The sequence below is a fragment of the Sorghum bicolor genome, chromosome 1 (genome assembly GCF_000003195.3).
Source record: "Sorghum bicolor cultivar BTx623 chromosome 1, Sorghum_bicolor_NCBIv3, whole genome shotgun sequence".
NCBI classification, from domain to species: Eukaryota; Viridiplantae; Streptophyta; class Magnoliopsida; order Poales; family Poaceae; genus Sorghum; species Sorghum bicolor.
The window spans coordinates 24,167,964-24,240,052 of record NC_012870.2 but is presented as its reverse complement, the minus strand read 5'-3'; the positions used below and the strand labels follow the sequence as shown (position 1 = coordinate 24,240,052).

Sequence of the window (72,089 nt, the reverse complement as noted above, 5' to 3'; positions counted from 1 at the left end):
CAACATACTTAGCAACAACTTCACCACGGTTGTTACTTTTCAACACAAAGCATGATGACAAGCTTTGTCGAGGTGCATGGACCTTTGGTTGATAAGCATACTTGTTTGGAGTTCCCCATATTAATTCCTTTGGCTTTTGGGAAATCTTCTTTTCCTTGTATGTTACTTTCTTTTCGGGCTTAGTTTGATCAGGAACAAAATTGGTAGCCTTCCCATTTTTGTGGGGCGTGACATTACCGCCCTTCACCATGGTATAGCCACTATGTGGCACTACCGCTCGGGGACGTTGTACTGTCACAATCTGTGCAGGCCACTCTACACCAATTTTGCCCTTCCTTTCAAACTTGACACACTCATAGCCATTGACTATCTTTCTTCCATTTGTCTTAGCTCCTATTGTGTGTCCAAGCCCATGCTTGATTGAGGGATGTCTCCCTTGCTTGAATTGAGGCTCTTTTGGATCATTTGCCTTTTTGTCATTCACTTGAGCCTTACCACCCAAGCAACTCTTACTAATGATCTCATTAAGCCTATTAATCTCCTTTCTCATAGCCTCCATGTTTGCAAGGTTAGTGGAATAAGCATTCAAATCAAGATTATAACATTTTCCACAACCTTGACTAGTGGAGGGAATAGAGGCATCCTTTGCTTTAGAGGGATGTGAGTTGCTATCTCGAAGAATGCTATATTGTTCCTCAAGTTGCTTGTACTTTCCATCTAAGTCACAATACTTTTGCTTGAGGGCAATATTTGCTTTCTTTGTGATAGCATGGGCCCCTTGCTCTTTGGCCAAAGCATTGTGCAAGGATTCCACCTCACTTCTCTCTAATGCAAGAGCTTCCTTGCTAGCAATGTAGAGGTTCTCTTGTTTGATAAGAGTCTCTTCACTAGATTCTAAATCAGCTTGAACACTCTCTAAATCCTCCATTAGCTTAGTTATGAACAGTTTGGTCTTGCTATCCAAATTTTTAGTTATGTTATCAATTTCTTCATCACTAGACACATCATCACTAGAGCAATCACTTAAATCACTACTAGATGTGTCACTAGGGGGAGAAGGCTTGGATTTGGATTTTACCTTCTCACCCTTTGCCATAAGACAAATGCAAGGGGAGTAGTAGTCATCATCAAACATGTTGTTGAAGAGCCTTGGTGTGGAGGATGGCTTGTGAATAGCCACAGTTGCAATCTTCTCATCCTCCTCACTTAAGCTATCTTTTGTTGAGTCCCATTCATGTCCAATGTGAGCTTCTCCCATGTGTCTTTTGCTCTTTTTGTAGTCGATCTTGCTCTCTTTCTTATCTCTCTTGTAATTGTTGTCTTCGATTTCATGAGGACATTGAGCAATGAGATGTTCTGTGCTTCCACAATTGTAGCATAGTCTCTTCTTCTTATTTGGGAACTTCCTCTTCACTACCTTGTAACCTTGCTTTTTGAGTCCCTTTTGATATCTTCTCAAAAAGAGAGCAACATCTTTCACTTTCTCATATTGTTCACTATCACTTTCATCTTCACTTGATGATGATGTTGTCTCTACTTCTTTGAGTTGCTTTGGTGCTTTGGGCTTGCTAGTTGATGCTTGCTTGTTGGACTTGGACTTGCTTGTAGAGGGTTGCTTAGTTGACTTGTTGGCTTTGAGAGCTACACCATCGTTGATCTTGATGCCTTCTAGCTTTGCTTGCAGCTCACCAAGCTTCTTTCTTTCATTTGCTTCTTCTCTTTGCATATCAAATGTCAAAATTCTCCCAAGTACATCATTTGGTGTGAAGTACTCAAACTTCTTCTTGTCTCTAATTAGAGTGACTACGGTCTCATTTCTTGGTGAATAAGCTTCCAACATAATCTTGACAACCTTATGATCATCTAACTCATCACAACCATAGCCTCTAATCTTGCCCACCAAGGACATCAACCTATCAAACATCTCTTGTGGCCCTTCTCCATCCAAGATAACAAACCGGTTCAGCTTGGCCATCATCAAATCAATTCTTGCCTACCTTACCTTGTCAACTCCTTCATGTGCAAGGTGCAAAGTATCCCATATTTGCTTGGCAATGTCAACACCAATCACTCTATTGTACTCATCACCATCCAAAGCACTAAGCAACACACTTGTGGCTTGACCATTGAGGTGAATGATTCTCATCTCTTCTAATGTTGGGTTCTTGGGATCAATCGGTGACTCAAACCCATTGCAAACAACCTCCCAAAAACCAGGGTGGAGACCTATAAGATAAGCTCTCATCAAGTGCTTCCACTTGGCAAAGTTAGTCCCATCAAAATGAGGTAACTTCCCTGCAGGCACATTAATAAAAGACTTGTGATCATGGTTAGTCATAGACAAAGAAGAATAGTTAAAGGATACGGCGGCATATTTGTTGTTGTCGTTCTTCTTGCCCTTTCCTTTCTTGTCCTTCTTGCTATGCACTTGATAGGACTCATCATCATCACCATCTTCGGAGCTGCTAGAAAGCTCACTAGAAGATGTGTTGGGAGCTTTGGCTTCTTCTTTCTTCTTCCTAGCTTCCCTTCTCTTTCTTCTTTCTTCTCTCTTGAGCCTTCTAGCTCCTTTTCTTGCTTTCTTCTCATCTAATCGTTGTCACTCTTTCTTCTTTTCTCTTGCTTCTCTTTTCAGCTTTCTTGCTTCTTTCCTTTTTCTCTTCTCTTCTTCATCGAGAACCCTTTCACCATCGGTAGGCTCGAGATGAGGAAGTGTGTTATTGCTTGCTGTCGATACACTGATTTGGCTGCTATCAGTGTCAGTGTCATGCAAGCCCATTTCCTCCGGACGGACTTCCGTAGACTTTGCACCGCTCGATCCTCCTCTGGCCTCCATACCTCACGCGGTGAAGCGCACACGAGGTAACCGGCTCTGATACCACTTGTAAGGATCCTTGGTAAGCCTAGAGGGGGGTGAATAGGCGTATCTACTAATTTTCTACATAACTCAAAGTCACTTGTCAGCAACTGTCGGAAGTTATGACAGTTCAGGTCGGAACTTCTGACGCAAAGTGTCAGAAGTTTCAACGCAAACTGTCAGAAGTTCCGACGCAAACTGTCAGAAGTTCCGACGCCTACGGGAAATGAACTACAAGTGCCTAAATAAACTTTGTGAAGGCAATAACTTACAACCCCACTTTATAGTGGTAAGATGAAGTAAACCAAGTGCTTCCTTGACCTTGAACTTCCACAATTTGTAGATCGGGACCAAAACCTAAGAAATGGCTCGAGAGAGAAAGAGACAACAAAGAACAAGTAATCTCAAGTAATCACAACAACAATAAGCACACGGGACACAAAGATTTATCCCGAGGTTCGGCTCGCCACTAAGGCTTGCGTACGTCCTCGTTGTTGAGGTGACCACTAAGGTCGGAGTCTCTTTCACCTCCTTGCCTCTCTCAAGCAACCACAAAGGTAAACTTGAGTTCTTCACTAGAGAATCAAGGGTAATACAAACTTCCCAAGGTCCTCCCACAGATCGGGAGCTCTTGGACGACGCCTAGCCGGCTAGGGTTCCAATAACCCAAGAGTAATAGACGCAAATCCAACCGGCTTGACGAAAAACTCAAGTGCTCAAGCTTGCTAGATGATTTTCTCACTCAATCTACTCTCCTATCACTCAAATCCTTAGGGAATCAAAGTTTAGAGCAAAGGGGAGAGGAGAGAAGAGCCTTGAGAGCTTGAGAGCTGTTGGGGTCGTGAGTGAATTGATTAGAATGAGTCCTTAACGGTTAGAAACGTCGAGAAAGCTATTTATACAAGAAGCTAAAAACTAACCATTCAGATCTACGTCGGAAGTTCCGACGCGGATCTCGGGACTTCCGACATATACTAAAAACACTGTTCACTTGGTCAGAAGTCTATACAAAACCAGCCAACGTCATCAGTTCCGACGCACGTCATCAGTTCCGACGCGTCATCAGTTCTGACACATGTCATCACTTCCGACACGTCATCAGTTCCGACGTACGTCGGGACTTCCGACGCAAGCGCGAGTAGAGGTAGCAAGAGGGCCAGGTGTCGGGACTTCCGACGAACGTCATCACTTCTGACATGCGTCATCAGTTTTGACGCGCGTCGGGACTTCCGACGCAAGCGCGAGCAGAGGTAGCAAGAGGGCCAGGTGTCGGGACTTCCGACGAACGTCATCACTTCCGACATGCGTCATCAGTTCCGACGCGCGTCGGGACTTCCAACACCACAAGTCTTAAAAAAACTATTCTACGTGCTCGTGAAGTGCTAGAGTGTCTCTCTTTTGATTTAGTTTTAATACTTGAGCACTCTATCTTCCTCAGACCAACTAAATTTGCATCCCTCTTTATAGTGCGGCATAGCCTAAACTCAAGATTAAATATCAAATAATTTTAATGCCTTTGAGTCCATCACCACATCATTTGGTAATTGGGCTTTTGCCATCTCACATCTCATGTGTTACCCTCATTCTTATTTTACCTGCTTGTCATCTCAACAAATCTCATTAGTCCTCTAATTGTGTGGTCATTATCACCAAAACCCACAACTAGGGCTTGAGTGCACTTACATGATCCGCCAATGGATCTCTGCCTGCTTGAGTCTCTCCTTCATTCGAGTAGTGTCATCATTCCCTTGGTACTCATACCCGGAATGGACCCTCCTCTGATATGGTTGTATCTTTCGGCAGATGAAGCTGCCGACCACTGTTGGTCCGTCTAAGTGAGGCCACTAGATCAAGTTCATCAGCTCCTCGACCTACCCGTCGTACTCTGGTCTGTCGGTCTAGCTTACTCTCTTCTCTAGTTGGTATCTGACATCATAGAAAGTGGCACTATTGGGCTCCTCGCGGATGTAGAAACTCCAACAAGGAGGTATTCCAGGGGCAGCTGAGATAATGGGTTTTCATTCCATCTCTGAGATTGAGGTATACTCCACTAGCAATCTTGGATCCCCCATGAGCCCCTTCTTCCTCAGGTAGAAAAGATAACAGAAAAGGTCGAAGTACGGTTCTATAGCCGCAAAAGCTTCGTAGAGATGGATAAAGATGGTCATAAGAAGAATCAAGTTGGGATGCAGATTGTAGATCCCAATCTCATAGTACAGAAGTAACCCTTGGAGAAATGGATGAACTAGGACACCAAAACCTCTTTTAAAGAAATCTTTGAATACTACGATCTCTCTGGGTCTCGGGTCGGGGAAGCTTTCTCCCACCGGTGCTCTCCAGCCATCGAATTCCTAGTTGTGCAGCACTCCCATCTTGACAAGCTCATTGATGGACTGCATGGTGGACTTGGATTTCCACCATTCCTTGGACATCATCTCTGACATCTTCTTTGAGTTGCCTCTGGCCATTTGGCTCTTGATGTTGGTTTTTTGGATCTTGCTCAGGTGGCTAGTGGCTTAAGGAGGAAGATGTTGCATTGGGCGAGAAATGGCAACTGCCTTTGGTGAAGATTGGCTAATGTCCAGGGCTATTTATACACAGCAACCAACTTTTCCACTTCCCAAATCTAGGGGAACATGCGATGTTTATGGTGAGAGCGTTGTTTTGGTTTCCAATACTGTCTCGATAAAATCATAGGTAGTTCTGTCGATTGATGGGCCTACGCTCACTCTGGCTCTCGTGTGGGATAGCCCATTTTTCATGGGCTTGCCTTTTTATGTTGCTGATGGGGTGTGCAGACTGACACATTTAAAGAAGATGGACTACTATTTGAAGTTGGAACAAAGCAATGTCAATGATGTGTTGACAGGACTAGGAATTATTTTACTATAAGACATAGGAGGAATCTTTACACTTGAAGACTGCTTCGACCATCGAGCATGGTTACATTCGTAACCACACTTGGGGACTCGTGGACCCATCCTTACTCTGTGCTCGGTGACTCATGGACCAGTTCCTATGTTGTGCTCAGGGACTGCTCTGACCACCGAGCACGGTTACATTCCTAATCATGCTCAGGGACTCGTGGACCAGTTCCTACGCTGTGCTCGGGGACTGCTCCTCTCAGTTACATATGAATTATACTCATATACAACTGAGGGGTAATTTTAATTTTTAGACCTTGCTACAGGCTCATACTTCGCCTTCCAGCAAGCTTGGGGACTACATAGGTACGATGCACCTACCGATGCATCTTAGTATCAAAATTTGTACGTAAATTTTTCTTTTTTAGACCCTGGCACCATGTGTCTATGTCACCTACTACTAGGCTCGGGGACTAAGTGGGCAAACTTCACCTTACGGTGAATATGCTTGCTTTTTCAAACCCTATACTTTTCAAAAAAGTAAAGTGTGCACACTTCATCAGGAAATAAATCTTTTTTCTCAAAGAGCACCATGCATTATTCGGACAACTTGCTTCTTTGGTATTAATGGTGGTCAACTAATTTCCAAGCTAGTTGAAATATCGTCGTAACTGCTCGAGATTCTCTTGCTTATCGGAAATGTCAAGATTCACTGGTCGAAGAAGCTCGAGATGGCGTGTCAGATCACAATACATAGTGCTCAGGGACTAGCTGTGGGGGTATAAACCCCTATACCCTTACGGCTAGACTTGGGCCGAGAGAATTGGCCCATTACGAGATTGATTTGTGGCTTGATCGATCTACTTGGAGTTCTACGCAAGGAAGGTAGACATGAAGATCAAGCAAGATCCTGATCGGTTAGAATAAGAATTGATATCGAACTATCTATGGCAATTGTAACTGACTAGGATTAGTTTCTAGATTTGTAACCTTGTCCCTCGTACTATATAAGGTGGGATAAGGGACCTCTCTCAACTCATTTGAGCTCATATCATCAATATAATCAGACACAGGACATAGGTATTACGCCCTCACGATGGCCGAACCTAGATAAAATCATTGTCTGTGTCTTGCGTCATCATCTAGTTCGTAGCTTGCGCACCTATTGCCGATAATCTACTACCTTGGGCATACCCCTAGGTAGACTGCCGACCATATTTCATCGATAGTCGCCTAGCTACTCACCCATGCTGAGCACGCGTGTATGTCGAGTGTCGATGGGGGTCTTGCTGCTCGCCACTGAAGCTGAGCCACACACACACGTTGATGGGTGGCCTCGCCATCTCGCTCCACATCGGCTCTGTGTAGGTTGCTACATACTTGCATGCACAACTAGCTAGGGTAGGCCATGTTCCTCTCTGTGTTGTTGTATGTGACTAGAACAGATGCCACGATGCCATTCAATCGCCACCACGGCCAAGCTAGCTTACCCCAAGTCAAACACTTATTATTGGTGTAGTAGTACTACAATCTGTCACCAAGCTCTAGATGGAGTTTAATGGCAGCTTCTATGCTAGTTGTCGCCCAAGCTCATCCACTGCAGCCCCATGACCATGCCTTGCCCACCTGGTTGGAGAGCTCTTCTCCTTCCCTCAATGCATGGTGATGGAGAAGAAATTGACATGTGAGCCCCATACATCAATAAATGGAAGGAGAGAAATAGTAGGATTGCATTGTTGTCTTTTGCAATACATAATTTGGCCTTTATTTCAACACTATGTGGCATATCATCAAGTTTGCCTACTTGTTGAACCTTGAACATACTTGTTAATACACAATCCACAAGTATATACAATACACTCAATATCATGTTCAACACTTAGCAAACATATTAGACCTTTAATCATGTTGTTATTCAATTCACCAAAACCCAAAAAGGGCTAGATGCACTTTCAATCTCCCACTTTTTGGTGATTAATAACAACATAATTAAAGCTTATAAGAGATTGATAAATCATAAGATTTTTGAATCCTATGATATAGTGAGCTCCACTAAATGTGTGCCTATATGGAATTTCAAACTTCAGCCTCAAATGCCAAATACAATATTCAAGATAAAGTGTGAGAACTCTCCTATATCTTAGTATACGTGGGATGCAAGGTGTCAACATGATAAACATGATGCTCATGGCAAGTCATGCACTCAAAGTTTGCTGGCCAGCAAAGGGTGCACCAGAAGGGTGGCACTACCGCACCTACCAAAACAGCACAGAAATAAAGGCAAGCACCACTCAAGGCAAGAATATCACACACTAGCATAAATGGTCCTTATCAAGAGCATAAACTATCCTTGCACACACCACAAAAAAATTAAAAATCTTATTTATTTATATATATATATATATATACTCCTTTACCCTTTCAATCCACATAATCTCTTCTCCTCGCTTACACTCTCTCTGAATATTTCTCCCCCTTTGGCATTAATCTCCAAAAAAAATCTATCCACCAAAAGGAAGAAATAGTGGTAGACAAGTGAAGGCAAGAGGTAGATAAAAGTTTAGCATATAGGATTTATCTCCTGAGTTTTCTACCAAACAAACTATACAACACTTTAAGTCAAGATTCTCTCTTGAGTTTTCTACCAAACAAAGTATACAAACTCACTTCATCACCATAAGAGGTGTCAACCAAATATCTAACTCATTCTCTAAACTTCACCATAAGAACAAACTCATGGTGTGACTCAAATATTGCATACACATGCACCACACTAGCATGTAAGGGCCTAGATACACAAACATAATACAAGAGTTCATGGAGCGATATACATGTGTTCTAAACCTTATAATCTCCTCTGTGATCATGATATTATGAATTTAGTGCTTTGATGGGCTTGGCAAAATGCAAAAAGACTTCATTTGTGCCCATCTCTCTTGATTATAGGAGATATCACAAGCTTGTACTTGATTTCAATTGAAAGTCCATTGGCAGCTCTTGTTGTCATTTTGAGATACCAATTGAATACATATTTCTTGATATGACAGATTGAGTTATCCACCAATACCAATTGAAATATGATCTTCAAAATTTTGACACCAAATGAAGGAATCTTCAAAAGGTTATGCCAATTGGATGGGTGCTTGTATCTCATATTGTCACCTAGATAATGCTCATAAGACAAGAGATAGCATCAAATTGCACAAGCTAGAGTTTCACAACTAGTGATCTTTTGGATGTGGAAGGTATGTAAGTCACTAATTGCAAAACCTCATAACATAGACTAAATTCACTCTTTTTGATAGTGCATACATATATATGTGGAAGACAAGAACATATGCACTTTTGGTCAATTAAGTCCAAATAAGGGAATTTAAGCTATATTATGGAGAGTAGCTACTTAAGAGGTAAAATTACAGCCTAAGTAAATATGAGAGATAACTTTACCCATTTGGATTGAGTTAATGTAGCATACCCATGAGAAACTCACTCTCACCGAGAGACTACACAAATTCACTAGAATAAAATGTTACTCTCAAAGACATAATACATAGAATGGGCTCCCCTTAATATATGCAGCAAGTACTCAAACTACTTGTAAAGTACATTTGAATCGGTTTATGAGTCAAGAGGAGTTCATCCTATATCTTGGTCAAGACATCATAAATTTTCAACAAATGGAATATGCCAAGGAAACATACCACCACCAAGGTAGATAGATCACCACATAGATTTTATTTGATATGACCAACATAAGTGAGACTCCAATGATTGGGATGGCCATATATTTCTCAACTGATGACATGTGGTGAATTAGAGATCTTGTGATCATCCAAGATACAAATTATATTCCTAGTTATTTCTTTACCTAAGGCAACCCACATAGAGATCAAAAGATAAAATTCATAAAATTTACAAATTATGAACTAGGAGTTGCAAATCTTTGTTGACAAGATCCTGGATGACTAATGGTATGGGTCATGAGCTCTGGAGAGCAGAAACAACATGAAAGGCCACTCTTTAATTCTTTTCATCAATACATTCAAATCTAGTTCCACTAAAGGATTGGGGCATTTGACACCCTTAGAGCCAGGAGAGAATTTTGTAGAAGAATAAATAACATTTGCTAAAGCTAAAATTTTGCCAGAACCATCACAACCTTCAGCTATTATAGATTCCGAGCCATTAGATACCAAGTTTGAAGACTTCATGCTCAATTTTGAGGATAAACTTTATGTCGAATACGGAAACACCTCGAATTACCATAGGAAGCCTAGGAAGATCAAGAAAGCGTAAATTCAAGAACTTTATGACCCCTTAGACAAAGCATTCCTAAAACAGACAACGCAAAACTTAGTGTCTGTAATTAGCCATGAGTGGTTAGAAGAATTAGAGCTTTCTTCTGATGTGATCTGTTTGGATTCACCTTCTATTACCATTCAATGGCAAATTGATAGAGGCCCTTTCGAATGTAACAACCAAGTGTTATGGTTGCATCTAATCACTTGCATAACAAGAGCAAGCATTTTCATATCATATCATGAGCATCATATCATGTGTGTGCCATCATTTCATGTTTGATGTACTTAATCTTCATTTTTTATACTCATATATGTGATTGCTCATGTGTAGCTTATGCAAGTGTGTGCTTATGATCTGCCAAAACAACTTAACTATGCTTATGATATCTTAAGGACCAATGTTCATGTTCATCTTTAGCTCTAATTATGCTTCTAAGTCATGCTTTGACCTAGGTTGACTTCTAGACCTCTTTTGCTTGACCTTTTAAAAGTACAATTTAAAATCTTTGTAGGTCTAAGCACTATTAAGCAAAGTTGTGGCAAATTTTATAAGGATCAAAAGTTGTTTTAGAGTCATCTCATGAAAATGACCACAATATGCTCAAATATGGCCCACAATTCAATTTTGAGTGTTGATTCAACACACAGAATTTTTCCTAAGTCCCGGGGTGAACACAGTTTGCCTAATCTAGTGTTTGGAGCTTTGTATCTCTCAAGCTATGCTGATCTAGCTCTTGATCTACTTGGCAAAGTTGTAGAGCTCGTGTAGTTCTCCAAGTTTGTCAACTGCATCATCGACCAGTTCTCAATGGTTTGAAAGTTAATCATTATTGAAGTTGCTCTATTAGTCATCGATGGGGAGGCCTCATGGCTGATTCAGTCAGCGTCGTGGCCAACCAGCGTCAGGGTTCGGCTGCCATCTGGCGCTCGTACACCAGCGTTGGGCCCACTTGTCAGGCTGTCGTGGCCGTCATGGACGCCACGCGCCCCTCTGCTCTCCCCAACTCACTCCACTTCCTCCCTCTACCTCTCTCTCACGCGCTCTCCACTCTAGAGGCAGACATGGCAATGCCATTGCCACCATGCCACTCTCACACGCTCGTGCACGCTCATCGAAGCTCCTCCACTCGCCCAACTCCTCCCACAGTTGTGCCATTGTCGTCTCCGCCTCGTCCATCCTCGAGTTGGTCAAGAAAAGCCTCGGTGAGATCACATTTCGTGTTTCCCCCAAAGTTCACTAGAGAGAGCAAATTCTCCGATGAACTCAATGTCGAGCGGTCTAGTCGTGCTCTTCTTCTCCTTTCTTCTCCTTTGGGTACCTTAGGACCTAAGCGATCTTCCATGATGTTTGTTGGACACTCTACTTCACTCACCGGTGTTGAAGACGACGCTTAGCGCCGCCGTACCCTTGCTGGAGTTCCGCATGCACATGGCCAGCCCTAGTTGTACCCTCTCCAATCCTCTCACCTACCTAGGAAGATCTGCCTTCACTCACTGAAGCTTTAGAACCCCTCACTGTGTGCTCTACTGGCCTGAGCTCGCCGGCGCATGGCCATGCAGCTCCGCTGAGCCGCCATTATCGATGATGAACCCCTTCTGGTGGCTCCGCCGGGGAAGAATAGGGTCAATCGAGTCGCCTCGTCGAGTAGAGCATGAGGGTGTCCTTGGTTTTGCCAAAGGCCTCGCTGATAGTGAGTACGTCATCGGTCAACCTCTCCTCTGCTCTACTCTTGCTGACGTGTGGACCCCGCGTGTCAGTCTCCCCTTTTCCCTCTCTTTGATTAATTCAAATTCAAATTTTTGCCCCAACATGCAAAAATCATATCTTTACTTCTAGGGCTCCAAATCTAGTGATCCAAATTTTGTGGTACTCTCTAAGAAGTGTAATTTTTAATAAAAAATATGAAATATGCTATGTTTCATGCAAGAATAATTAGTTGTTAATTATGTCTTTTATTCATGTGTAAATAAGAATAAACTCATATCTCTTTGTGTATAGCTTCAAATGCCATGAAAATTTTATGACATGCTTTGTGTAGTATGAGTAGGCTATAGTTTAAATTTCATGAGTTTTGGGTATTGTATATTATAACTATGAATCATTCTTATTTAACTGATTAATATTTGTTTGAATTTTCATAATTAATTTGTGAGTCCTCTTATGATGAGTTTTGGTAAATGTTGTTCTTATGGTAAGTTAATGCTAAGAATAATCTGAAATCTGTTGTTTGACACTTTTCAATAGAGTTTCCTATTTATGACTAAATACACCTTGTCACCTGTTAATGAGAATATCTTAAATTCTGCATGTGCAATTACCATGAAGTTTGTATACTGGTCCTTAGTTGACATGCTTATGCTCCTATAATTTTTGTAGATTTTTCTGAGCACCTTAAGAAATATCTCTTATTTATGCCTTTTTATGTAATTAATTAATAAATGTGTTTTATGAAATGTTTTAGAAGTAGCAAGTTAGTTTCTAGTAATGTTATGATATGTGTATCATGTTGATCATCTTGGTTTTCCTTAAGCATGTGTTTTCTTTGTCATTAAATAATTAACTTAAGGGTTGCATGTCTTTTCCGGACAGCAATGAGCCACTTTGCTAATTACTATGTAATAATTAGGTCATCTGAGGAGCTTGTTTATACCAAAGTTGTAGAGAACTTGTTGTTCTAGCTTCTGTTAAAATTTGGTGACATTTGGCCATATGGTTTAAGAGTTACTGCTGTTGAAAGCTGAAATGCAGTTTGTAGTGATTCTCTGTTTTCCTGAACCTAGATCTGGTCATCTGCCTGTTTGACCGTCTTGCTAATTGAATCTTGCTGTGATGATTAAATATGAAATGTAGATAATTTTATAAGCTTTCCAGATTATCTTGTAGCAAGTCTTTTTGATTTATATATCTTCTGTTATGATCGGTTTTCTGGGCTGCTGTTGTTTGTCCTGGTATGTGTGGTTGCTCTTGTGTAGTTGTGGTCATGAGTTGTTTATCTAAATGGTTAAAGTGATTTGAATAGAGCTGGGCTTTACTCAGTAAATAAGTGTCCAGTGAAGTTTAGATGTGTGAACTATCATGTTTAGCATCCATCATGTCATCATCGTGCAAACATGTCTACTTACTGAATGAATATGCATGCAATAGGTGTACTGCAAGGCGTGCCACTACTCGAAGTGGAAAGAGCGCAGTCGGAGGATCAGAAGACCAGCTAGGAGTCGGAGGCCTAGCCAGCAGAACCTGGGGAGCCCAAAGAGGTGGTGGAGTGTCCGTGTCACGAACTATCCATGTTCATGAAAGGCAAGCCCCGAGCATTATAAGTCTCTTATCTACTTTACCAAAGTTTGAGTTTAATTATATGTTTATATCTATTGTTGCATTAGGTATAGGAGTTGGTATAAAACCCTTGTTGCATATATATTTTATCCTTGTCTAGATATATTACCCTACATCCTACGTAGAGTTAGGATCGAGTAGCAGCTTAGTCATACTTTAACCGGTAGAAGTTAGGTGATCTCGTGTCACCTATGAGTTTTAGGTTGTCGTTATGGTTGGCTATATTTGCTATTATGAAAAAGAACTATAAATTAATGAACTGCGACCGGATGGAGTTTTATAAGGTGTTACAGCGTCAAAATCTTCCGGACTCTGCTTGCTTCCGTGCAACATAAGCCTGCGTTAGTAGTGGTTACCGGTTTGTCTGGTTAGGTAATCCATAAGCGTACGATTTATTCTGCTATGTCATTTGCCATGCCATAGCCCATAGTATGCCTCGCCATGATGTATCTGTGTTGGTCCAACTGGGGCGAGTTTAAGGCCTTGTTTAATTTCCAAAAAATTTCAAGATTTCCAGTCATATCGAATTTTGCGGCACATGCATAGAGCATTAAATATAGATTAAAAAACTAATTGCATAGTTTGCTTGTAATTTGCGAGACGGATCTTTTAAGCTTAGTTAGTCTATGATTAGACAATAATTATCAAATACAAACGAAAGTGTTACAGTACCCAAAACAAAAAAATTTCAACAAGGCCTAAGTACGTAGTCTGTTAAATGGTTTCTTAGAAGTAGAAGCAACGCCCATGATGCCCATTGTCGCGCTTATATGGCCGCTGTCAATACTTGCTTGGATTTTGCATAATTTCTTATCCTGTTTGTAGTTGTTTGCATTCGAATTAGTGTCATGCTGTATTACTTTACATGGTTTCTTATAAGTGGAAGCAATGCCCCATGATGCCCATATCAATGCGCTTATATGGCCGCTGTCAATACTTGCTTGGATTTTGCATAATTTCTTATCCTGTTCGGTATTGTAGGTGTTAGTCTAGCTGTGTAGTTGTTTGCATTTGAATTAGTGTCTTGCTGGATTGCAGAGTGTCATCTCTAGTCGACCTTGTAAATTGTTGTGATTGGCCCAATTTTTTAATTAGCAATTTAGACTGGGTAGTGAGATAACAGCTTAATAATTCTTTAATTTGCAATTTGAAGATACTAGCAATTCTCAGATTTTGGTATTAGCAATTTGGAACCCTGGTGTTTCTTACTGCTCCACTTGTGTATAGCCTCTGAAGCATGGTTGTTTCCATATCTAGCCAGTGTTTCTTATGACCTAGAGCTTCCGAATGCCTCTTTTATGATGAAGATGTTAGGTACATTTTAGTTGTAGGTAAAGGGTTGTGCTGTGGCTTGATTCTGAAAAGTTGGATCAGCAATTTGGAATGTAAAGTCTTCTGTTATAAAATTAAGCCTGTAAGTCTCATATTTGTGCTTTGTACACTGGCACAAGTTTTGAAGCATTTCTTGGAAATAGTGAGATGTTTCTAGTTCATTGTATATATATATTTAAGTGATGTTTAGCAATTGTAGTTAAGGCATATAGTTGTTTTTATTTTGAGGCTCACAATGTACATTCTTATTATGCAGTACAGCTGAAAACTTGAGGAGCTCCAAAGCATGACAAAAATGGAGGCATGGAATGGAACCTAAAAGATAGATTGTACTCTTATTATAATAATATACTATGTAATGAATTATTTGTCTTTGAGTGGACGAAGTTGGTGTATAGTTGTGCTTTATATGTTTTATTATCTATAAAGGATATTAGTACATACATATGACAAGATTTTTTTTGTGATACAAAAAAAGCATATGACAAGATTTGTTATACTCTTCTTTTTAATATAGATAAAAAAATACAAATTTATATTAGTATGATGTGATATGCCCCGGGTTCCGCCACTGAACATATTTTAAGGCACCTGACGTAAACTAAATATTATAACGTTGTTGTTTACATCCCATGCAGGCGGACCAAGAGTCAAAAAAAAAATGAGGTGGACGATATGATCAGTGACGAATCTAAAAAAAATATTTAGGGGAGGTGAAAGAGCATCTAGGCCCCTAGTATTTTCGGTGATTAATGACATTATGGATTACTATGACTAACGTGTGTTTTGCAGAGGCAAAGTCATAGGTAAGGTCATGGTAAATAGGTACTCGATGAACAGGGACGTACATGCCAACTTAATAGTGGAAATCGTTTCGGCTTTCAAAGAACAGATGGATATCGTTAAGACTAGACTAGGTCTAAGTGCCATATGGTGAAGAAGGGCACTTAGAGTAGTTTAAGACTTTGTTTTCCTTTGACCGTACTATTAAGAGGGGCTTTGATCTAGTAGCTTGACTTAGGCAAGGCTTTAGGTTTAGGTGTGGTGCACACTTAGTAAACCTAGCACTAGGCAGCGCAGAGATAGTCCTTAGATCGAGAGGAACCAACTTCGTTTTGGAGCGATCGCGTTTCGACGAAGTTTGGGTGCCCAAAGGGGCACCGGACGCTGCACCGGACGCTCTGTGAGTGTCCGGTGAGGTCCTTAGCCGTTGGAACCGCGTGGTGCTTAGGGTTAGGCACCGGACGCTAGCACCGGACGCACCGGGTAGCGTCCGGTCCCATACCCAGGGAGGTTGCAAGCCTTCCCTGAGCACCGGACTCTAGCACCGGACGCACCGGGTAGCGTCCGGTCCCATGCGCAGGGAGCTTGTAAAGTTTCCCCGAGCACCGGACGGTGCACCGGACGCTGAGAGTTAGCGTCCGGTGACCTGTCAGAGAGAAGTACAGGTAGCCGTTGTGAAGCACCGGACGCTCGGTGCAGTGCGTCCGATGCAACATAATGTGCGTCCGGTGACCCCGTCTTCAGTGGAAAACGGTTGGCCGACCTTTGGACTTCGTGGATAGTATTTATACTCCTCCACCTCGTCCATGAGAGGTCTCTTGCCCATTTGAACATCAGAAAACCTTGTTGCGGAGCAAGAGAGTTGCAAGAGCCTAGAGAGGATTGAGATTTGAGTGATTTCTTGAGAGAATCCTTCTCTAGTGAATTCCAAGAGTCAAGTGTGCATCCACCACTCTCTAGAGCCTTGTTTGGGTCAAGTGAGAGTTCTTTGCTTGTTACTCTTGGTGATCGCCATCACCTAGACGGTTCGGTGGTGATTGGAGGCACGAAGACCGCCTGGAGTTCTTGTGGGTGGTTAGTGTCAAGCTTGTGAGCGGTTTTGGGCGATTCACCGCGACGGAGTGTCAAAGAATAAGCCCGTAGAGAGCACTTGGTCCTTGCGCGGACCAAGAGGGAGCAAGACCCTTGCGCGGGTGCTCCAACGAGGATTAGTGGAGAGTGGCGACTCTCAGATACCTCGGCAAAACATCACCGAGCACTTTCTTCCACTACTCCTTTACTTTCTAGCATTTACTTTGTGCTCTTACATTCTTAGAATTGCCATGCTAGAATAGGATTGGAACTAGGTTGCAAAACTTTTTATCTGGTAGCTCTCTAAGTCACACTAGGCACAAGGGGTTGAATTGGAGCTTATAGGTTGCTTAAATTTTTAGAGAAGCCCAATTCACCCCCCCCCCTCTTAGGCATCTTGATCCTTTCAATTGGTATGAGAGCCTAGTGCTCATTATTTAGGCTTCACCGCCTAGAGAAAGATGTCTAACGGGGATGGACCGCCACCCATGTTCGATGGGGATGACTTCCCGTATTGGAAAATACAGATGGAGTCATACCTTGAGACATGCGATGTAAAATGCCTAAAAGCCCCGACCGAAGGGTTTGCCCCTCCAGAAAGAGCCACCGCTCTTACTCCACAAGAGCAAGAAAACGAGAAGTGGAATGCGAAGGCCAAAAACCACATCTTTAGAGGCCTTTGCAAAGAGGTGTTCAACCGCGTTCGGAGCCACAAAACCGCCAATGAACTTTGGAAGGAACTTTGTGCGCTCCATGAGGGATCAAAGAGTGAACGCGAGGAACGCTATCACTTAGTGATGAACAAGCTTAATACATTTGAAATGCTTCCCAAAGAAAATGCTAATGAAATGTATTCTCGCTTGAATGTCATTGTAGAGGAGCTAAATGGACTTGGGCTTACTCAAATGAGTACGGCGGATGTAGCAAGGAAGATACTATGTGTGCTTCCTATTGAGAAATATGGGCACATAGTGACGGTGCTTCATCAAGGCGATCTTTCCACCGCTACACCAACCGCCATATTGGGGAAGATCAATGCTCATGAGATGTACATGCACATGAACCCCCAAGATGGCTCCTCATCGGCCAAGAAGGAAAAGAAGGACTTGGCCCTCAAAGCTTCTCACAAGGGCAAAGCTAAGAAGATTGAAGTTGACTCATCAACTTCAAGTGATGATGATGCATCTATTGCCCTCTTGGTGAGAAGAACCACAAAGATGTTGAAGAAGCTCAACAAGAATGGAGTCAACTTTGACTCTAAGAAGAAGAAGTTCTTCACAAGTAGCAAGAGGAAGCCCATCTCCGAGATGGATTGCTACAATTGTGGTGAGCTTGGTCATCTTGCTGAGAACAACAAGCTCAAGAAAGAGAAGGAACATTTAACCATGGGGTTAGCAAAGTTCACCAAAGGGAAAGACCTTCAAAGTGAGCTTTTCATGAACACCGTCATGAAGATGGACAAGAGTGGGATTGGCTATAAGGCTCATCAATCAAAGCTCATCAAGTCTCTAGCCACTCATGATCAACCAAGCAAGCCAAAGCCAAAGAGATGCTTTGAGTGTGGTCAAGAAGAACACTTTGCTCATGAGTGTAAGGCACCACTACCACCACCCTTGCCCAAGCATGCAAGACCATTTGCCTTCAATGCTCACTACATTGTAAGGAAAGACAAGAGTGGCAAGGTCAAGGTTAGCTTCATGGGGCCGCCCAACAAGCAAAGGCCAAAGAAGATTTGGGTGCCAAAGCAACTAGTAGAGAAGGTCAAGGGCCCTAAGCAAATGTGGGTCCCTAAATCTCAAGCTTGATCTCTTGTGTGTAGGTGAACTACAAGACCGGTGGATCACATTGGGTAATTGATAGTGGTTGCACTCAACATATGACCGGAGATCCCCGGATGTTCACCTCTCTTGATGAAGATGTTGACAACCAAGAGAAGACCACATTTGGTGACAATTCAAAAGGGAAGGTCAAGGGGCTAGGAAAGGTTGCTATATCAAATGACAACTCAATCACCAATGTGCTTTATGTGCAATCTTTGAGTTTCAACTTGCTCTCGGTTGGACAATTATGTGACCTTGGATTTGAATGCCTATTCAAGAAGAAGGAAGTAATTGTGACCAAAGAAGATGACAATGAAGTGATATTCAAAGGCTTCCGACACAACAACTTATATGTAGTTGACTTCTCATCCGATGAAGTTGATGTCAAAACTTGCTTATTCACCAAGACTTCACTTGGGTGGTTGTGGCATAGAAGGTTAGCACATGTTGGAATGGGCACACTCAAGAAGTTGATGAAGAAAGAATTGATTAGAGGCTTGAAGGATGTGACATTTGAAAAGGACAAGCTTTGTAGTGCATGTCAAGCGGGCAAACAAGTTGCAAACACTCATCCAACCAAAGCCTATCTCTCTACTTCAAGAGTGCTTGAGCTACTTCACATGGACTTATTTGGACCCACCACATATGCTAGTCTTGGAGGCAACAAATATTGCTTGGTCATAGTTGATGATTTCTCCCGGTACACTTGGACATTCTTCTTTCAAGACAAGGCCGAAGTTGCATCAATATTCAAGAAGTTTGCAAAGAATGCCCAAAATCAATTTGATGTGAAGATTAAGAAAATTAGAAGTGACAATGGCAAAGAATTTGACAACACCAACATTGAAGAGTATTGTGATGAAGTGGGAATCAAGCATAAGTTCTCCTCAACATATACACCACAACAAAATGGGGTTGTAGAAAGAAAGAACCGGACATTGATTACCTTGGCAAGAACAATGCTAGATGAGTACAACACTTCGGAGAAGATGTGGGCCAAGGCAATCAACACCGCATGCTATGCTTCAAACCGGCTCTTTCCTCACAAGTTCCTAGAGAAGACACCATATGAATTGCTCAATGGGAAGAAGCCCGATGTCTCATTCTTTAGAGTGTTTGGATGCAAATGCTACATCTACAAGAAGCGCCAACACTTGGGAAAATTCCAAAAAAGATGTGACATTGGTCATTCGGTTGGCTATTCATCAAAGTCCAAGGCATATAGAGTCTTTAACCATGCCACAAACATGGTTGAAGAAATGTTTGATGTTGAATTTGATGAAACTAATGGCTCCCAAGGAGCAAGTGATAATCTTGATGATGTAGGTGGTGAACCATTGAGGGATGACATGAAGAACATGCCGGTGGGAGACATCAAGCCTAAAGAAGATGATGATGATGTGTAAGTCGTTGAGCCACCATCCACCTCACAAGGTTCACAAGATGAAGACAAGGATGTGAGAGATGCTCATGAAGACACCCAAGTCACTCATGAGCAAGCGGTGGCACAAGCACAAGAAGTTGATGCTCCCCAACCAACCCCTCAAGTGGCGCCAAGAAGAACATCACATCTCCTCCAAGATCACTCTCAAGATCTCATCATCGGGAGTCCATCACGTGGTGTAACTACTCGTTCTAGACATGCTTTATTTATTGAACATCACGCTTTTGTGTCTCTTGAAGATGAACCAAAGACTATAGAGGAAGCTCTTCGTGATGCGGATTGGATCATGGCCATGCAAGAGGAGTTGAACAACTTCTCTCGCAACCAAGTGTGGACACTTGAAGAGCGACCCAAAAATGCAAGAGTGATTGGAACAAAATGGGTCTTCCGGAACAAGAAGGATGATCAAGGCAAAGTGGTGTGCAACAAGGCAAGACTTGTGGCAAAAGGCTTTTCACAAGTGGAAGGTCTTGACTTCGGTGAAACCTTTGCACCGGTGGCAAGACTTGAAGCAATCCGTATCCTTCTTGCATATGCATCTAGTCATGATATCAAGTTATTTCAAATGGATGTGAAAAGTGCCTTTTTAAATGGTTATATTAATGAGCTTGTCTATGTTGAGCAACCCCCCGGTTTTGAAGACCCTAGGTACCCCAAGCATGTCTTCCGGCTGTCCAAGGCTCTCTATGGTCTCAAGCAAGCTCCTAGAGCTTGGTATGAGAGGCTTAGGGACTTCCTCATTGAGAAGGGCTTCAAGATTGGGAAAGTTGACACAACACTCTTCACCAAGAAAATGAATGGGGAAATCTTCATTTGCCAAGTTTATGTTGATGATATTATTTTTGGCTCTACTAATGAAGATTTTTGCAAGGAATTTGATGATTTGATGTCCAAGGAGTTTGAGATGTCCATGATTGGCGAGCTATCCTTCTTCCTAGGATTTCAAGTGGGAAGGGGTCTTTATCTCTCAAGAGAAGTACACTCAAGATCTTCTCAAGAGGTTCAAGATGATGGATTGCAAGCCAATCAAGACTCCCATGGCATCAAATGGGCATCTCGACTTGGATGAGGGAGGTAACCCTATTGACAAGACTCTCTATCGCTCCATGATAGGAAGTCTACTCTACCTCACCGCATCTAGGCCCGATATAATGTTTAGTGTGTGTATGTGTGCAAGATATCAAGCAATGCCTATGGAATCTCACTTGATTGCGGTCAAGAGAATTCTTAGGTATCTAAAATACACACCTTGCCTAGGCTTGTGGTATCCCAAAGGTGCAAGATTCCAACTTGTAGGCTATTCCGATTCGGATTATGCTGGGTGCCGGATTGATAGAAAAAGCACATCCGGAGGGTGCCATTTCCTAGGTAGATCTCTTGTCTCTTGGATGTCAAAGAAATAAAATAGTGTTGCCTTGTCATCGGCCGAGGCGGAATACATAGTCGCCGGTGCTTGTTGTGCACAAATACTCTACATGAAACAAACTTTGCTAGACTATGAAGTAGTACTAGACAAAGTACCTTTGTTGTGTGACAACGAAAGTGTCGTAAAACTTGCAAACAACCCGGTTCAACACACCCGCACAAAACATATTGACATCCGCCACCACTTCCTTAGGGATCATGTTGCTAAGGGTGACATATCTCTAGAGAATGTGGGAACGGAAAATCAATTGGCGGATATCTTCACAAAACCCCTAGATGAAGCTAGGTTTTGTATGTTAAGAAATGAACTTAATGTGCTTGACTTATTCAACTTCACTAAAAGATAAAAGTTGTGTGTTGAAACTTGTAAATAACTTTTGCTTTGCATATCATGCATACTAAATCTAAAATCCAACTTGCATGTAGGGCTTGTCTAACATGGTTAAGATAACCCCATTGTGTGTGTGAAAAAGCTTAACCTTGGATCAAACTTGACAAGCATTAGTCTACTTTCAAGTATTGCATTACAACTCATATCATATGCATGCTTGTTAGTTGACCTTTTCTTTTCGGTTACTCGTTGAGCATCCGCTGTGTTCGTCCATAGATAGGGGGAGCTTTCAAAGCTCATTGTGATTCAAACCCCTAGCTTTATGGCCATACGATACTCCTTGGTGATTTTCTCGAATTATTTTCATAAAAACTACTAAGCCTATGGCTAAATATTTGTGAAAATTTGAGGGTTTGAGAGAAGTCACTCATACCAGTTCCATTTGGTGTTTACTTGTGTGTTTTTGAAAAATGGAACTTGGTTGGGTCAAAGTCGGACGTGGTGCAAAGTTGAAAAAGTGCTCAGAGGAGCACCGGACGATGCACCGGACGCTGCCTCCGTGCGTCCGGTGCGGTGAGTGTGCCAGACTGCACTCACCGGACGCGGGAACAGTATCCCTGCAGCATCCGGTGCCGTGCGTCCGGTGCTCACCAGGCGTGACCTGAAGCACCGGACGCTAAAGCCAGCGTCCGGTGCCCATCGTCCGGTGCAATGCAAATTTGCAACCTTCTCTGCGCATGAGTCCGGTGGTCACCGGACGCGTCCGGTGCCACATTAAGAGCGTCCGGTGACCCCGCGGCGGGCGCATAAAGCCCGCGCCCAGGGGTCTTCGTGGACGGTTTTCTTTTTCGTTCCCGCGACTCCAGCCACCTCGCCCGTGCCCTAAGTCGTCGCCGCCGTCGCCCCCTTGATCTCCGGCGCGATTAGGCTTCCCCCTCCCGTGCCAGATCTGCTCAGGGTGCTCCTCCCTTCCTTCTCATCGCCCAGAGTCTCCTCTTGCGACGCCGATAGGGTTTGGGTGAGCTCCTAATCTCCTGTCCTCGAGGTATTCGTTTCAATGCTTGAACGGACTAGACAGTTGTTTCCGTCGATGTTTTGATTCGTTCCTTATCCGCAGCACCTTGAGGATTGGATTCGTGTTCTCCGGTGGTCTTCGATCAAGAGATTTCATCCAGAACACGTCCCGTCTTGGTTCGTAAGCCGTTCGCGTCCGTATCTTATCTTTTCTTGCGATCTATAGGTTTGTCTCATCTCTAGTCGATATAACTTCTTAATACATCCTATCTTGTCTATTCTCTGCAGCGCTTTGTTCTCCGTTGTCAGTCGATTGCTTGTCGGACGCCTGATTTGCAATGGCTCGTACCAAGAACGTTAGTGGTCCGGCAGCTGGCTCAGGAGGTTCTCCAGAGGGTGATGGTGGAGGTGATCCTCCCCGTCGCTTGTCAGCGGCAGAGAAAGGGAAAGGCAAGAAGTTGGCCACCAAGAAGCGCAAGGCCAGTGACAGAGATGCAGAGGTCGCAGAGGCAGTTGCAGCAGCGGCTGAGGCAGCCGAGAGGGGTGGTCGTTCAGGTGCCCTGAGGATTGGGGATGACCTCACGCCACGGCAGCGGCGTGCAGTTCTTGAGACAGAGGCATTCCATGGATCCCCTCCAGGCACCGTGACGATTGGAGGACAGAGGATTAGGCTTGTGGTCAGGGATCCGGCTCAAAAGGATCCAGACACTGAGACAGAGACCCAGGCAGAGGGTCCAGCACAGGAGCAGGAGCAGGAGCAGACCCTCAGGAGGTCGACTCGCGCTCGTACCCAGGCCACTCCTCGGACTGGTACGCAGAGTCAGTCCACCTCCACTGCTCGTGCCACACCAGCCAGAGGCACTCCAGCTTCACGACAGAGGCCAGTCAGGATCCACAGGGATCTTTCTCTTGTGTCAGCCAGAGAGATCCAGCAGCTGCGGTTTGTTCCGTTTCCTACATGGTTCCCGGCTGCTCGGGATCCCAGAGCCGGTGTCAGGTTCTACACTGTCGTCCAGAAGGACATCTACGAGGCACTGGTTCGCTCTCAGGCACAGTTCAGGGAGCACAGAGTGATAGACCTAGAGATACTGGGGAACGTGGTTGGAGCAGACATTCGTCAGTACTTCACCTACCTCCACGGACTTCCAGAGTTACTAGCACTCCCCGGCACTTACTGTGAGCAGTGGGTCAGAGAGTTCTATGCGTCGGTGTGGGTTTCTCCAGATCACAGTTACATCCACTACGCACTGGCAAGGACAGACTACAGAGTGACAGCTCAGAGGGCTAGAGAGGTGCTTGGACTGCGAGCCTCTCCCACCACAATTCACCCCCCCTCTTGGGCATCTTGATCCTTTCAATTGATTCACCAGCTGTGCTACGGGAACGTGGATCCCCCTCGTTGTCCTCACGGTGGTGAGATACCACCGGTTGACTTCGTGGCTCCCTGTTTCCGTCCACCTTTTGGGGAGGGCTCCAGCAGGACAGTGGGAGATTTGACACGCCCAGCTAGGATCCTCGACTTTGTGTTGAGGAAGACTCTTCTCCCCAGGACAGGCTACAGAGACGGCTTCTCTCGTATCCAGCAGTGGCTCGTCGCTCACCTCATCTCCCAGACGCAGTTTGACTTATGGGATTTGATCGTCTCGGAGATAGAGAACACCATCTCAGAGAGCTTCAGGGGGCGGCGTCAGTTGCCCTATGCACACTGGATTACCCTGCTGATTCTTCGTGCTAGGCCACTGCCCCTGCCAGCTCACTTGCAGAGGGAGTTGACAGAGTCTGACACCGTCTTCCCCCACTACGACCCCAGGCAGATGTTGAGAGCGCACCACGACCTTCGCGGTGCACCTCCTCCTCATGCTCCACGTGGACCGGTGCCCCCACCTTCTCCTAGGGGCACTCGCAGTACAGCAGTAGTTGCAGAGACAGAGGAGCAGCAGGATATAGCTATTGGTGCGTTCGCAGATGCAGAGGCAGAGGGCGACTTTGACTTCGCCTCAGATAGTTCTGATGATGACTATCAGCCGCCAGTGACAGATCTTCCTCCCAGAGCACACGACCACGAGGCAGGCGGTTCTTCAAGTGCTTCAGACCCCGCCCTGCTTGCTATCTTAGAGGGGATAAGGGCAGATCAGCGCCGTGCAGCTGAGGAGCAGGCGAGGCGAGACAGGGATCAGGCTGCCATCAATGCAGCCGTGCAGGCTAGGCAGGATGAGCTCCAGCGTCAGTTTCTCACCTTTCAGGAGCAGCAGCTTGCTTTCCAGGCCCAGCAGACAGCGATGATGGCCGCTCTCATGGCCGCCTCAGGGATTCAGCTACCGTAGATTCAGCTCCCAGACACGTCGACTGTCAGGCCACCTACTCCAGCGCCTCAGACTCAGAGCCAGTCTCAGCAGCCTCTCCAGCTACCAGCTCAGAGTCAGCCGTTCTCGACGCCACAGCACCAGGTCTCCCAGGGTGCTATTTCTTCAGGCTTTGAGCAGGTACCTCAGTTCACTCCTCTCCGCTCAGGCTTCACTCCTCAGTCAGCGTCAGCGTCACAGCTTGTGTGGGACTCGCAGACAGATCCGCACCTCAGCTTCACCAACAGTGCTCTGACTGGTGACCCTACGCCTCCTCCTCTGCAGGCTCCTGCAGTCTTTATGGCGCCAGTCACCATTACAGAGCTTCTGTCGTCATCCGTAGCGTCGTCCGAGCAGCTTGCACCGTCCTCTACCGTGCTAGAGACGACAACTACCGCGACTGAGCCCGTGCCTGCTTCGTCAGCCGGACTCGAGCAGCCAGCACAGCCTGTGACCGCGCCAGAGCAGACCCGGACCGCTTCACCAGCTCCTGCAGCTTCAGAGGGTCACTCCACCTCCTCTGCCTCGACGGCCGACAGTTCAGATGATGCAGCTCGCTTCGTGGCCGTGCCGAGGGACTCCACAGCTCCGCCTCCTCCGCCGACTTCTTAGGTTTTTGGCGCTTGATGCCAAAGAGGGAGAGAGTGCGTATGAGAGTTAGGAGTTAGGGGGAGCTAGTGTTTAGGAGTTTATTCTTTTGAGATACTTTTCATGTGTGCTACTACCTTATCATGCATCATGTTTACTCTTATGCTTTGCACTTGTGTGAGATTCTATGGTTGTGAGACATGACTTGTGGTTATTGTGATATCTTAATGACATGTGTTTTGGCTCATATTATCTTTGCTTCCGCGTTGTACTCCGATGTACTTATGAGCCTTATGTTTACATCCTGTCATATACCACTCACATATTTGGATGCAGGGTATTGGACTTGGTTGATATAAGCATGACTAATCTCTTTGATCTTATTGTAACATGCTTATTGAAACCAAGTCACTTTAAAAACCTCAACTCTCTTCATACACGAGGTTGTCATCAATCACCAAAAAGGGGGAGATTGAAAGAGCATCTAGGCCCCTAGTATTTTCGGTGATTAATGACATTATGGATTACTATGACCAACGTGTGTTTTGCAGAGGCAAAGTCATAGGTAAGGTCATGGTAAATAGGTACTCGATGAACAGGGACGTACATGCCAACTTAATAGTGGAAATCGTTTCGGTTTTCAAAGAACGGATGGACATCGTCAAGACTAGATTAGGTCTAAGTGCCATATGGTGAAGAAGGGCACTTAGAGTAGTTTAGGACTTTGTTTTCCTTTGACCGTACTATTAAGAGTGGCTTTGATCTAGTAGCTTGACTTAGGCAAGGCTTTAGGTTTAGGTGTGGTGCACACTTAGTAAACCTAGCACTAGGCAGCGCAGAGATAGTCCTTAGATCGAGAGGAACCAACTTCGTTTTGGAGCGATCGCGTTTCGACGAAGTTTGGGTGCCCAAAGGTGCACCGGACGCTCTGTGAGTGCGTCCGGTGAGGTCCTTAGCCGTTGGAACAGCGTGGTGCTTAGGGTTAGGCACCGGACGCTAGCACCGGACGCACCGGGTAGCGTCCGGTCCCATACCCAGGGAGGTTGCAAGCCTTCCCTGAGCACCAGACGCTAGCACCGGACGCACTGGGTAGCATCCGGTCCCATGCGCAGGGAGCTTGTAAAGTTTCCCCGAGCACCGGACGGTGCACCGGACGCTGAGAGTTAGCGTCCGGTGACCTGTCAGAGAGAAGTACAGGTAGCCGTTGTGAAGCACCGGACGCTCGGTGCAGTGCGTCCGGTGCAACATAATGTGCGTCCGGTGACCCCGTCTTCAGTGGAAAACGGTTGGCCGACCTTTGGACTTCATGGATAGTATTTATACTCCTCCACCTCGTCCATGAGAGGTCTCTTGCCCATTTGAACATCAGAGAACCTTGTTGTGGAGCAAGAGAGTTGCAAGAGCCTAGAGAGGATTGAGATTTGAGTGATTTCTTGAGAGAATCCTTCTCTAGTGAATTCCAAGAGTCAAGTGTGCATCCACCACTCTCTAGAGCCTTGTTTGGGTCAAGTGAGAGTTCTTTGCTTGTTACTCTTGGTGATCGCCATCACCTAGACGGTTCGGTGGTGATTGGAGGCACGAAGACCGCCCGGAGTTCTTGTGGGTGGCTAGTGTCAAGCTTGTGAGCGGTTTTGGGCGATTCACCGCGACGGAGTGTCAAAGAATCAGCCCGTAGAGAGCACTTGGTCCTTGCGCGGACCAAGGGGGAGCAAGACCCTTGCGCGGGTGCTCCAACGAGGATTAGTGGAGAGTGGCGACTCTCCGATACCTCGGCAAAACATCGCCGAGCACTTTCTTCCACTACTCCTTTACTTTCTAGCATTTACTTTGTGCTCTTACATTCTTAGAATTGTCATGCTAGAATAGGATTGGAACTAGGTTGCAAAACTTTTTATCCGGTAGCTCTCTAAGTCACACTAGGCACAAGGGGTTGAATTGGAGCTTATAGGTTGCTTAAATTTTTAGAGAAGCCCAATTCACCCCCCCCTCTTGGGCATCTTGATCCTTTCAGGAGGCTTCTGCTACCTTAAGATAATTTCAGCCCCTTCTTGAAGAGCATCAATAATAAAAATTTGTTGGAGGGGCTAAGGAGGGGCTACGTGGGTTCTACGGCCGTAGGGGGGGCTGGAGCCCCACCGTTGGCTCCGTCGCTGCATGCAATGAGTTTGGCGTCGAAGAGTCAGATCAGGTACGTAGAAAACTCGCCTTTACTGGCCCCGACCCCATGTTATTGTACCAACTACCAAGAATAAGCTTAAGGGTCTATTTGGCATAACTCATAATAGCTTTATGGGCTATATGGGTGAAGTCATTTCTAAAATAATAATAATTCATAGTTGCTTTTTTTTACCAAATAGTCTTTTCTAAAATAGCTTTATGGGTGAAGTCATTTTTCTTCTGCTCTCATAAAGACATGAGTTGGCATGAAACTAAAAAAAATAGCTTATTCTACCTTAAACCCCCCCCCCCCACACCCCCACCCCAACATTTCTTTCTTTTATCCATGTATAAATCTGCTGTTGAAACTATTTTGCCAAATAACTATTTCAAAACAGCTGAGTTGCTCTACTGAGTTATTATAAAAAAAATGTTTATTATGAGGTAATCCAAAAAATATAAAGATACAAAAAAGAAGTGAAAATTATTAGGGAAAATAAATAGATTCATCATTCAAAAATTTATCTATAAATAAATCAATCTCTAAAAGATCGAATGGTCCACTAGCCTCATTTATTTTTCTCAATGTCTCCTCATATTTACTGCATCCACAGTTGGATGCTCTTAGTAAATGCTATTAAGGCCTTGTTTAGTTGGTGAAAAAAATAGGTTTGGCTACTATAGCACTTTTGTTTGTATTTAATAATTATTGTCTAATCATGAACTAACTAGGCTCAAAAGATTCGTTTCACAAATTACAGACAAAATGTACAATTAATTATTTTTTTATCTATATGTGATACTCTATGCATATGTCCAAAGATTCGATGTGACGAAAAAATTTAAAAAAAATGAGAAATTTTTAGGAACTAAGGCCTTGTTTAGTTGTGAAGATTTTTTAGATTTCACTACTGCAGCACTTTCGTTTGTATTTAACAAATATTATTCAATTATGTACTAAGTTCAAAAGATTACATTTAATGCTTCATGCATGTGTCGTAATATTCGATGAGACAGAAAATCTTGAAAACATTTTGGATTTTGGTGGGGACTAAACAAGGCCTAAACAGAGCCTAAAACAATCACCTATCAGTATGCAAGTACTGCGGGTAGTATGTTCTTTCATCTGTCATACTTAATGTCCTAAAGTTGCTAGGAGACAGACATGACAGATTCTTTTTAGAAACAATACATGACTGATTCTAACGGGTCTCTTTCTTGTTTCCTTGTCAACACAAGGGGGCAAGGAAAGAGGCCAACCCTGAGATTTGATAGACCAATTCAGCCATTGAATGTCCTACCTGATTTTTGCTCAATAAGAAAAATTGTTACAGCTCGCGCTTGTAAAAATATGATTTTGCAAAGAGCAAAGATACATAGTAAAAAAAATACAGGAATTCAATACGTACCATTGCCATCAGAAAGCAACTGAACTGTAAACAAACATTTGCCTTTTATTGTATATATAAAATCTGAATTCAATACGTACCATTGCCATCAGTTGGAGTGCACTGACAACACTGTATTCCTAAAATCTGAATTCCGCCACACACAAACGTCATAAAAAAAGTATAAAATCTAATGCAATATGTCCCATAGATACGATATGCCAACCATTTCAAGAAGATAAACTACACAATTACACTTAACCGAAGATTCTTTTCCTCGACCAGATAACTGATACTAGGAGTTGATGTGAGCTAGGCATCAGCAAAGTCAAATTAGACAATGATTGCCCCTACCGGCATAATTTACGAGAATTTTCTACAAGCAAAACTAGCTGGGGAACAATAAAAGAAATAACTCATTCAACACCACCAAGCATGTTAAAGCCTAGTGTTCATGCTTGACGCGCCCTTTTAGTATCCCTGGAATAGGAGGCGAGTTCGGTACCCTAACTCCTCTTGGTCCTGGAGGCTGCGGTGACTGATGCCAATAATTGTTCGGTGTACTTGAGCACTCACCTCCATTCACAACAGGAGCTTGTGTACAATCATTTTCTTCTTTGCCAGATAATCCCATTGCTTTCAGTACAAAGGTATCATCCTGCAACTCGAAAGGAGTGCTGCATTTATTTTTGAGAATATGCGAGTCAGCAAGGGTTTAGCACTCAAGAGCTCTTCATGCTCAGTTGTAATGACATAATGCCTTCAGAATGAACATAAGACCTTGAAGGCAAAGCAAAAAAAATTGAAAATGTCTAAATTACAGAAATGAGAAAACGCTCATCAGTTCATGTGAGTAAAAAGGCTAGTTAGTTGTTCTCAAGTGAATTATAATAATTCAACAAAATGGCATTCCATCTTCTCACAGATTAGGACAGGGACCAAAGTTATTAGAGCCCCCTGATTAGAAATAGACAGGCTGTACATTCAAAAAAAAATCAGGCAACCTAGAATTCACAAATCATTAAAGACAGTTTCATGTGCTAATTGCATAAGAATCATGGAATAAAATTGTTGAACCATCCAGAAGATGTATAGATTTAACACATTCTTATGAACGGACATCTTTTCATTAGGAGTCCAAAATCAGGAGATACATATGTTATTAAAGACTGTTTATCTGGCTCACAAGATATATAATGCAAAGAGAAACAGAATGTAATTCTTGTCTTACCTATTGAAGTCAAAATGCACAAGCTGCATATCTTCTGATATCTCCACTTCTACAGTTGCATGAGGACGTGTCTGGTTACACAACAAATGGTGGTAACTGTTATTTTGCACATCACGGCCAAAAAAAATTAAGGAACTTGCATAATGAAGTTGAGAAGGCATAACACAAGGAATAAAAGTGATGAACAGATGTAATGGTAGCAAAGCAACAAGAGTTCACTAAGAATGCTTCTGCATGACCTTAATGCTAATGATTATTGCCATTATAGTTCACTAAAACAGACCAATTCAAAAGTCATAACAACAGACACATGGCACCAATGCTCAGCTCCTCCATCAACAGGTTCGTGCGTGCCTTGAGGAAGGTGGAGAAAGGCCAGCTTCATGGAAGATGCATGCCGATGGCGGTGAATTTCTCAGTGAAGCCATGGATGACATTGAGTACGAGGGCGTGGTCAACCACAGGCTTACCAAGATCGGAGAGGGCGTCGGCCATGATCTTGAAGCATCGGCAGTAGTCCACGATCAAGGGATCGCCTTGAACGAAGTAGCAAAACTCTGCATCGAGGTAGAGTGCACACATTCCTGGTTGCCGAGAAACTAGGTCTCAATGGTGAGCCAGGCAGCGCATGCAGAGACACGGTGTTTCAACACCGTCCTGACCAACTAGTTGCAGATCGTGCTGAGGAGCACTGACTTGACCTCACAGTCCAGGCGCATCCAATCTGGTAGAGTTCGGTCAGGGTCGTCGCTGAGGACATGGACCTCAAGGGAGTACTTCCCAAGAGCGGAGGAAGAGCTCGTGCCACCTAGAGTAGTGGCCAAAGATGAGGTCAAGGATGAGAGGCACCAGGGTGCAGACGTTCTGTACAGCAACCATCTAGGCATGGGCATGGGCGTGGGCATGGGCATGGGCGTGGGCATAGAGATTGGCCAAGGCGGCAGTCTCATGGAGAAGGAGCAGATCATGAAGGGGAGGGGGTCCGTGTGCACTAACTCCCCGTCGGACCCAGCACGGTCATCATTGGCCTGGATGGTTGCGCGCTCCGAAGTGAAATCCTCGTGGTCAATGGTGTCCTAGCGATCCTTGGCAGCGGTGGCAGCTTCGTGCTCAGCAGCCTCCAGGGCATCGGCACCATCAGTGCCAGAGTGCCACCATGTGCCTTGGCAGTGGCAGTGATGTGCTAGGGCGCGTGCAGCTTCCTCAGCTTTGGTGGCTGCCACGCGCCCGCTATCGGCGGCTGCAGCAGCCTTGGAGCAGTCATCAGTGACAGTGCCAAGGGAAGCGAAGGAGGCCGGCGGCAGCCCTATAGGCATGACAGCTGGAGGATGGAGTTAGGTTTTGAGCGGAAGCAGAAGGTCGAGGATCGACCAGCCTAATACCATGTAAGAATATGGCACGAAATTGATGGGATTATGGAGGATAAAAGGTTACACATATCGACAAGGATGACCGGATGACCTAGGGTTTGGCTTATAGAACAGAAACAATCTACTGCGATCCTTGCCTATAATGACTCAACCATAACCATCCTAACAACCTAACTATGTGTGGGTGCATGGCCCATAGTGACATCAACCGAGCAGCCCATTGGGCCAGCTACCCATGTGTCATCTAACATAAAGCAACATAAAGATACCCCCAATTTCAAAAAAAATGTTGTGGTACCCACCAGCCACTAAACAAAAGATGAACCAGCTAGCTAGTTCACAGTGTTTTCAAGAACTTGCTCGGATTCCAACTACTGAGCTGCAACTCCTCTAATTCAAAATCTATGTCCCAAACTCAACAATGGGAACTTTTATGGAAATTAGTCATATATTAAAACCTTGTTCTTTTATGAATTTAAGACTTTGAAGTTAAATATCAGTTAGCCTAAAACAATTAAACTTCTTGATCAATATGTAGCATGTGACTAAGGCCTTGTTCAGTTCACAAAATTTTTTGGCTTCGGGTACTGTAGCAATTTCGTTTGTATTTGACAAATATTGTCCAATCATGAACTAACTAGGCTCAAAAGATTCGTCTCGCAAATTACAGACAAACTGTGCAATTAGTTTCTATTTTCGTCTATATTTAATGCTCCATGCATGCGCCGTAAGATTCGATGTGACAGGGAATCTTGAAATTTTTTTGCACCTTTTTGGGAACTAAACAAGGCCTAAATAGAAAGTGGACACTGTGAAAGTCTAAATAACTAAATAGGCCTTTGGATGGTGGAACATTTCTATTGAAATATCCATTTGCTTCCAACGATATCTCGCTTGCTAGGATATCTCTGAAATGGCTCAAAATGTTCTCTTTTGAAACTAGCATTGAAACATAATGATACAATGAAGTATTTCGAGATCCATGTTTGGAGAAGATGGAGCATTATTTTTACCTTAACTAGTATAAATGGCAAGGCCACTCCACCGGAGGGTGCATCTCCTGACCCATATAGCTGCTCATTCCGTCGAACCAAGTTTTGGAGACATACATACTTATAAAATAAAAAAATAAAATAAAAACTCATAACAAACGAATGAGTTTCAAAATATTTCAAATTCAACATTGAAAAATGAAGGAACAAATATCATTACTAACTCAATCTGCAATGGAGAAATACAGTTAACAAGGCATGGCTCATTTACTAAAAACGCCTTCATACTAATGTTCTGGAACATGACTTTACAATGATTAATTCTGATTGAGAGACGGTAGCACAAAAGTCCACTGAGCAGCTAACTAGATAAAAAAAAGATCACTCAGCCATACAGGACCCTCCAAAATATATACTCCTTCCGTCCCAAAATAAGCGCACATCACACATTTCAATTCAACTATTTTCAAGTTTCAACATTTGTATATCCATAGGTTTACTATGAAAATATCTAGCGTGTTAATCTAATGATTCTTATTTGGTATCATGAATATTAGTATTTTTAATATATTTGATCAATTGATTGGTTGACTCATCGAAATGTGAGATGTGCACTTACATTTTGGGATGGAGGAAGTATTTCTGAAATCCATGTAGCAACTGAATCACTTTTGCTTTAATTATAAAATCCAACATAAACTCAAAGGTATCTCTGCCTTTTGCTTCAATAATGTAACAAATGACCAGAGAAAGCTACGGATTAACCTAATTCTGTATGCACGTGGTTGTTGTGCCACATCAGCGTGCAGTGGCGCTTCCAAATTTAAGATCCAGGAGAGTTAAAATTGTTAATGCTATTCTCAAAATAGTCTCATGGACAAATGTGCAATTAATTTTGAGTGCAACAGAAACCACGAAATCTACAATGCTAGGTATTTCATGTTTAAAGTGTATGAATCACTGCATAATAGGCCACCAGTCATAGCTTTATATAACATTGGGGGACACAAAATATTGTTGTTATCAATTGGCTTATATCATGAGGAAATTGAGAAAGAAGGGACCAGTCAATTCTTACTTGATCTTGTAAATCCTGCAGATATGCAGCTTTCTTGTCAATCCGGCCTTTCAGTCTAATGACCTCTGTCTGCAATATATGCATAAACTTAATGAAATGAGCAGAAAGGGTCGAACTATCAGCAAATCCATATTATTAGAGATAAGGAACAGAACCTTCAATTCTTCAATATCATTCATACTTGTCTTGGGCAAGCCTCTCCATTGTATTTCTTTTTTATCTTTGGATATAATTTCCATAGCCATTAGGACATTCAGCGCATCATAAACTCTTCTTCGAATATTTTTCTCATCATATTGTTGCTGCATTTTAACATAATCAGAATGGCATTTAACTACTTGATAAATCACTGACCAAGAGTCATAGTGGTATTTCTTACCGCGGAGGGATTATCAGGATCTGGAGAGTCAATATTAATATTGGGATCTGAAAACTCAGCAACCAATTCATCTGCCACCTGAAAAATGCACACCATATGCATAAATTTTCTGATGCTGCGCAGATTGATAAAAGAAGATGCAGGAGAAAGGGGATGCAATGTTTTCATTAACTAAAAATAATGATGTGGAGGAGGGACCAAAGCAGAATCTTCATCCCACATTATCTTCCCAGAATTTTGTTCATTAGTTAAGAGTTATTCCTTTTCTAAAAAAATTAAGAAACTACAAACAATAATTTGATGTTGTTTGTGCTTTTCATGCCCCAGAAAGGCACTGATATTGACAAGAGGTGGCAAATACACACAGTTACACATATCAGCATATGATGTACTCCATTCAAAATTATAAATCGTTTTGGCCTTTTTAGATACATAGATTTTACTATACATCTAGACATAGTGTATATCTAGGTGCATAGCAAAAACTATGCACTAAGAAAAGCCAGAATGACCTACCATTTGGAACGGAGGGAACAGTTTATTTGCCACTTCTTATCAATATCAGCACTCTTCTAGAGATACCAGCTCTTCCGCTGAAAATCCACACAGGTGTAAAGTATATGGGACAAATGATTAAACACATGTGGTTTACTTGTAAACTTTGGAGGTGAGTCTGTATCTTCTATGCTACTCCTATGGCAGTACCTAATGTTCGCTGGCTGCTTATACTAACTTCTGCTTTGCAAAAAGGGATGTTATACAATGCAATGTTTTCAGGTCGTCCGATTAATCGCGATTAATCATCCTGGTCGGTCAGGAGTGCTCGATTAGGAGGTCCGACCCGACCAGGTCGACTAGAAACCTGGTCGTCCGATTAGTCGTCCACTTATCGCGATTAATCGTCCGATTAGGACATGGACGACCAGGTTGTGTGCTCTGTTTTTGGGCTTTTTTGACTGGGCAGATATGTGGGGGGTATGGAGATGCTGTTGGTTGTCCCAGTTCTCCAGAAATAGTTAAGAAGGAGATGTTGGTTTACATCAAAAAGAGTTCAAGGACTGTTCTAGAGGCGCCAGCACAAGTTGAAGATGAAGAGGAATGTTGGTTTACACTAATGCAGTCTTGATGCTTCCTTTATTGTGTATAATATAGTGTATATATAGAGGTATATATATAGGTCGACCAATTGATATGCCTGGACGACCATGGACGACCAGGGGGACGACCAGGGTCGATTAATCGACCTGGTCGCTGATTAATCGTGATTAATCGCCTGGTCGGTCCCAGGTCGACCAGGATCGACTAGCCGACCAGAAAACATTGATACAATGTAACTGTACCCAATAAGACTAGGTATAGCCATATAGGTTGTCCTTATTGGGAAGAGCTGGTATACAATGCAACTGCTATACAATGTAACTGTAACATGGAAAATAGAATGGATACCTCATTGTAGGTTGTTCTCCCTTTGCTTTCAACTTTCTCACAGACTGAAAAAGAACAAATAAAAACTTCATGAAACTTGTAAACATGCAGTGAACTCCAGCTCAATAAATTGGCCCATTCAAGCATAGTACAGCACATGTATGATACAAACAGAAATAATTTAAAAAAATTGTGGCACGCACAGTTGAAGAGAGAGAGAGAGACTTTAATGTCAATCTCATTTCTCTTATGATCACACAAACCAAAAACAAGTGAAAATCACAGGTATGAGTGGTAAAGGAACTCTTTAAACCACCTCTCATGCTAAATTGGCGCAATCCACGGCCATTTTTGTCAGGACCAACTGCACGTGACCCTTTCTTTTTCTTCTTGCTGCATCATAAATAGAGAACCAGCTGTGTTTTAGAAATGTGTTACGTAAATGGCCAGATAAATAAGTGAAAATAAGACATGATGCAAGTTACCAAATATGAAACAGTAGCAAGCTGAAGTTACAACATGGTAAAGCAAAACAAAATTTAAGTTATCTAAACATTACTAGCTCTAGATCAATCAATAAGCTAGAATATCCAACCTCGGAAAACATATACACCTAAAGAAATCAACAAGAGATACCAAAGGTGGCAAAAAAAATAGAAAATCATCTCTCTGTGCAAAGGTGCCATGAGCTGCTACAAGAGCTATAGAAAATCATTCCAGAGTTTCAGTTTCATGGTAGAATGAACAAATACAAATGCAAAACCAATACAAGTAATATGCCACTAGCACTAGTTAGAATTCCCAATATTAATACAGTAAGTTGAGAAACAAATTTAAGAATAAATTTATCAAACAGACAAAAGGATCCTCTAAAAACACTAGCAGCCACCAATTCGGCAATTCCAATACTCCAGACAAGCTAAAGACCACACATAAGGCAAATCTAGAGCAGGAACAAATGCAGATCGGCATGGTATCATCTACACGACCAAACCCCCTTAGCTCAAACCCGCAAAACACCACTAGCTCACACGGCAATCACACAGTCCCTCTGAGCAAGTAATTAAGCAGGGGAGCCGAAACCCCAACTCGACCAAGGATGGAATCAAGCCGGCGGGGGTCACGCACCTCGCGGCTGGCTGAGACGATGGCGCGTCGTCGCCTTGGAGGTCAAGTCCGTTGAGGCGGCGGGCGACGGTGCTCTCGCTGGCTGGCGTGGAGACCGACGCCGAGGCCGAGGGCGCGGCGCCGCCCCTGTCGGAGGGGGAGCCGCCCCCACCACCGGTGGACGCGGAGTGGGCTGCCCCGCCGGAGGGTCCGGCACCGGAGACCATCGCAAGCTCGGATCGATCGGAATTGGGGCGGAGGAAGAGGGGAGAAACCTAGCGACGCGACGAGAAGCGCGAGGGAGTGGAGACCTGGAGTCTGGAGGGAGAGGAGGAGATGCGAGGGAACGGCCGAACCGCCCAGAGGGACACGGGGAGAGCGCGGAGAACGGACTTGAGAAATTTTTCTTTTCTTTTCTAGATCGCCTTTTCTTGGCCTCCTTGGGGGTTTGGACTCTCGTTTTTTTTTATTTGGCTCCATTCACTCGTCCTTAGGCAAATATACGTTTTTTTAAGAGAAAATAAATCTTAAGATATCCGACTTAGGCCTTGTTTAGATCCAAAAACTTTTTGGATTTTGACACCGTAGCATTTTCGTTTTTTTTGACAAACATTATCCAATCATGAAGTAACTAGGCTTAAAAGATTCGTCTTGTGATTTACAAGTAAACTGTGCATTTAGTTATCTTTTTTATCTACATTTAATATTCCATGCATGTGCCGCAAGATTCGATGTGATGGGGAATCTTGTAAAGTTTTGGGTTTTTAGGTGTATCCAAACAAGGTCTTAAGTCCGTTAGTTCGAAAAAAAATTGTCACATCAGATATGCTGACACGCATTTAAAGTATTAAACATAAACTAATAAAAACCAAATTATATAGCTCGTCTGGAAATTCGAGACGAACTTATTAAAATTAATTAATCCGACTAACACATGTGGGTTACTATAGCAGTTATGGCTAATCATAGACTAATTAGACTTAAAAGATTTGTTTCATAACTTTACAACTAAACTGCGCAATTAATTTTTATTCATTTAATTTAATGCTCTATATGTATATTTAAAGATTCGATTTGATAACTGAAAAACTTTGGGATGAAAGCCAAACAAGGCCTAAGTATAGGACCTGCAGGCCGAAATCAGGCATTTTTTGAGAAGGGATTTTGTGAGCCCTTGCCACCAAATTTCTTCTTTAAATGAAAAATCTTGAGCTTTTGAAACTCAAAATAAGATGTTTCAAGTTGGAGCAGTCCACGTTTAAATATCTCATAACTCATTATCTTCGGCTTAAAATCTTCGTCATTGTCCGTTCCATTCACTATCCTATTTACAGTAATTACCTACCGCCTCTCCATTGGCACGAGCTCTACTTAAAGAGTGTCCACCTTCTATGACTCGATACAAACCTGCTAGCCCTCCCAGTAATTCTTTCTCCTCATAGCACCACCTCAGGATTTAGCCCATCCATCTCTAGGCTTATTTGGATGTATTTTTATTCATCTTATTTGTTTCCAACGATTTATGGAGTGCTATCTATGCATGGTTTGCAGTATAATTATATCGGTGTCCAATTAATATTTTTTAAAGGGATACAACTTCTCTCTTCTAATTAATTTATTGCTGATTTAGCCAATGTAAAAACCATATTTGTCGATCATCTGCGTGCAGGATGAAATTTTGCAGGCGTCCTCACCCGAATACTCGGCTGCTAGCTATATTTATAAGCGTCACCCATCGTGTGAGTCCCATATACAAATTTTATTTTGATTTTTCTCGTATGGTTGCTCTGCCGCTCGCTGGTTCCGTCTCTTCCCGTGCCGCTGCCAGCCTCGTCTCCTCGTTTGTCGTCCTCTTTTCCTCCTGCGCCGCTGTTCTTCTCAACCCATGCCTCATTGGCCTCCTCTTCAGCAAGTCAGTAGGTTTCATTTTTCACTTTTTTTAAAGAAGATTTACTCGGTTTCTAAGAAAGCCGATTAAAGTTTAATATGTACTAGTATATCAGTTTTCGACTTAAGCGTACATGGACACAAGCTAAACCTTGCCACACCCCACTAAAACAAACACAAAGACCGAGAGACCAAAGGCAAACCAACACGAACACACCAGCCGGCCAACTACATAACAAAGGTACCATAGCTAGGATCATCATAAAAGCCTTCTTGCTATTCATCCAGACAACGAGCTATCCAAGTCAGCTTGATCTTGTCGCGGTCCATTTGAAAGTCTACCCACATCCGCATACAATTGGGGTCCATTTGAAGGTCTACCCACATCCGTATACAATCACTGCATCTGCGTTAGAAGAAAGTATTTTCAATTGCCATTTTGTTTCTATTCTTCCAAAAACAAAACTTAATTTCCTTGAGATACCTAGCCTCCTTGGCAACCACTGCACCAAAATGTCTTGAATAGAAGTTGGAAAATCCTCTAAACTATATGCATCTCTAATGCAGCACCATATATACTGTGCAAAACCACACTCAAACAAAATGTGATTAACAGTTTCAGGTTTAGCACATACACAACATAAAAGAGCTTTCACCCCAACCCCTTTTTTGAGAGCAGTGGATATTTGCATATTTGTTATGAAATCCTGCCACATAAAGATTTGACTTTCAAAGGCATTTTGCACGTCCAAAAAGGTCATTAAGATTGTGTTATGAAATCCTCTCAGTTATTAAATTGAATCTTCAATGGCATAACACCAACCCAAGAGTCATACCAAAACCTTACTCTATCACCTTTATGTTATATTCAACACCCATTGAAATAAGACCCCTCTAAAATTGAGAAGAACCTTGACAATTGGAATTAAAGAAGTCTTTCCTTTCCATGTACTTGGCTTGCAGTACCCTACACCAAAGCTCATTTGAACCCTTCTCTATTTTCCAGGCCCATTTAGTTACTAGACATCGGTTCATCAACATAGTGTTAAGAATACCTAAACCACCGTGGACTTTAGGTTTACTAATAGAGATTAACTTAGCCATGTGATATTTTTGAAGAGTTACCAGTACCTTGCCAAAAAAAATGATCTTATAGAATCCATTTCCAAAAGTACCCCTTTAGGAAGCAGGTGGGATCCCATCCCATAATTTGGTAAGTTACTTTGACTAGAGTCAGTAAGAATTAGCTTACCACCAAATGCCATAAATTTCCCTTTCCAAGGGTCTAATCTTTTCAACATTTTTTGAGACATGTCTGAAAGCTACTGTGCCCAACATTTTATCAGAAACAGGAATACCTAGGTATTTCACTGGTGAGTCTCCCAACCTACGATTAAGCATATTTGCCTTCCTCTCTTTCTCCTCTTGATCGAAGACAAACAAAATGACCCTACTCTTATGATAGTTGAACTTAAGGCCAGATAACCATTCAAAACAATACAACAAAACCTTGAGACTTATCAGATCCATCAGTCATGAGTATAGTGTCATCTGCATACTGGATGTGAGAGATACATTAGAGCAGCTCCAGTGTATGCGAAAATCGAACCATGGAAATGAAAAGTCGAATCGAGCGCACTGCAGCAACCGAACCATGTTTGTCAGATTTGAAAGCGGATGTTGCCGAAGAGTCGAACCAAAGCTACATAAAAAATTCATCTCTCAAGTGCAAGATGGTATTAGACCAACAGTGACAGATTCACAGCCTATCTAGAGCTGACACGTGAAAACAAAAACAAGAGTAGCAGGCCCCACAAACCAATGCTCACATAGTGGCCATCGAACCCTCCGACACGATACTGTTTGAGCAGAGTAAAATCGTTTATACACTGGAGATGCCCTTAGTCTAGCAAAGACTCTAGAACACCCACTATTAAGTTTCTATCCACAACTTTCTCCATTAGCACACTTAAGAATCAGCTATCAGATTGAATTAGGGGGGGGGGGAGAGGGTCACTCTACCTCATGCCCTCATGGCCTTAAAATAAGGCCATCTAGTTCCATTAACATTAAGACAAACTTGACCACCGCTAACCGTTTACATCACTCAATTAACCCACATATTAGGGAACCCCTTTCCATGTAAGACATTTAAAAAAACATCAGACTTTCACATAAACCTTTTCAAATCATATCGTTCTATTTTGCTTTTATTCAGCTCATGTATCACTTCATGCAAAACCACTAGTCCTTCCAGAATGTTTCTATCTTTTTATAAAACTTGTCTGATTTTCTCCAGTGACCTCCTTAGCCACAAGTGTAAATCTCTTAGTTAGAACCTCAGTAAAACCTTTATAATCTACATTAAGAAGAAGGCAGATAGGTCTATATTGTTTTATAGTATTTTCTTAATGTACTTTGGGCACCAGAAAATTCATTTTACACTTAGTAAGATAAAATTTAGTAACAAACAAATACATCAAAGTTATTATCAATACTAGAAAGTTTGGTACACTCTCAATCTCAAGCGTTACCCCCCTTGTGATCTTCTCTCACAACACCAGCAACATCCCGACGTTTTTGTTTGGGCTCATGCGAAAAGTTTTTGGATTTTGATACGGTAGTATTTTCGTTTTTATTTGATAAACATTATTTAATTATGGAGTAATTAGGTTTAAAAGATTTGTCTCGCGATTTACAGCTGTATAATTAGTTTTTGTTCTTATCTATCTATATTTACTACTTTATGCATATGGCGTAAGATTTGATGTGACAAAAAAATCTTGAAAAGTTTTTAGTTTTTGCGTCAAGGCCTTGGTCGGTCTGGTCTCCACGTCGGTGCGTGAAATGCACGGAAGGAACAGGCCACCCCGTCCCCTCCCGTTGGAGACGCCGGACGCGTGCCAGCGGCTTTGACTAATGATAATGATGGTTTTCCCGGTCAAAGCGCGGGCTCCATTTTGCATCTCCTTCCCCAACCCATCCGGTACGGACCCAAATCTCGCCCAAACGCAACGAAAAGCGCAGAAGAGATTTCCAGGAAGCAGCAGTGCTGCAGGCGCGCGGATTCGGGGTCCGTCGTTCCTCCATAGACCGCGAATCCCCTCCTCTGCACCTGCGGGATTCGCCGCCTGTCGCAGATCCAAGAAACGCATTCCGGTTCGCTTCTCCCTCATGTTGCCAGGCTCCACACAGGCACACACCCGTTGCTTCTCGCGTGTTCCTGGACACGACTGATTCCGTATGCGTGCTCAACTGCTCATTGTCTGGATTTCTCAGGGCGTGGAACCAGTTGGGCCAGGGAAGATTTAACCAGGCGGGCCCGGACGGAGGCTAGGGTTGGGTCTGATGCTCCCAGCTCGCTGAGGATCGTTATTACGAGATAAGCTTCTGATTCCGCCAGACGGCTCTTGAAATGGTGAGGATCTCGCGAGCCTCCTCTCCTCAGATTCAGCTGTTTCGGTTCTTGTCGGTTACTTGCTATCCAGTTGATCCTGTGCTTTAGGAATGTGCAAAGCGAGGGAAAACAAAGCAGATAACGTGAGTTTGTGACGTGCCTTCTTGTTGGCTTTAGTTGACTTTCAATTGAATTTTTTTTATTAACAATTGAATGCTTAAGTTGGCCTGTACTCTTGTACAGCGATGCAAATGCTTTAGAATGCTCTCAGCTCGCGGGGTCTTTGATTACCTCTTGTTACACGATGCGTGTGTTTACCTGCAGTGCTTTCCTAAACACTAAATGCTATAGAATGGATCACCTACGGTTTAACCATTATTTGGACTAAATGGCCATTTAATCAAGAGAAACGGCTGTTTAAATGCGATAAATGACCGATTAAACGGAAACGGCGTATCGCCCTGTAGCATTTAAATGATGTCTAAATGGGATAAATGACCTTTTAGGCAAACAGTGTTTACTTGTGTGTATCAGTAAATCAGTGTTGTTTAAACCCACAAATAAAAAGGAAATAGAAGGAACTAACTCGTTTCCGCCCTTGGCTGGTTTGGTTATATAAGTAGATTAGATTTACTGTGATTTATAGATGACAAGTTGACAACTGTGATCATTACTTTTCAGATGGAGGAGGGGCAATCAGCTTCATATACTGTGGATGATGCGCTCTTGTCATCAGGTTTTGGGAGGTTCCAGATACTGATTCTTTCATATGCTGGGATTGGCTTAATTGCCGAAGCGATGGAAATGATGCTGCTGTCATTTGTTGGTCCATCAGTACAGCTAGAATGGAAGCTTACTTCTCATCAGGAAAGCATGATTACAAGTGTTGTTTTTGTTGGAATGCTGATTGGAGCTTACTCGTGGGGTGTGGTTTCAGACAACTATGGAAGGAGGCAGGTCCAATCTTTTACTTATGTCATGTACCTTTTTGCTCAAAATAATGCAAGTCCATTTCCTTTCCTGCTGATGTTTAACATGGGATTACCAAAACTTGTTCCTGATGTAGTTTCTATTGGACAGTTGCTGTTATAGCTGAGTTTCAATCAGCAGCCAAGTTAATTACATGCTACTTTCGAGAACAAGCTTCAAATCATTCTCAAAATTTATGGTCATGAACGAATTGCTTGTGTACATCATAAAAGCCCTTACACTCTGTTTCATTTGGATTCTATAGGAGAGGCTTTCTATTTACTGCCATCGTGACAAGTGGAGCTGGATTCTTGAGTGCTTTTGCTCCGAACTATCTGTCATTAATTTCCCTGAGATTCTTAGTTGGTATTGGTTTGGGAGGAGGGCCTGTTCTGGGATCTTGGTTCTTGGAATTTGTTCCTGCTCCAACTAGAGGAACATGGATGGTGGTATTTTCTGCATTTTGGACTGTTGGGACAATATTGGAGGCATCTCTTGCATGGGTATAATATTTTCTCCTGAATATTTTGAGACTGATAATGCTATTCATATTTTATAATAGTGCCCAGCATCAAAAGTAAACATTACACATGATAAATCATAACCTGATGCAACTGATTCTCAATCTCTCATTGTATACTCCAGTTTATTCAGAAATTTATGAACCACTCACTAACAGTTAATCTGCTAATAGCGTTGCTAATTACCATACAAACAATTAACTGTAGTATTAATGGGTCTGTTATTTGATCTATTGAAAGAAAAAGTGCATGGAATAAGAATAAGTTTCCGGGAGACTAGCAATCTGGAACATCACTTGTGAAAGAAACTTCGATTGTGAGGGCATAGAATCAGAAGTTCTCTGGCAATTAGTTTGCTTTTTTGTTTACCAAATCTGTTAAGTATTATGTATATCTGTAGATATTTTCTTCTGCAATACCTGCAACTTTACTTTGGTTACTTTGATACAAAGATCTATAATATACTATCAATGTCTGGATAGGCAGCTCATAATCAGAGAAACATATTCTTGCAGTAAAAAACGCATATGCATTAGACTAGAAGACTCCACCATGTTTTTCCATGCCTAATTTTTTTCAACATATTAATGGCAGACAGTTATGCCCAAGTTTGGCTGGAGGTGGTTGTTAGCATTATCAGCTATTCCATCTTTTCTCCTGCTGCTATTTTATGCCATTACGCCAGAGTCACCAAGGTTCCTTTGCATGAAAGGCCGAACTACCGAGGCTGTGGATGTATTGGAGAAAATGGCAAGACTAAACAATGTACAACTACCTTCTGGTAGGCTTGTTTCTGACAAAAATATTGAGCTAGATGAAGTCTCAGGATCTTCAGAGTCCACGACACTTTTGTCTGGTGCCGAAGAAAGTGACAACCTAAGTGAAGATCGTGGTTCTGATTTCGGAGGTATTAAGTCTGTTGGCAAGCTACTTGCACCAAAACTGATCAGAGCAACCCTGCTTCTGTGGATGGCCTTCTTTGGAAATGCGTTTGCCTATTATGGCATTGTTCTTCTGACATCAGAGCTCAGTAATGGAAATAGGATATGTGCCAAACAGGATGTTGAATCAGTTAATTCAACTAATGCAAGCCTATATAAGAATGTTTTCATATCTAGTTTTGCAGGTTGGTTACTGGCGTGCATAGTATGATTATCATAACTAGCTTCAAAAGCATGTGATTCATTGCTGACCAATGCTGCCATGTTTTCTTGAAACAGAGATCCCAGGGTCATTTCTATCGGCCATGATCGTGGATAGATTTGGTCGCAAGCTTTCAATGGCGTCGATGCTCTTCACTAGCTGTGTTTTCTTAGTCCCACTGGTGTTCTCCCGGACAGATATACTAACCAGAATCTCCCTGTTTGGTGCCCGGCTCTGTATATCCGCCAGCTTCACCATTGTATACATATATGCTCCAGAGGTGAGTGAGTTTCCTGTGCAAAAATCAATTCATTCTCCATCTCTCTTGGTGGTACTAGCAGATAACCAACCAATTGGTGTCTGACTGTCTGTGCTTACATTTCTTTTATTGTTTGCCTTTGGTCTATTGTTCAGATTTACCCGACCGCGGTGAGAACGACGGGCATTGGCATCGCGAGCTCAGTGGGCAGGATCGGCGGCATCCTTTGCCCGCTCGTCGCGGTCGCCCTGGTGCACAGCTGCCAGCAGACGACGGCGATCCTCCTCTTCGAACTTGTAATCTTCCTCTCCGGCCTGGCCGTCTCGTTCTTCCCCTTCGAGACGAAGGGGTGTAGACTCAACGACACCGAGGTGGACATGAACTGATCCACCTGGCTGGGTGTACTGTCACCCTGTGAGAGCATTTTTTCTGTAGCGGTTACCGGAATTGCCTATTCATTGGACATTTTTAGCAACACTAATACGGATACGATGGATGTTTTACAATTGGAAATAAATAAATGAACGTGCCTCATGGGCTGTTTCTCTCTATGCCCTGTTACTTTTACAACAGCGATTCCTCCATCGCCGGTGGCCCGAGAGGCCTTCACAAAATGCCTTTATCAGATGGGCCGGCTGCTGGCCGCACCTCGTGTCGCGCTGCGCAAACCACCACTTCACCAGACTTAACAGTGCCGATGGAGAGGGATGGAAGGTCTCGAGTCCCCTCCCCAAGCCTATTTTTCTAAAATATATTGTTCAGAAATTCCAGCTTAAGCAATATTTGTCCATTTCGTTTCTGGGAGTATCAGTTGTATTGTGTAGTTTCCTTCAAGTTGCCATTAACCCCATGACGAGCTTCCTTCATTTGCAAAATGCACCATACCATGCTCTCAACAATCTCCAAATTCTCTACATGCTCTCCATAATTTTTCCTCTAAAATATTTTGCTACTTGCCATGATAAAGTTTTCTTAAATTCCACAGCACCGCACACGGAACTCACCAAGTTAAGAGATGCAAATGCAACCAATACATACAACAATAACAATAACAACAACTAACTAGTTCCATGATATGCAAACATTAGGCAAAAAGTACAATGCACATCATACATTGGTTCTAGATTTCAACCCCAGACATACATCAAGCCTAATTATTGCTTATTTAGGGTGATCAATCAACAACTTAGCTTGTTTAGCTTGTGATTTGGCCCATTAAAGTAATAAACTCTTGTAACTACTAAAATACTAGCTCACCTCACTTAAAAATTAAATGAGCTGAGCCAAGCCGAGCTGAGAAAACCTAAGCAGAGTGAGCTAGCAAAGCAAGGACACGTTTGGTTCCTTCCAAAATCAATCTTACCTAACAGGAAAGCCTTGCCTTACTTGGTGGTGGAGAGCCGATTCGGCTCACTTGCTTGCTTCGGTAAAGAAAAACTTGCTTGTGCACGTCACGAGGTGACCCAGCAAGAAATCCAAATCCAATTCCAATCTTCTATAGCCCCAATCCCACACCATACCCATGCGGCAAATTGCCGGCGTTCGCCGATCGCATTTTCCAGAATCAAGGCAATGCCGGTCCCAGCAGTAAATTGGCTGAATCCACCTGGCGACCCGTTCTGGTCCATAGTAGCTGGTTGTGTTCTTGGTCCGTTGGCCCACGCTCCAAGTTCATAGCATAGCATCCTTTAAGGAATTTGTACATACTACAACCTTCTTTGCGCATGAAAATGACAGGTAAATTTAGGAGTTTTTACTTGCCACCGTACCTGAGAGAACTCTGTTGCGCGACGGTTGAGAAAACAGCGATGATGATGATGATGATGATGATGATAGGCCTCGTTTAGTTCACTCCATAATTCAAAAACTTTTTAAAATTTTTCATCACATCGAATCTTATGACACATGCATAGGACATTAAATATAGATAAAAAATAACTAATTGTATTGCGAGACGAATCTTTTAAACCTACTTAACTCATGATTAAACAATAATTAACCCATGATTAAACAATAATTATTAAATACAAATGAAAGTGCTATAGTAGCTAAATCCAAAAAACTTTTTGATGCCATAATAGTATATTTTTTCTAGAAGGACAGCGGGCTAAAAATAACTAATTGTATATTATGTCTGTAATTTGCGAGACGAATTTTTTAAACCTACTTAACCCATGATTAAACAATAATTAACCCATGATTAAACAATAATTATTAAATACAAACGAAAGTGCTATAGTAGCTAAATCCAAAAAACTTTTGGATGCCATAATAGTATATTTTTTCTGGAAGGACAGCGGGCTAAAAATAACTAATTGTATATTATGTCTGTAATTTGCGAGACGAATCTTTTAAACCTACTTAACCTATGATTAAACAATAATCAACCCATGATTAAACAATAATTATTAAATACAAACGAAAGTGCTATAGTAGCTAAATCCAAAAAACTTTTGGATGCCATAATAGTATATTTTTTGTAGAAGGACAGCGGGCGACGGCAGCGCAGGTAACTCCTAACTATCCCTCTCCAGTCTCCACCCGAGGGGTTTCGGACCATCAATTTCCATTTATATATTCACTAGGAAAACATGCCCGTGCGTTGCAACGGGATGTGCATACATTTTATTAGGTAATTGCTTGAAGGGCCTAATACTGTGTTTACTACTTATTTTTATTGTTATATTTGCACCAATATATGCAGATAACTTAAAGAAACATTTAATTTGATTTGATTTGATTTGATTGGATGACAAACAGACGAATATTTTAGTTTACAATACGATTAGTTAGGTTATACTTCCTTAAGGATATTTATAATCAAATTACATTGTCAGCTTAAGGATAGAAATATTTATGTTTACATTTTATTAGGTAATTGCTTGAAGGGCCTAATACTGTGTTTACTACTTATTTTTATTGTTATTATAAGAAAAAGGTAGACTTATATATATTAAAAAATCATGAAAAGAATGGCACATTGAGCCACAATTCGGCTGGAGAGGCAGCAAGAAACGAAACCAACGGAAATAAAAAAATAAAACTGGAGATGAAAAGGAGATGAAAACTAGAAAAAAGCGCGGATGGACGGTTTATTCTATTTTAGGCCTGCTGAACACCCGGACTTTACCTCCGGCTTCCTGGGTCTAGGCCACGCAAGTGTGTTGGTGCATGCTGCCCGCAGGCCCATTTAGCTATTGGCTTGATCCGAATCGTTGATTGTAATCTGACGGATGAGGACACTCGTGCCGGGAATAAAATCCATCAGCCGCAGCTGTAAAAAAACCCTAGCTTCACTTTCTCTTCCTCCTCCTTCTTTCTCAAGCCGCGTAGCTGACAAAGCAAAGCATACATGGGCAAAGAGCCAAGTTGAGGGCACCGCCAGCGGGAGCGAGCGCTGCTAGCTGACCTACGCCGCCACCAGGCTGCTCGGCAGAGCTCACATGAAGCGTTGGCCGTGCGCGGCTTCGTCGAGCCGGACTGCAGTGGCGCTCAGGCGTCCAGGCATTCGCGAGCGGCGACCCCAAGCACCCTGGCACTACCGCGTGGCCCATGTCCCTATCAGCCGCACGCGCGGCTCCATGGAACCGCCCTGCAGCGGTGCTCAGGCGTTCTAGCGATATGTTTGTGTTTCCCATAATTTATTTGTATATATAGTAAATAAAGGCAGTTTTAATCTCGTACATCGTAAATCTTGCTGCTTTTCTATTCGATTTGGAGCTCCTTTTCAATTTAATTTGGATCATTGGACGATTTTTTCTTTCGAGCGAGTTGGAGTCGGTCGATCTAGGGGAGAAGCCAGACTAAAATTAGTCCAGACGAAAATTTTGGCTGAAATTTTGTCTCTTTATATTAGGGGTATAGAGGTATAGATATAGATATAGATTTGATTTAGATTTGGAGTTCGATTGAATTGGCTGCATTTGATTTCATGTCTGATTTGGAAGTGATTTCGTGTCTGATTTGGAAGAGGAGATTTGTTTCCGGTATATGTTGCGTCTGTACTCCGAATCGAGGGCTGGCGGACTGGTGGCAGAAGAAATTTAGGCAGACTGAAATTTTGGCTCTTTATAGATAGGTATAGATATATATACTCCTATATATAGTAAATGTAAAAGCAAAAGGAGAAAGGTTTCCCTGAACTCGTCACGACTTACGCCGCCGATCACCTGGATCGCCCGTCCTGTAGTCCTGACTCCTGTGTATAAATATATACCACCACCCCTGCGCCATGCATGCATGCATGCACACAGCAACCCTACGTGCCCGTGTCCGAGCTTCGAGCTATTAGATAGCAATAGCTAGCTAGGCATCGGCAGAAAGACGACGACAAGCGGCGATGGCGACCATCACTCTCTACGTCGGCCTCGACTGCGACGAGTGGGAGACGGAGATCCGCAATGCTATCCAGGAGTTGCCTGGTATGTACGTACGTGCAATCAAATAAGCATGCTCACCCACACACGTCTTCTATACTCATAAAGAAAGTCGTTTAGGATAATGACACGATCTCTAAAGACTAACTTTGACTCCTTATTTTTATAAAAATATTTATCAAAAAGTAGCATATGTATAATTTTATGAAAGTATTATTTTTCAAGACAAATCTATTCATATAGATTTCATATTTTTAAATTTACAACTTAAAAGTTATTCATGATTTATATTCCCAACATTTGACCCAAAACTTATCGAAAACGACTTTCTTTACGGGTATGGAGGTAGCTAGTTATTATATTGTATATATATGCATGTTCCTCATGCGTCGATCGATTTTGACTTTGTTTGTGCGTTTCTGGCCGGCCTCTTGTTTTCGATTATGTTCAAATTCATAGGTGAGGAAGGCGTGGAGGTTCAAGTGAAGAATACTGGTCACGTGGTGGTGCAAGGCAGCAACGCCAGCGCAGGAAACATCCAGGGGCAGCTCTACAACAAGGTGGGGCTGCGAGCCGCCATTGTTAGCGAAACTTATGCTCTTCCGGACGACGATGATGATACTGATGATGATGAGGATGACGAGGAAAAGGACAAGGACGACAATGATACTGATGGTGACGGTGATGGTGGTGGTGGTGGTGGTAATGATGATGATGATGATGATGATGATGATGATGATGATGATGATGATGATGATGATGATGATGACGATGAGGATTACTTTAGTTGTTGACAATTTATATAGTAAAAGATGTAAGTTTCTTTAATTTTACTAGTTCCGTCTATCATCTCTTTCCTTCGTCGGTGTCAAGTCGTGTTCCGTTTATTAAGATGTCCTCTACTACCGTTGAATCTTTAATTTTTGTCTGCCAACATATTTATATTGCTTGATCGAGCTAATTAAAGTGTTTTGCATCATCGCACAAAGCTGGCCACAACAATTAGATATCGTTTTAACTGCATCCTTTCTCTTTCGTCGTAATGTGACGGTAATTGTACTTCTAAGATGCATGGACGTGTGTGCTTTACAGGGATGTTAGTCGTCGAGCGATAGTATGTATCTGCACTATCTTTTGCAAAAGCAAAAAAGGAAGAGATGATGTTGATAATTGTTCATGCTAAATTTTTAGAGGCGTGATTGTTTTTAACTCCTAATATGTTTTTTTAAAAGCCTGCAGAAACAATTTTTCACGAGTATTTTTTTGGTACTGTATGTATAAGAGTATATAGCCTTCGACTAAGGTTATAATTTAAAAATAATGGAAATAGTCAATGTATATGGCAAGAGATACAACAAATCACTCATACATGGAAACGTGCATGCCGCAGTATCAATCAGTGAAGAATCTCTGATATATATATATATATATATATATATATATATATATATATATATATATATTAATAACTACTGCTCCTATATGACCTTAAAAAAACACAGTGCTCCTGTCCTGTATATATATACATGTATACACACCGATCGCGTGCCATTCCACAGCACACACCCATAGTCCAGAGATCTAGCAGGCACGGAGCTAGACTTGTTGTCTAACTAATTAAGATCAACGACGACGCAGCACCGGCACTACAATGGCGCCCGCCGTTATCCTCTCGATGGACGTCCACTGCCACTGCTGCGCGAAGAAGATCCGGAATGCCGTCATGAAACTGCCGGACAATAAAGATGTCCAAACTTATATATATAACACGTGCTCATACGAGTTAGAATAGATTTTTTCTAACACGATACAGATTCAATTTCAAAACATATTTGGTCGTGCATGTGGCCTGGACTCAGAATCATAATAACATATATAGAATTTTCTTGTGATAACGTGCATAGATAAACTTTCTAACCTCAATAGAGCTCTTAGATCCCATTTTAAAATAGGTGAGTATCTCCAAAGACTTTGGCAAATTGACCTGACATTTGTTGTTGTTTGCAAACTCTCATAACATCTCCAACAGTTATGCAATTGAAATTTACCATTTGTTAAAGTTTGCCAAGTCCCTAACGTTTTGCCAAATGAAAAATAAGTTCATCTCCAAGTGTTTGGCATTTTTGACTTGGCATTTCCAAAAATAGTGGACCCAACTATTTTTGTGCGTGAATCTTTCATCTTCGTGGGAAATTTTCTCACGCGTCGCGTGGACGCTTTCTTTTTCGCGCGCAATTCCTTCGCCCGTCGCCGCCAATTCTCTCGCACATCGCACGGCCGTGTTCATGGATTGAGGCAACAGTCCTAGGTTCGCCCGTGTTCGCCCGCACGAAGAAAGAAGGCGGCGCGCGAAAAAAAAGAGTCGCACACGGGGAGGACTCGTCTCGCGGGAAACTACCGCAACGTTACGTGGGGAGTACGGACACGACAAGGAGTCCAAGATTCTCGGGATATCAAAATTGCCAAGCCATTGTGCCTATGCAAAAATGCCAAGTTTGGTCCATCAAATGCCAAGTTTGCCAAAATGCATAAGTCAAATGCAAAACTGTTGGAGAGCAATTTTTAAGATTTTTGGCAAATTTCAAGAATGCAAAGTCCAATTGCATAACTGTTGGAGATGCTCTAATGCAAAGAATAAAAATAGGCCATCTTCAACGGAATTGGCATTTGGCCTTGACAAAGGATAAAAATAGGAGATCTCTAGGCGTGCGCGCTTTCCTCGCGCGTGACGGGGCGAGCGCGATCGGGTTTGCAAAGCTGTCCATAAGAGCATCTCCAAGGGACTTTGCAAATGAATTTTGCATTTGGTGTTGTTTGCAAAGTCTCAAACTTATTTGCAAAGTCTAAAAATAGTCCAACTCCAAGAGATTTTACATTTAGACTTGGCAAACCCAAAGTGGGGGGGGGGGGGGGGGGGGCGGGGGGACGGAGTCCGATGTGGAAGGCCGAAATTGTAGATGCAAAGTGGTGAGAAGGTTTGCATATATGCAAAGACTCAACCTCTATTTGCAAAGTTAACCAAATTGCAAACCTTATTTGCAAAACCATTGGAGAGGTATTTTCTACTCTTTTTTGCAAATAGGGCAATGCAAAGTTTGTTTGCAAAGCCCTTGGAGATGCTCTAACTTGGCATTTTTTCCAAGTTTGCTCTCTCATTTGCTAAGTTGTCCAAATTGCAAACTCCAAATGCAAAACCGTTGGATATCTCTTTTGGAGCTTTTTGACAAATTACTTAAATGCAAACCTCAAATGCAAAATCCTTGGAGATGTTCTTCTGAGTAGGCAAAAATTCTTCCTATTTTTTGTATAGCCTCTCTTAACTAATTTTGTGAACGTGAAAACTATGGTCTATGATCGTCTTATTTTATATGACATATGCGCTTGTTAAATGAGTTGAATAGAAATCCTAATCCTAACCCAAATCTTAATAGATTATTTGGATCTTAAGTACCTAAATAGTAATTCTAATCCAAATGTTGTTGTGGTGTGAGTGTGGAGACAGAAATATTACATCGACCAAACAGAAACGACCAGGACTCTCATGGGGTCGATCAAACAAAAAATTGTAAAAATGCACACAAGACGACCAAACAAAAAAAATAGGACGTATGGATATGGCAAAAAAAAAAAAAATCTGAGACTGCTAGGTACATGGATACACTTTTTTTATTTTCAATTTACTTATTTCTTTTCTAGCACTTTCCGATTTTTCTTACAAATGTAAAAAAAAAGTATCTAATCTATCTACATCTTCTTCTAAACGTTTATTTAAATTGGTCCTAGGGTAAACAGATACACCTCTCTTTATTTGCTATTTTATTTTTTCATACTTTCTAATTTCTCTTATCAAAGCTAAAAATATCTAATCTGTCTATATTTTTTTGTAGAAGTTTGTACTACAAGTGCTCCATGCCAGTGATGGCTATTTGCTTGGCATCACATGGTCACAACGATAACTCAACAGGGAGTAGCAAGAATAAGAGAGCTCACAGAGAGCTAGCTCAAAAAAAAAAAAACAAGATTAGGAAAGAGAGAGAGGTAGAGAGGTCATCGAGGGATATTATAATAGTACTTTAATTTTAGTTAATACTAGCCTATAAAAGTAGTTTATGATGAATCTTGGTCAGGAACTATAAATTTTTTATAATTAAAATTAATTTAAAAAATTATGGTTGTATTCTAACTAAAGTGGTCCACATAATAATGAATTTTAAAAAAAAATAAGTTTCTTCTCTCATTGCAACACACGAACATATTTGCTAGTCTAGTATTACAAGCATATAAAAATGGCAGGTAAATTAAGGAGTTCGTACTTGCCACCTATTGATGTCGGATGTGTGTTGGCATTTCTTAGCATCACTACTAAGAATAGAGTGAGATTCAATTCTCAGTGGCTAGGTTATCAACCCTAGCATGACACTAGAAATGCACTGGTGGTAGAAAATATGCAATGCTCTCTTAGAATGAATATAGAATAAGGTATCCGCAAGCACACAAATGTAACACCATTGTAGCATTTCACCAGGAGTAAACCAGATATCGTTATTTATAACTTTACCAATGGGAAGGATAGCCAAGGAATTAGATATCACTTGCATGTATTCTTAAGAGGTAAACTATGTCTTTATCCATCTATCTCATGCAGGGGTGAGTCACATGATAAAGATATATATAATGAGTGATAATGATAAACCATAAATAGAATGATAAATGTATCTCTAGAGTACTCCAGTATATAGCACTAGCATGGATTAGGAAGATCTATGAGGATAATTCCTATGTTATTCTAACTATAAAGTCAGAGCATATCATGATTAGTAAAATTATACTTGGCAATCATAGCAAGAGAAGGTTATATCTATGCATAGGGACATTAAATCATTTTCTTGTAATCAGTGTCTACAGAAAGAACTATATTCAGAGGGTGGACTATAGAGGACTCAACAAGTTTGTCATACCCATGATCTACCACATGGCCCGGAATATAGGGTGCAAACATAGACAAACACAATTTAGGCACCACGCCTACATAATGTCAACCACCCACCCAGGATATCAATGAGCGAGCGCTATACGAACATATGTTTGAATATAAATCTAATCTAGCTATGCCAAGCATATAATCATAATAGACTAAGAACAATATAATTAAGAATAAGGAAGTAGAGCAAAGTCATATCCAGTATAGTCGAATAGAGCAAACTTATATTCATAATGAGATGAAATAATATATACAATGATGAACTAGAATAAAGTAGGAGAAAGATTACAAGAATTACCGAGTAACTCTCTGACGGATCCGGAAATCAAGCAAGGCTTGCCTCCTACTAGATCTATCCTATGTAGCTATGCTTCTAAAACTATGGAGCTCTAGAGAGATGGTGGCTTGATTGTATAAATGACTCCTTCTTTGAATGAGAGAATGATCTGAAACCCTGAGGTCTACCCCTCCTGATATAGGCCGGTGGAATGATTCATAGCCATTAGATCAAACCAACTTAATTGGACGAAGATTAGCAATCCTCAAAGGCGGTTTAGTCAACGATCCATGCTGTTAGCCCTGATTGGCTGATGGGGGGCGGGTGAAAGGTTCTAATATGGCTAGAGGGGGGTGGATATCCTATCTAAAGTTTCTACAAAGTTACTAGAGCAAGAGGTTAGTAGATAACAAAGCAAAGCTTTTGCTCTAGCTCTAAAGGGGTATTTACAAGCCACCTATCCAACAATTCTAGTTGCTATTATCACTAGGCACAAAAAAACTATGTCTCTACAAGCTACACTAGTGAGCTTAACTACACAAAGCTAAACTAGCAACTAAACTAGTTACACTACTTTACGGTAAGTAAAAAGAGAGGATGAGATATTTATACCACCGCGTAGCGGATGAACCAATCACCAATATAAACAATCAAGCAACAGGAGAATGCCAATCAAACACAATTAAGACACCAATTTTTCACCTGAGGTTCACGTGCTTGCCAGCACGCTAGTCCCTGTTGTGTCGACCAACACTTGGTGGTTCGGTAGCTAAGACATGTTGCACGAACCTCGTCCCCACTAGGACACCGCAAGAACCTACCCACAAGTGAGGTAGCTCAATGACACGTTGTTGACGGTCCTTAATGCTCACATTTAACCATCAACTAATCATGGAAAAGGTTCTAAATGCAACCAACACCCAGACTTAGGGTTTTATCTGACTGAATTCCACGAGTTTTGGTGTTTGTCTATTTCTGCACGGGGTTATCAGGAAATACGGAGGAAAGGCCCACACGTCGGGTTTACATAGAGATATTAACGTGCCACGCAATTGTCTATCATTTAGAAGACTCCAGAAGCCACGGGAACGAAACGGAGGCAAAACGGGGCCTGGCCCAGGGTGCCCGCCCTAGAGACCAGGGCGCCCGCCCACCTTCTGTGCCCAATCAAGATCAACTTTGCGGATCGTGCTCCACTGACCTAAGGGATCAAGGAAAACCGTGCGATTAATGTCGGTTTGATCCGACGGCCCAGATTCACTTGAGGTTACTATATAAGAAGACCCCCACCAGCCCCTGGAGGCATACCTCTTCTACAGAATCAAAGCTAGGGTTTCAATTCTTCATCCAAGCAGAGAGGATCCCTCTAGTTCATCTAGTTCTACCTCTAGTTCATCTAGTTCTAGTTCTAGTTCATCTAGTTCTAGTTCTAGTTCCTCTAGTTCTAGTTCTAGTTAGTTCTAGGTGTAATCTAGAAAATAGGGGGAGAGAAGAGGAGAGCGGAGGAGCAGGAGCTGGATCTGTCGGATCTTCCTCAACATTGTACTTTTGCAGCAACTGGTTCGTTCTTCATCGTTCTCCAGGTTCTTCAATTCATAATCTTGAGTTCTTTAATTACTTTTATTTACATTCAAGTTATTTATTGGATTTCCGCTTGCATCAAGTGCTCTAATCTTTGCAACATTAGAGTAGTAATTAATAGATTAGACGTGGTGTTTAGTCTTGCAATTACCTGGAATTGCACCCAATCCTGCGGATTGTTGTGGTAGCCCTAGGGTAGTGACAGCCCTAACGATCGACGTATTCCACCTCGTTCGGATCGGTGTTTGTAGGACCGTAGTCAGAGCTTCCTAGCCCCCTTCTCATCTTTTTCTGTGGTTAGTGTTCTGATGTCCCAAAATAAATAATCTTTGAAGTAATTCTTGATTCTTAGATCAACTAGAGAACTCTCAGAAAACTTCCTCTCTTCCCACCAAAAATAATTATATAGTTATCCTTGGGCGATCTTGAATCTTAATTAGTACACTCACGTTCCCTGTGGAAAATCGATACTCTGGAATACTCCCGGGTGAAAGCTACATCGGTATCCGTGCGCTTGCGGATTTTTCTGTTTGCGTTTAAAATACCCAACAAGCTTTCTGGCGCCGTTGCCGGGGAACGGTAGCTGTGCTAGTTTCGAACCAAGTCGTCCGTGTATCCTTTTTCTTTTTCTTTTTTTTACCACACTCACCTTACCATTTTCACCACACCACATGGATTTCACTCCAAGCATTAATGAGCATGGAATTTATTTCATAGCCACTTCATTTACTCCATGCTCATATGCAATATCTTCACAATGCATTGGTCTCTCCAACATCACCACATTCGAGATCTCCAACCCCCTCTTCCTTTCTATTTATAAAAACTTTAAAAGGGCGGTTGTCGATGCATATGTCTATAATAAATTTTGCAGATCTCGTTGAGTTGATCTTGATATAGGTCAGCGTTGGATGGGAAACCACTTCGCCGACATAAATTGATGGTTTCCCAAGGACAAGCTTAGTGTCCTAAAATAAGCACGGATCAGATCGTAACATGAGCTTTTAATTATTTGCAACTTTACCGTGTGTGTTGAGCATATAAGGATAATTGTAAAAAAAATTCCTTCAGGTATTCTTGTCACTAACATTTCTAGGATTGGAGCAAGAAGATCGGATGAATGACAAGCACAAGGTATGTCCAACCAATCATCATACAACATTGAATTAAATTCATCCAAACTTGAATTTGGCAAAATTTAAGCTTGGGGGAGTACTTTACATAAAAATATCCTTTGCCATGTTGCTATGTTGGTTGTCCCTACCTTTAAGACATGCTCAATTTGTTAAATACTAATCACACTACTTAATCTCCACTTGAGTAGATCTCTATAAATGCTCTCATGCTACCTTTATTTGCTTTAGTATATGTCTAGGTTTGGAGTAGTTTCATTTATCTCTTAATTAAGCATGGTGCTTAGTTTAGGGCTGAAGATCTTACTTCCAAGGGAGTTTAAATTAAGCATGATGCTTAGGTTAAAATGCCCTCCTAAATCAAATTAGACATGGTGTCTAGGTTGATCTTTGAGCCATTAGTATGCTATAGTAGATATTGGATATTTTGTTGGACTAACCCTTGCAGGAAAACTTTCAATATCGACCTGGGAAGTCCTGAGATAAACTCACATTGGAGACAAAGAGAGAGACACATGAAGGTTTACAATTTACACAAGGAAGGCATAGCTCACAAGAGATGATCCATGGAGGGTGCTACAAACACGATGCACAACCGCTAAGAAAGGAAAGCTTCCACAAGGTCATACTGTACCAGCACTCCTCAAGTAAGGTAACATCTTAAGGTACTTGACTATCACTTTTTATAAGCTTCTCCTTGGTTCTGGCATGCACATGGATAAAAAGACAAACATGTATGATTTATAACTCCAGATTAACCAACCCAATTGATTCAACATGTTTAGTCCTTTAATCTTTGTTTCCAGTACTACCTTCTTGATCCCACACTCTTAATCATATGAGCTAAAATGTTGCACACGTAATCTTTAGAAGATATATAAAAAAACAACATAAGTATAGATAGATTATCTTTCCATTAGGTTGAGCAATCTGATCTGACAAATGTTTTAAATGCTACACTCATGATCTTATTATCCATCAACTTTGTCTTGCTCACTATGCTTAAGGTTAGAGAAGAACAAATACACTTTTGGTTTTGTTGGTGTTTTCCACCAACAGGGCCCACGCACTTGATCTCTGCCTTGTCTCTATGAGCAGGTACACTTCGAGCAAAATATGAAGGACTTTTACAACTCCTAGACTCCACCAAGTGAAGAACCTAGATCTACGAGCACAAACACACTGGAGATACTGGACACTCAGGCAATCACTGCCCTGAGATGCTTGAGGACGTAAACTACACCACCACCACCACCAACAACTACTACAACCGTCCTCAACAAAATCAAGAGAGGTGATCCACGACGCTCCATCATCCCGATCTCCATCGGCATGGTGGACTTCCCAGAAGCACTCTGCGACTTTGGCTCCAGCGTCAACATTATGCCCAGGGTACTCTATGAAAAATTCTTTACACATCCTTTACGAGAAATAACCATGTATTTACAGCTTGCAGATCGGACACTAAGTTTCCCAAAGGGAATATTGAAGAACCTCTACGTCTGAGTTGGTACCTTATACGCTCCACCAGACTTCGTGGTGATAGAGACTGATACTGATGAGAGGGCACCCATCATCCTAGGGAGGCCATTCCTGAACACCTCGGGAGCTGTCATCTACGCTAGTGCTGCCAAGATCAGTTTCTACATAAAGGAAAGGAAGGAGATGTTTTTCTTCAAGAACAAGACTACACAAATCTCAGAGCATTCCCGACATGAACCAAGGAAGAGGTCCAACAGGAGGAACAAGAACAAGCAAATGTGGACCGAGTCAGCTAAGATGGTCACTGCAGTTTGTTGATATTTGGGAACGCAATAAGGAATTGATCCGCAAGCGCACGGATATCGGTGAGCACTTCACCCGAGAAATTATCCAGAGTATCGTATTTATTTTTTACCACTAGGAGAAAGAGTGCATCTGACTAACCGGTCTATTACTACTAACCTTTAGGCACAAAGAATGTCTTTCGATGTGAGTGATAAATAGAGAAGACTGCAACCGTAGTCTCCTTGTAACCTTGGTAAGGATGATCTACTGTTCTAATGGGGAGGCTAACGGAATCTAGACACCACAAAGGATGTTCAACCCGCACCTATAAATCCTATCCTTCCTGCTAACGAGATGTGATCTACAAAGGTAGCTCGGAATTGTCACGTTCCTCACTACTACCATGGTCCAGCTAGTCAGGGAATATCTATGAGTACCCCAGCCTAAACACCACGTTTACGCCAGCAATGATTACTCTAAACTCTACACGAAGAGATTAAAGTAAACTCATAAACCATAAGAACAATAAAACAAGAACTTACTAGAATTTAGAAGTCGAATTACTGAAGAATCCTAGGAGCAAGCTTCGGGTTAGGAGAACTTGATCCCGCAGGTACAAGCTTGGAGTAGACACCGACAGGCCGGGCTTCCTCCACTCTACACCTCCACTCTATCTCTCTCAATCTAGTAGAAACTAGAAGATCTATTTCTACCTTACATTGATTGCTAAGCCTAAAAAGAAATATTAATTAGAGAAGAGATTTTCCTTCGAGGGCACCCCTCAGTCTCTATGATAATTTCTTCATGTCTCTCCAGGGGCCAGGGGGCCTTGCTTATATAGTCCTCCCCTTCTATGCGTTTTTGGGTCAATAGGCGAGGTGGTACTATGTTTTTCTTGATCCAATAGGTCGGTGGAATATCCCGAGCGAAAGAGTCCTGATTTGGCTCCAACAGGGGGGCGGGCGCCCAGGCTACCAGGGCGGGCGCCCTGGGCCTGGCCCAGTTTCGCCTCCGCTTCGGTCTCGTGGCTTCTGGAGTCTTCTAGATGATGAAAACTTACGCGATGCGTTGATATCTCTATGTAATCCCGACATGTGGGCCTTTCTTCCTTATTTCCTGATAACCCCCTGCAGAAACAGATAAACAACAAAACTCGTGGAATTCTGTCAGATCAAACCCTAATTCTAGGTGATGGTTGCATATTGGTCCTTTCTCTTGTTTATTTGATAATTAAAATTGATACTTAAGAACCGTCAACAAATACCCCCATACTTAGGCTTTTACTCGTCCTCGAGAAAAGGATGGTTAAGAAAAATATCTGGGGTAAACATTTAAAAATATTCTTTATATTTGCAGGGTGTTAAAAATCCACTGTATACCATAGTCAGGGAAGTTTATGATCAAGAGTAAAGATTCTCTCTTCTCAATCCTATCACTTGGAGTTTTTTTTTAATATTTTTGAAAGAAAGTTAGCATACCTTTTTATCCTCATAGGTTCTCTCAGATCACTCATTATCTTTTATATATATCTCACTGAGGCTGTTTTATTTTGCAAAAATTCTCAAGCATACTTACTTTGCATTTTGATCAAAACGGGATCCGAGGAGGGGAATGTCATACTCTTAGATCAAAGACTTTGAAAATTAAAAACTTTGTCAACTCATGCTGGCATATTGCTTATTAGAGGGACCATGGGCTATCATTTTTTTTACTAAGTGGATACCGAGGTACCCCTAATTCTACTGCCGGACACTTGTCCATTTTTCTGCGAGGTTGTCGAGCACTTGCTCCTTTTTATTTCCTCGAAATATTTCTATTTTTTGCATAGCCCATGCCTCTAATGCAATAATACTTCGAAAGAGTGAATCTTACTGAAATAATGTCTTGATCTTGGGAGCATGATAAATCTCTCAACAAGGGTCTAACTCATTTTGAACAAACTCAATACAGAGCAGATAGCTTTTATAATCATAATTACTATTTTCAGTTTTATCAGGCATATAAAACACTGAGGATGGTAGCTAGAAATTTGAATATTTTGAAATAAATTCTCCAAGCAACAATGATATCAAGAATAAGAAACTCATACTCTATCATCACATATTCCAATTGACTTAAGTAAGACAGGGTTTTAAAATGATTTTATAATAATTGCAAGTTTTCAGAAAATATCATAAATTGAGATTAATCATGATTAGAAATATTTTAATCTTTTTATTTTATCATGTCGGAAACAGTAATCTGCATAATCCAGAATAAATGTATGTATGAAGTAAAGTGTGCAGAGTGTGTACCTGAGTGGTGGAGTGGTGTAGTCGGAGTGTGGTTGGCATGTCGAGGGATCTCCCCCATACTTGTTTTCTGCTTTCTTGCACAAAAATAAAGTAGAGACACACAAGACATAATAATAATAGTAATACTCTTTATTAATCTTGAGGCATTCATTACAAAAGACTGATAGCAAACTGATAGCAAACTGATAATAATAGCAAACCTAAACCAAATTTAAAGATAGATGACTAAGATGCATTGCCTCAAGGTCTAATCTAGATAACTTAGCGGCGCTCTAATTCCTTGATCTTCTTGTTGGCACTGGCAAGATCCTGCCTAAGGCCTAGTATAACTGTGTTGTGGTTAGAGAGCTGCCTAGTGAGGGAATTAATCGAGGACTGGAGGTCTATGATAAATCTATCTAGCCTGCGAACTTCCTCATCAATATCCATTATAGTCTTGCGACGCTTGGGAGGTGTCTCAAAAGCATTGAGAGCGTGCTTCGGGGCTGCCTTTGGAGGGATGAAACGGACTTTGGCTGCTCTAATCCCTTCAAAGTAAGGCCTTTCCTCCTCTGTAGTGTAGCGAATACTGCTGATCTCGCCGCTTCGGTTGGTCTTGACTCCAACGACCCTCTCATTGGGTCTTGGTGGAAGGATCCTTGTGCCGGTTGGCACCTTGATAGTGGTCTTCGTCTTGGATGATGGTCCTTTGAGGAGTAGGGGTTGTGGCGGAGCGGTGAGAACTGGTTGAGCATGGTAAGATTGGGTGGAGCTGCGTTGGCGTAATGGCATGGCTTCTAGCTGACGCTCTGTGTTGGCCGGGACGAGAGCACGAGCATTGGGGTCTTCCACAGGCTCCATGTTGAGGTTGAAGGGGACGACTTCCCAATCGTCGTGGTACTTGTCGGCCATTGGAGTAGCAAGGAACTAATGAAATTTTAATTGAAGGAGAGCTAATCAAGCTCTAATTGAAGGAGAGAAAGCTTGGTGGCTTGGTGTTTGAAAACTGAGGTCAGGGGTCTGTTTATATAGGGGTCAAAAGGATGCCTCTATGGGTTGTTCGGGTTGCTCCTGTCGATGTGCGTGCGAAACTTTCCATCCGAGGGATTATTCGGATCACCCTAAGTGCATTTTCCATAACAGAGAAAGTCGGGACCGAGGGGGAACAGGGGCTGGGCGCCCGCCCACTTGACCTGGGCGCCCGCCCTCTCTCTGGCCCCTCTGTGGGCCCACTTCTCCGAGCGTGTTTCTAGATGCGAAATTATTTAGAAATATATATATATGACCCAAAACCACAGACCAAAAATATCGGGCTCTAATTCTCCATGGGAAGGTAAAATGGACTACGTCTATTTCTTCAAATTCCTCATTGGGCTCTAAAAATAATTTAAGACGTTGACCATTTACCTTAAATAACGTACCTTCGCTATTTTGAAGTGTGATAGCTCCGTGGGATGATGAATTGATTACCTTGAATGGTCCTTCCCATTTGCTCCGGAGTTTTCCATGCCCGAAAAGCTTAACCCTGGAATTAAAAAGTAATACCTTATCTCCGGGTGTGAACTCCTTCTTCTTGATTCTCTTGTCATGCCACCTCTTGACTCTTTCTTTGTAGATCTTTGAATTGTGATATGCCTTCTCTCGCCATTCTTCCAATTCTGATAGTTGCATTCTTCTATAATCTCCAGCAACATCTAGGTCCATATTCCATCTCTTTATGGCCCAGTGTGCTTTGAACTCTAGTTCAACAGGTAGATGGCAAGTCTTCCCGTACACCAATTGGTATGGAGAAATTCCAATTGGGGTCTTGTATGCTGTCCGGTATGCCCAGAGTGCATCAGGTAACTTGTCTTTCCACGCCGTTCCCATTTCATTTACTGTCTTCTGAAGAATATTCTTGATTTGTTTGTTGAAAGTCTCTGCTTGGCCACTTGTCTGAGGATGATAGGGGGTAGCGACGTTGTGACGGATTCCATGTCTTGATAGATATTGATTGAAGCGTTTGTCGATGAAGTGTGCTCCTCCATCACTTATCACTACTCTGGGGACTCCAAATCTTGGAAATATAATTTCTTCGAACATCCTCTTTCAACTGACGTTGTCGGCATGCTTGCAAGGTAATGCTTCTACCCACTTGGAGACATAGTCAACTGCCACCAAGATGTACTCACACTTCTTTGATGGAGGAAATGGACCCATGTAGTCTATTCCCCAGACATCAAAGAGCTCAATCTGAAGGTTGTTGGTGAGTGGCATTGCATCCCTTGTATTTATGTTTCCGTGCCTTTGACATGGCCCACATCTTCTGATATATTACTTCGTGTACTCATACATTGTAGGCCAATAGAATCCACACTGCCAGATCTTTGAATGTGTACGGAATGCTCCATAGTGACCTCCATATGGTGATGAATGACATCTGTCGATGATCTTCCATCCTTCCTCAGTGGTCACACATCTCCTGAGTAAGCCGTCAGAGCATACTCGGAAGAGGTATGGCTCATCCCATATATGTGAACGACTTTCTTGAATAAGCTTCTTCTTGTTTGCTCCTGGTGGTACATACCCTGAAACCATAAAATTAACAATATCTGCATACCAGGGGTCAGACCTGTTAATCCCGTAGAGCATGTCGTCCCGGAGTGAATCATTGATTGGGGTTTCCTGTGGACTCTTAAAATACATTCTAGACAAGTGATCAGCAACAGAATTTTCTACTCCCTTTTTATCTTTTATTTCTAAGTCAAATTCTTGGAGTAATAAGATCCATCTAATCAGGCGAGGTTTAGCATCTTTTTTAGTGAGCAAATATTTTAGTGCAGCATGATCAGTGTAAACAATTATTTTAGCTCCAACTAAATAAGATCTAAATTTATCTGTGGCAAAGACAACAGCCAGAAGCTCTTTTTCAGTGGTTGCATAATTAAGTTGAGCTCCTGTCAAAGTTTTACTAGCATAAGCAATTGCATGATGCTTTTTATTTTAGTTTGTCCCAATACTGCCCCCACAGCATAATCACTAGCATCACACATAATTTCAAAAGGCAACGACCAATCAGGGGGTTGAATGATTGGTGCAGAGATGAGTGCTTTCTTTAATAAATTGAAAGATGTTAAACATGCATCATCAAATTCGAAAGGAGCATCCTTGGCTAGCAAAAGAGTAAGTGGTCTAGCAATAAATGAAAAATCTTTTATGAATCTACGATAAAAACCAGCATGGCCAAGAAAGCTTCGAATTCCTTTTATGTTCACAGGTGGAGGTAGTTGTTCAATTACTTCAATTTTTGCTTTGTCTACCTCAATACCTCTTTCAGACACTAAGTGTCCCAGCACTATTCCTTCCCTAACCATAAAATGACATTTTTCCCAATTAAGGATTAAGTGCTTTTCTTCACATCTTTGCAAAACCTTGTCTAAGTTTTCAAGACAACTATCAAAAGTTTTTCCATAAACAGAGAAATCATCCATGAAAACTTCCATAATCTCTTCAATCATATCAGAAAATATAGACATCATGCATCTTTGAAAAGAAGCTGGTGCCTTACATAACCCAAAAGACATTCTACGATAAGCATAAGTTCCATAAGGGCATGTAAAAGTGGTTTTGCTTTGATCATCGGGATGGATCGGGATTTGATGATACCCTGAATATCCATCTAAGAAACAGAAGAAAGAATGGTTTGCTAACCGCTCTAGCATCTCATCTATAAAAGGTAAAGGAAAGTGATCCTTTCTCGTGGCTTTATTTAGTTTTCTATAGTCTATGCACATCCGCCATCCTGTGACGGTGCGTTGCGGAATTAGCTCGTTCTTTTCATTCATAATAACTGTCATGCCTCCCTTTTTGGGCACAACTTGTACTGGGCTCACCCACTCACTGTGCGGCACAGGATATATAATCCCTGCATGCAGCAGCTTTATAACTTCCTTTTTAACTACCTCTCTCATAGTGTTGTTAAGTCTACGTTGGGGTTCTCGAGAGGGTGTAACAGAAGGATCTGTTGGAATACGATGGGTACAAATCATAGGACTGATTCCTGTAAGATCTTGAAGTGAGTAGCCGAAAACTGAGTGATGTTTTTCAAGGATGGTCATTAATCGCAGAGTGTGATCCTGAGTGAGTTTATCGCTAATGATCACAGGGAACTCTGGATTATTGTTTAGGAAAGCATAGGTAAGACCGGGTGGTAAAGTTTTAAGTTCTATGGGGGGTCTAGGTGTTTCTGCAAACTCATCTAAGGGTTCAGGCTCATAAGGTTCGTCTTCTTCTTCAGTGAAGAAAGGAGTTTCGTCTTCTAAGTCTGGTTCATCTAAAAGCTCTAGAGATGCAGCCTTTACTTCCTCCATAGGATCAGGCAAAAGATATGACTCGGCCTTATTGTTTAAGGAGTGTGAAATTATTATTGGGAATTTAAAGGTTTTTCCAAAAGAAATGTGTAGCTTTCCAGTATGACCTTCATAAAGGAGTCTTCTAAAAGGTTGTCCTATCAACAGGTCGAAGTCCCATGTATCAAAGATATAGAAGTTCAAATGAACCATGGAGCCTTCTACCGTGAGAGGTAGGACATTTATAATTCCAAGACTGGGGACCAATCGTCCCGAAGATTCCTTTATGACCTTTGTTGTGGGGGTTAAGATAAGATTTTTAAATAGTTTAAGTGCAAAGGATTCAGACATAATGTTGATCCCCACAATAGGATTATAGAGAGCATTAAATCGATCAGAATTATAAGCACAGCGTATAGTTATAGAGGGTGTGTCCAAACGGACCACATCAGAGGAAAGCTCTGATTCCTCCAACCATTCGCTACTCATTACTGAGATAAGCTCTCTCAATTGATATTCACTTGGTAAATAAATGCTAAACTGACCGTTTTGGGGTTTATCAATAGAATGGTAGTTTGAAATGTTTCCAAAATCGGCAAAAAGATCGGATTCTATATCCAGCATGAAGTCCGGTGGTGGAATTTCTTCCTCTTGTGGCTCAGAACTTGGGATAGCTAAAGTAGATGAAGAATTTGGCAGAGTGTCTACTTCGGCTTCGTAGGTTTCATCATGAAGGGTATTATCCATCTCAGCTTCTAGGATTCTATCTAGGATCACTCTAGCTTCATCAGTAGGGATTCGAAAGAAAGAACCTCTAGACATTGTGTGTAGCATTTGTTTGTGATTTTTCTGAAGACCTCGAAAAAAGTGAAATAAAAGAACAGGGTCTTCAAGATTAAGGTTTGGACCAGATTCTAAAAGATCAGAAAAACGTTTCCAGGATTTTCCCAAAGTTTCATTATCTTTTTGTTTAAAAGATAGGACTTCGAGTCTAAGGTCGGCTATACGGTCAAGGGAATAGAAATCTAGACAAAAGTTGGCTCGTAAAACTCCCCATTCACCTTGTTGTTGACTTACCTTCTGACTGTACCATTGTCTAGCTTCTCCCCTTAGAGAAAAAGGAAAAAGCTTCCAACGTAAAGTCTTATCAGAAATGCCTTCAATGCGAAGACAATCACATGTTTGCTCAAAATCTCTAATATGAAGGTAAGGGTTTTCGTCTTCCTTTCCCGAAAAAGATAGGTTTTGAATCATGGCAATCAACCTAGAACTTAACTTATACTGGGATGTTTGGATAGGCTGTGATGATTCCCATGGTAAAAGGTCAGTTGCTAAAGGGATTGCAGACTCATGGATCGATTTAGAATTTTGGTTTTCCATAAGGTAAGAATAAAGAAAAATAAATAAAGGATATAAAAGATAAGAAAAGATAAAAGTATAGATACAAGCTAATAGCAAGACACAGGTTATCTCAGCAACCGTCTTTCTCCCCGGCAACGGCGCCAGAAATGCTTGTTGATATTTGGGAACGCAATAAGGAATTGATCCGCAACCGCACGGATATCGGTGAGCACTTCACCCGGGAAATTATCCAGAGTATCGTATTTATTTTTTTACCACTAGGAGAAAGAGTGCATCTGACTAACCGGTCTATTACTACTAACCTTTAGGCACAAAGAATGTCTTTCGATGTGAGTGATAAATAGAGAAGACTGCAACCGTAGTCTCCTTCTAACCTTGGTAAGGATGATCTACTGTTCTAATGGGGAGGCTAACAGAATCTAGACACCACAAAGGATGTTCAACCCGCACCTATAAACCCTATCCTTCCTGCTAACGAGATGTGATCTACAAAGGTAGCTCGGAATTGTCACGTTCCTCACTACTACCACGGTCCAGCTAGTCAGGGAATATCTATGAGTACCCCAGCCTAAACACCACGTTTACGCCAGCAATGATTACTCTAAACTCTACGCGAAGAGATTAAAGTAAACTCATAAACCATAAGAACAATAAAACAAGAACTTACTAGAATTTAGAAGTCGAATTACTGAAGAATCCTAGGAGCAAGCTTCAGGTTAGGAGAACTTGATCCCGCAGGTACAAGCTTGGAGTAGACACCGACAGGCCGAGCTTCCTCCACTGTACACCTCCACTCTATCTCTCTCAATCTAGTAGAAACTAGAAGATCTATTTCTACCTTACATTGATTGCTAAGCCTAAAAAGAAATATTAATTAGAGAAGAGGTTTTCCTTCGAGGGCACCCCTCAGTCTCTATGATAATTTCTTCATGTCTCTCCAGGGGCTAGGGGGCCTTGCTTATATAGTCCTCCCCTTCTATGCGTTTTTGGGTTGATAGGCGAGGTGGTACTATGTTTTTCTTGATCCAATAGGTCGGTGGAATATCCCGAGCGAAAGAGTCCTGATTTGGCTCCAACAGGGGGGCGGGCGCCCAGGCTACCAGGGCGGGCGCCCTGGGCCTGGCCCAGTTTCGCCTCCGCTTCGGTCTCGTGGCTTCTGGAGTCTTCTAGATGATGAAAAATTACGCGATGCGTTGATATCTCTATGTAATCCCGACATGTGGGCCTTTCTTCCTTATTTCCTGATAACCCCCTGCAGAAACAGATAAACAACAAAACTCGTGGAATTCTGTCAGATCAAACCCTAATTCTAGGTGATGGTTGCATATTGGTCCTTGCTCTTGTTTATTTGATAATTAAAATTGATACTTAAGAACCGTCAACACAGTTCAAGGAGGTCAAGATCGTCGACTTAAGTCACCGCTCCTGACCAAAAAGGATGACCCAGTCACCTATCAGCTCCTATTTGGAACCATGCCCCTAAAATCGACATACATTCAGCTCCAGATGGTAGATCAAACATTCTGAAAGGTTGAAGGTATAGTAACTGATGTCTCTGTCAAAATAGATGATCATTCAGGTTATTGACATGGGAGAAGACGAGTACGATCCACCCATCATCCTTGGGAGACCGTTCCTCAGCACCGTTAAAGCAATCATCTATATTGGAACCGGAGAAGTCCACATGCACTTCCCCTCTGAGAAGGTACGCCGCTATTTTACTGACCCTAACTATATAGTTGAAGGCTCTAAGCAGGTCAGGACAAGAAGAAGACGACGCAACCGCAACCAGAGGAGGCAAATCATCAAGGACGGATGGGCAGACTACGAAGGAGAAGTGGTAAGGTCTGAAGACATACAACTTGAACAGAACTGTCCTGAGAAGACCTGTAACATCTTGAATACGTTTATTGCGTTAGAAGTGTAAAGTGGCAAAATAATAATAATTGTAATTTTATCCATCACTCAAATGAATGATCAGAGATTTTAGATGTGTAGAGCTCGTCAAATGCTTTCAGTTGCACTACTCATATGTATTGTTTGGAATTTGGATCATGGAGATATAAATTTCAGAAGTTTTAAGAAAGAAAAAACAGGACTACTGTAGCGTGACGCTACAGTGTCGCGCCGCTACAGTGCCCGTGGTGGCCTTTTATATCCCCTTCCAAGGCCTTTAGGTTTCATCCATAGCTTTTCATATTCAAGATAAAAAAAGAGGAGAGGGGAGAAAAGAGAAAGGAGAAGAGGGAAGGGGAGAATAGGGCCTAGGGTTTTGCCGCCGCCGCCGTCGGTCATCCGTGGTGGTCGTTCTTCCTCCCGTGGAAAAATACGGTTAGGTTCTACCTTGTATCTTGGCTGTCCCATTGATCCACCATGTCCCTTTTGCTGTCCATGAGGGCTTAGCCATGTTTGGCGTAGATCGGAATAACAAGGCTTTTGTGGCGGCAAGGATCGTGGCGAGTTGGATCGGAGATGATGGAAAGGTGAAGAGGCGGAAAAGAAGGAGTAGACGCCGGAAGTTTCGGCGTCGTGCTTGCTGTGGTTCTCTAGGTGAGAAGCCAAATATTAATCCCCTTCATCTGATCAAGTTTTGTGGATTAAATCGCTTATTTGGGATTGGGTTTAGTGGAGAAATTCTCGAAGTCATTTACGTTCATGTTCTGAAATTCTCGTTAGACTGAGCAGTCCGTGTTCATCGTAACGTTAGGGCATTTTAGAGTCTTTAATAATTTTTGGGTCTGTGGGAAAAGTTGTAGAGGACTTCAATATCTTTCTTTGGACGCCAAGAACTCTGTCATAGCAGTTATAATTTGTGAGATATCGAGTTTTCAATCTGACCGGTTTCCAGTGACGAAAATCTGGACAGTTTTGGATCTAAGAAGTTTTTGACCCTGTTAATGAAATAATTAGGTCTTTGATTATTAACAAAGGTTTTAGGATTTTTGTTAAGATTTCTAGATTGGTAAAGTTTGTAACTTTTGAATGAGTATATCTCCAGTTATGAATTTTTGAATTTTGATGTTCTGTTTTGAAGGTCAGAAATATTCAGTTGTGTTCTATGGTTAATTATACCATCTTGCAGATCTTTGATGCAAAACTTACAATACAAAAGTTGTATATAACAGAGTTTTACATGATCTGATAAATTGTGGTAATTTTTGGATGAGTATTCTGAAGTATATGAAAAAGAGAAGAGTCGGTGCTGCTGTCTTGATCGGTAGCCCAAACGGTAGAGGCTTGAATGTCGGGTTTGGGGCGCTTTAGTGCGTATTTGTTCTTACTCTTGCTTGTATGTTGGGGTATGTACTGAGTAGTATTTGTGATTAGGTGGTAGCACTTCGGAACATCGCTAGTGCTTTTGTTCTCCTTCGGTAAAGAGGCAAGTGAATGTAGCGGTGGTTTGCTACCGTTTTGGCTTGTTATTTTTATCACCTACAGTTTATTGTCTATAAGAATGTCACCTCTCTCATATCTAAAATTTATGATTTGGGTATATTTAGTCTTAGTTAAATTATGGTCTTATTTAAGTACTTATGGTGATGGTATTATGTTATATTGTTATTTATGGCTAGCCCGCAAACCTGAATTTGAAGTTGGAGTATCATTGGTGATTTATTAATTTTATTGCAACATGCCAAGTGCATTGCATCATTCATTGGCATTGGAAGTTATGTCTTGACCTATGGTCATGACTGTACCGGTACGCATCATGGGATGCAGCTCCACACCTTGTTGGGTGTGCAGGCAGGAGACATATGCATTGCATTCATATGCATTCATGAGAAGTATGTTATTGAAGGGATTTTATCCACGTTATTATGAAGCTCTGTATTATTGGCTATGTTCCAAATTGGAAGACTGTTACTTTAGTATAATATTATGTCAATTGGGAACATCATATTAAATTGATGTTAATTCAAATTGTGGTTTAAATAGCTTGTCAAAACAAGTTCACTTGCTGAGATGTTTCATCTCACCCTTGCTTTACTCAATCCAAGTACTTGATGCTTACTTGGAAGGGAAGGGAATTAGCTGCACGTCACACACTTATTCATTTAGAGACCTTGTGTTTTAATAAATAATAATTTGGTTTGCTTATTAGTTTTGAAGGCGGTTGTTAAAGTGTGGGTGTTAAACTTAATTCTTGTTGAAGTAACTTATTTGCGTTAGGATGTTCTTTAATCCTAGTTTGGTATTTCAATATTTTTTTTATATTTTATTCTTCCGCTTGCTATAAATACAAAGAAGATGTTACCAAATTGTTTATTGGTTGTGTGCAGCTGTTGTTTGTGTAGTCTAGTAGCATCTCGATGTATTTGTGGTTTTCGGGGTGTTACAAGACCGTAGCACCGAGTCAGGTGTGTAGAGAGAAGATAATTATACATGAAGAGCAGGCGCCGCCGGAACCACCGACTATGCCATCCAGCGAATCCCAGGACGATTGAGGAAACGGAGAGTCCCGTTCGGAGGACTTAAAAACACCGAACGCCTTGCCAAGAGGTAAACTTGGTAGTTATCCTTTTCCTTTCAATTATTTTAAAATAGTTTGCTTAGTTAATCAGGTTCATATCATCTTGAAAAGAAAATAAAAATGTTAAAAATAGTAAGCCCCATGTGAGTATGATCATGGCATAAAACCCATAAGTACATTCACTGTGGTGGCGTAAAAATAAAATAAATATACTCCTGTGCTATAAAAATGAAAATAAAAAAAAATAAATTTATGATCCTACTAAAGAGTGTAACATTTATTGAGGAGGCTCAACATGATAAAGGCTAGATATTTGTGCTAACACTTAACTAGTTCCACAAAGCTTTGTTGTCTATTTGATCTCTACAGAATTAAAGGATCAAAGAAGACTAGCAGACGGAGGTCATCCTAATCGCTGTCACGGTACCGCCGACATTCAAATACACCTCCGCCACCTGCTAGCTACATCAGAAGAAATTACGTCAAAATCCAGTTTGTGGGAGAGTGTTGACACTAGCTAACACCACTTAGATACTAGGTTGTCATCCCCAGCATGGTGCCAGAGTGTACAAAGGTATTTATAAATGTAAAGGCTCTCTAGAAAATAATCTATTCTATCTGCAAGCGCACAGATAAAACACCTCATTGTAGCATTTCACCAGGATAAGTATTCCAGGTATCGTTATTTATAATTTTTGCTTAAGAGAACAAAAGGGATGAAATTAAATTAA

The 72,089-nt window shown here is 41.9% G+C and overlaps 2 protein-coding genes across 6 annotated transcripts; one reads left to right on the top strand and one right to left on the bottom strand.

The window, feature by feature from the left end:
• LOC8059323 (transcription factor-like protein DPB) lies at positions 29,093-37,052 on the bottom strand. 4 transcript variants are annotated; one of them, XM_021451656.1, is made up of 9 exons: positions 36,655-37,049; positions 35,843-35,919; positions 35,548-35,591; positions 34,102-34,179; positions 33,878-34,024; positions 33,723-33,791; positions 32,666-32,764; positions 30,283-30,353; positions 29,093-29,709 (listed from the first exon to the last, which is right to left on the bottom strand). In XM_021451656.1, the coding sequence occupies exons 1-9, from the start codon at positions 36,858-36,860 to the stop codon at positions 29,691-29,693; spliced, it is 810 nt and encodes a 269-aa protein (XP_021307331.1). In that variant the 5' UTR covers positions 36,861-37,049; the 3' UTR covers positions 29,093-29,690. The 4 variants fall into 4 exon arrangements, with proteins under 4 accessions (XP_021307331.1, XP_002464568.1, XP_021307330.1 ...); XM_002464523.2 differs by having other exon boundaries at positions 29,093-29,728; positions 36,655-37,045; XM_021451655.1 differs by lacking the exon at positions 32,666-32,764 and having other exon boundaries at positions 29,093-29,728; positions 36,655-37,047.
• LOC8059322 (organic cation/carnitine transporter 7) lies at positions 41,456-45,360 on the top strand. 2 transcript variants are annotated; one of them, XM_002467134.2, is made up of 7 exons: positions 41,456-41,679; positions 41,800-41,938; positions 42,599-42,870; positions 43,152-43,389; positions 44,002-44,533; positions 44,628-44,830; positions 44,965-45,360. In XM_002467134.2, the coding sequence occupies exons 2-7, from the start codon at positions 41,936-41,938 to the stop codon at positions 45,193-45,195; spliced, it is 1,479 nt and encodes a 492-aa protein (XP_002467179.2). In that variant the 5' UTR covers positions 41,456-41,679; positions 41,800-41,935; the 3' UTR covers positions 45,196-45,360. The 2 variants fall into 2 exon arrangements, with proteins under 2 accessions (XP_002467179.2, XP_021307620.1); XM_021451945.1 differs by lacking the exons at positions 41,456-41,679; positions 41,800-41,938 and having other exon boundaries at positions 42,726-42,874.

What these genes read in the sequence shown, in the direction of transcription:
- LOC8059322 (XM_002467134.2), top strand. An exon ending in TGGAGGCATCTCTTGCATGG is followed by an intron (nt 43,390 to 44,001) that starts GTATAATATTTT and finishes TATTAATGGCAG; the next exon opens with ACAGTTATGCCCAAGTTTGG. An exon ending in TTTCATATCTAGTTTTGCAG is followed by an intron (nt 44,534 to 44,627) that starts GTTGGTTACTGG and finishes TTCTTGAAACAG; the next exon opens with AGATCCCAGGGTCATTTCTA.
- LOC8059323 (XM_002464523.2), bottom strand. Translation starts at nt 36,860, where the DNA reads ATGGTCTCCGGTGCCGGACCCTCCGGCGGGGCAGCCCACTCCGCGTCC. An exon ending in TCGTCTCAGCCAGCCGCGAG is followed by an intron (nt 35,920 to 36,654) that starts GTGCGTGACCCC and finishes TTTATGATGCAG; the next exon opens with CAAGAAGAAAAAGAAAGGGT. An exon ending in GCGCCAATTTAGCATGAGAG is followed by an intron (nt 35,592 to 35,842) that starts GTGGTTTAAAGA and finishes GTTCTTTTTCAG; the next exon opens with TCTGTGAGAAAGTTGAAAGC.